The sequence below is a fragment of the Dipodomys spectabilis genome, unplaced genomic scaffold, assembly GCF_019054845.1.
Source record: "Dipodomys spectabilis isolate Male_0828 unplaced genomic scaffold, ASM1905484v1 ptg000043l, whole genome shotgun sequence".
Classification (NCBI taxonomy): domain Eukaryota; kingdom Metazoa; phylum Chordata; class Mammalia; order Rodentia; family Heteromyidae; genus Dipodomys; species Dipodomys spectabilis.
Genome location: NW_024870720.1, coordinates 16,844,262 through 16,915,898, shown reverse-complemented (window position 1 = coordinate 16,915,898; position 71,637 = coordinate 16,844,262). Strand labels below are relative to the sequence as shown.

General features: G+C 45.1%; 1 protein-coding gene across 3 annotated transcripts; it reads right to left on the bottom strand.

The window, feature by feature from the left end:
• Positions 1-43,028: 43,028 nt before the first annotated feature.
• Hopx (HOP homeobox) lies at positions 43,029-71,400 on the bottom strand. Of its 3 annotated transcripts, none has more exons than XM_042678168.1 (3): positions 70,801-71,400; positions 49,433-49,596; positions 43,029-43,745 (listed from the first exon to the last, which is right to left on the bottom strand). In XM_042678168.1, the coding sequence occupies exons 2-3, from the start codon at positions 49,574-49,576 to the stop codon at positions 43,668-43,670; spliced, it is 222 nt and encodes a 73-aa protein (XP_042534102.1). In that variant the 5' UTR covers positions 49,577-49,596; positions 70,801-71,400; the 3' UTR covers positions 43,029-43,667. The 3 variants fall into 3 exon arrangements, with proteins under 3 accessions (XP_042534102.1, XP_042534101.1, XP_042534104.1); XM_042678167.1 differs by having other exon boundaries at positions 49,433-49,593; XM_042678170.1 differs by lacking the exon at positions 70,801-71,400 and adding an exon at positions 49,811-49,856 and having other exon boundaries at positions 49,433-49,593.
• Between the last annotated feature and the right edge of the window lie 237 nt (positions 71,401-71,637).

Genomic DNA, 71,637 nt, shown 5'->3' with positions numbered 1-71,637 from the left:
TTTTCCTGAGAGTGAGAGAATGGCCGATGTGAGAGGATGGAGTAGGAGGGAGGGGGTGGAGGTAAAAATAGAGACGGGGCCTAGGGAGGCCAAGTGTGAAGTTCTAGAGGGAGTGGGGCAACTGTAACACTAGGAAGACTGAGGCATCGGACTTCCCAGTGAATCTGATGTGGGACAGGACTGTAACAAGGCAAAGCCACAGAAGACCATTCTAGAGGATAAACTCCTGAACCTGAGCTAATGAGTTTTTCATTGTGAAAACAGCTTTAGGGGAGTCAAGATTGATCTGGCTCACTAGTTCAGACAGTTATGGCATGGGGGGATGGCAGAAGAAAGGAAAAGGGAGGGAGGAGGGGAGAGACAGAAAGAAGGTGAAGAGAAGGAGGGAAAAGAAGAGAGAGGAAAAGGCTAAGGGAAGGAGGGAGGGAGGGAGGGAGGGGAAAGAAGAAGGAGGTAGGGAGGGAGAGAGGAAGATGGATGGAGAGAGGGGAAGGGAGAGGAGAAAAAGGCAGCATTATTCCTTCATGTGTGTGTGTGTGTGTGTGTGTGTGTGTGTGTGTGTGTGTGTGTCTTGGGGCAAGTGGGAGAGGGAGGTGGTCAAGTGGAGGGAGCTCAAGGGCTAGGGCTCTACCACTCTGAGCCACGGTGCCACTTCGGATTTTCTGGTGGTCAATCAGAGATTGATAGGGCTTGCTTCCAACCACCATCCTCAGATCTCAGCCACTTAAGTAGCTAGGATTATAGGTGTGAATCATATGGCAGTTAGTGGCAGAGGTTAATTCTTTCTTTTTTTTCCGGGTCCGGTCGTGGGGCCTGAACTCTGGGCCTGGGCGCTGTCCTTCAACTCTTCAGCTCAGGGTCTCATGCATGCAAGGCAAGTGCTCTACCACAGAGCCACCTTCCCAGCCCCAGAGGTTAATTTTTTTTTTTTTTTGTCGGTCATGGGGCCTGAACTCTGGGCCTGAGCACTGTCCCTCAACTCTTCAGCTTAAGGTTAGCGCCCTACCACTTGAGCCAAAGCGCCACTTCCAGCTTTTTCTGCTTATGTGGTGCTGAGGAATTGAACCCAGGGCCTCATGCATGCAAGGCAAGCACTCTACCACTGAGCCACCTTCCCAGCCCCAGAGGTTAATTTTTTTAAGTAAAAAAATTCTTTCTAAAAAAGGAAAAAAGACACTGTAGACATTGCTTTTTTTAAAATTTTTTATTATAAAAATGATGTACAGAGGGATTACAGTTACATCAGTCAAGTAAAGAGTACATTTCTATTTGGACAATGTCACCCCTTCCCTCGCTCTCTTCCAGCTTTTGCCTCCTGTCCCCACAGACATTGCTTTTAATGGCACATATGAATTCTATCAAACTTTATGTGCCCCGGGTTTCAATTTTATTTATTCTATTCTCCAGGCACCAGTATTTTGTCAACTAAACTAACTTTACAGAGCATACTAAGATTTGCATGAAATAAACTTGTTGGAAAGCTTGTCTTGCAGGTGAATGAGTTCTATCTTGAAGGCCATTGTTCCACAGATAGGCAGTGCCACACTGTCCTTCTGAACCAGACTTTTAGAATCAGATAAACTTGAGTTTGTATTTCCAAGGGGTCACTCACAGATACATGATCTTAACTATGCCTCGGTGTCTATGCATACAATGGGTTCTTACATTGTTGTAAAGAGTAAATGAAAAATACATCTAAAAGAGCACGAATCTGAATTTAAAAATAATTGTGGCTCATCCTGATAATCCCATTTACTCAGGAGGCAGATTGGGAGAATCTCATTCTGAGGCTGGCTCCATGTGAAAACTGGAGCTCCCCACCTGAAAAATAACTAACACAAAAGCAGCTGAGAGTATGACTCAAGTGGAAGCATTTGGCTTTTCTTTGGCATATTTGAATAGCTAGCCTAACTACTTTGGCACTTTGGGGTCATTATCAAGTAAAAGGTTACTGACACACAAACCAACACTTGGATACTGGAGCAGTGATTTCACCCTGGTAAGAAGTGCCTGGTGAGATTTCCCTGCTACTTGGAATAGCATACAATGCAAAAGATGGGAACTGGTTTTTGTTTTTGTTTTTGTTTTTTTTCGGGGAAACTAGTTTTTATTCAAAGAAGGGTAGTTTTCAAATCATACAAGGAATGTTTTTTTATTATTATCATTTGAGAACAAAGGAGTTCATTTTTGGCATTATAGTACCTTTCAAACATATGCATATTGACATTTAGAAAGCTTTGGGGATAAGATTTAGTGTAGCAAAAGAAACAAAATGAAGATAATCATGTACCAGGCAGATTTCATTTTTCTCTTCAGCTCAGTTCTATATACCAATGTGGGAAATAAGCCATTGTTTAAAAGATCATATGGTTGACACAGTTTCCCATCAGTATGGAAATGTATTTTTTTAAAGTGTAATAGCCTAGATATGTTAAGAAATAATTAGACAAGTTAAATATAATAGACCAAGCAGCAGTTTGTGAAGCAGGCAGCCTTCAGAATCTGAAGAGATTCAGAGAGCTGTGCCCTGTGACATAGTTAGCACTGACAGACGTGGGAAGTGAGGTCCAGTAATAGCTTGGGTGGGGATAAAGATAGGAACTGTTTTACCCCTGGAATTTTCTGGGTTTTTTTTTTTTTTTTTGGTCCAGTCGTGGGGCCTGAACTCTGGGCCTGGGTGCTGTCCCTCAGCTCTTCAGCTCAAGGCTAGTGCTCTACCACTTGAGCCACAGCGCCACTTCCGGCTTTTTTCTTCTTGCTTATGTGGTGCTGAGGAATCGAACCCAGGACCTCAGGCATACAAAGGCAAGCGCTCTACCACTGAGCCACCTTCCCAGCCCCACCCCTGGAATTTTCTAAAGGATATTTTCAGGTCACCGTTGAGTTCAGGTAACTGAAACTTTGATCTCTGTAACCACACGTATGTGGAGGGGGCTAGTGCTATTAACTGAAAACAAGCAATAATCTGGGAGGAAGAGGGGAAGGTGGGGGGAGGTAGTTAAGGGGAGAGGGAGATCGAGAGAGGAGAAGGGGAAAACGGGGGAGCAGAGGGGGAAGTCAGGCAGGAGCAGGGGGGAAGAAGAGGGAGAGGGAGATGAGGAGAAGAGGATGGCTGTGCAAATCCTTGGGTGTGGGAGCCTGTGGAGTGCAAATTCCCAGGAGAGCCTTGCCCTGGTACACACTAGCGTGCGGCAGGAGAGAACCAGGCCTCCCAAGAAGGAAGTAAAGGAAGACACAAAATGGCGGTGAGGAGAAGGCTACATTTCCTAGGGCAGAAGAGCCTTGAGGAACTTTTAGAGGTGACCGAAATGGATGTTACCTTGATTGTGGCAACTGTTTTATAATAGACAGATTCAAAGCTCAAAGCTCATCCAAATATAAACATAACAGGGTATTGGCTTTTTGTACTTCATTGGCTTTTTGTACTTCAGCTGATGTTCAAAAAGCAAATGAAGGAAAACAAAAAAAATTAGAGTCTCCAGAGTCCAGCATCAAAAAAGCAAAAGAGAAGAAATCAGTGAGGAGGGGAAACACTAAAATCAGTGATGCCCTCTCCTCCACTGACCACACAGAATGGAAATTCCATGGAAGCACACTAAAATGAATACATTACAGGTATCACATAGTGTAGGTATGGCATTTTATGGGGTAAATACATATGTAAAAAATAGATATGTAAAAATGCATCTTGTATAATAACATAGATAGTACAGGTACCTTTTGACAGTGATAGGATTTGATCTCAGAGCCTTAAACTTGCTAATGTAAGATTAAGAAATCTTTGCCAAGAGCACTGGCATTTTAGCTGCACTAGCATTTAGTGCTTCCTGCCTGCCATTCTGTGAATGGCTCTCCTGTCACATACTCTCTGTGGCCTTGGAAAGAAGCACTAGAAAATGTGACACTTTCCTAGCCGGGCACCGGTGACTCACGACCGAAATCCTAGTTACTGGGGAGGCTGAGATCTGAGGATCACGATTCAAAGCCAGCCTGAGCTGGAAAGTCCATGAGACTCTTATCTCCAATAAACCACTCAGAAAACCGGAAGTGGCATCAAGCCTCAAGTGGTAGAGTACTCGCCTTGAGCTGAAAAGCTGAGGGATAGAGCCCAGGTCAGAGTTCAAGGCCCATGACTGACCAAAAAATAAAAAAAAAAAGAAGACACTTTCCTTCCCTTAAGCTATGTATGTCAGCTTGGCAGAGCCATTACAGAGTTAATAAAAACACCTCTAAATATTCTCTCCTGTTCCTCAAGGCCTCTTTACTTAGAGAGAAATGTACTTAAACATTGACTTAAAGAAAATAGGAAGTTTTCAACTTCCAGTACTTAGTAAGCACATAAGAATAGTAACCAGCCAGAAACAGAGCACACTGCAGATAATCTGGACCCTTCTGACAACCATCGACAACCTCATAACTGTTAGGTGTGCCCAGGAGGAATGCTCCCTTCCTTTGCTCTCTCTCTCTGAGAATGACTGAACAAGGCATTTCCTTAGAAGTTCCTACCCAGCAGCTATAACCCAGGCAACAGGCACACTGGGGGCAGTGGGAGCCCTCCCCTCCCCAGGCTCTGAGGTCACCTCAACATCTACTGCAGCCACACCTCTTCCTTGCCCTCCCCTATAAAATCTCTGTCTCTGCCATACTTCCCTCTCTGAATACTTCTGTCTTGTAGAGGCTGGTGGTTGGGTTTCTGCTAATGAATTCTCTTCTCCCTGAACCCTAATTTAGGAACCCTAATTGATAAGACTTTAATATCAAAAGTGCCTTGAGATGTCCCTATTCTGACACACAGGTGACCACCAGAAAAATACCAGGGAGCACATGGCTAAAGCCCAATCACCTGTGACAGCATCTTTCTTCAGCCCCACCCACAGCAGCACAGAATTGCTAGAGATTCACAATGTAGACTAGTAGTCTGACTGTTTGCAAATTTCAATTGCCTCAGATCCAAGAGTCACAGCCAAGACATAAGCCACAGCTCATTACTGGATATTTGGCTGCCAATTTTGGACTGCTTTTGTCATAACAGTGGAGCCTAAGACCAACAAGGCAGACCTGAAGACCTGAAGGTTGAGCCCAAAAGACAGATAGCATTGCCTAAAAGACAGCATTGCCTTTGGCATTAGAGCCCAGTGTGCAAGGAGCACACTGGTGGCCGAGCTGCCACCAGTCTGCCATCCAGATCCGCAGGGGCGACTCCCACGGACATCCAGGTGGTGACCCCACACAAATTTTTTTTTTCCCACCTATCAGTGGCACTCCACTACTGTGGGCTCCCAGGCGGAAAACATCCCAGGAGATCCGATGGCTTTAAGCAGGCCCTCCTAGCTGATCGACACCTGCGAAGTTCAGTCATCCTGTGTCCTCACGTAGAGAACCATTAGGAGTCTCCCCTACCCCCAAATCTACATCTCCACTTTACACAATGGAGGAGCACAATGTGTGCATACCCTTGACACCAGCCAGTATGCCCACGTCATATATTATGGACTGAGAAAATCTTTCCCCGGGGCTCCATATTTTGTTACTGCAGATCAAGCTGGGCCAAGATTCCACCCCTGCCCAGCATCTCCTCAGTGGAGGACAGAGGCTAAAGAAAATCATCTCTTGTCTTTGTGGCAGAAGATGGCCACCTTCACACACCCTCCTGGCTTGACAACACCGACAGGTACACCACCACTGCAGGGCCCCAAACGCCAAGGGGGTGGAGCCCCCAAGAAAACAGCTATTCTGGCACCCCAGAGGATCATCCGCAGGGACCCTTTGAGGTTGCTGATGGAGATCAAGTCACCCTGGAGGATCATCTGCATAGACCCTCCATGGATTTTGGTGAAGCTCAAATCCCAAGTGTCTGTGGAGCACCCCATAGAAGATCCCTTGGATCTTTTCTATCGTCCACCTAGAAGGAACATACACACAGACTCTCCGTGGTTTCTGATACAGATCAAGTCACCCTGGAGGAACATCCGAGCAGACCCTTGGTTGCTTCTGATGAAGATGGAATCCCGAGTGCCCATGGAGTAGACCAAGTGCTCAGAAGAAGAGCGCTTGGGTCTGCTCTATCGGTCACCCCAGAGGAACATCCATGCCCCTCCTTCATGGCTTCTTATGAAAGTGAAGTCACCCCAGAGGATCATTTACACAGACATTTCATAGTTGTAAATTTGGACGGCTTTTTTCCTAACAATTGAGCCTAAGACCAACAAGGTACACCTAGGCCATGAAGGGGGAGATCAAAGGTCAGACAGCATTGCCTTTCCCACTGGAGCACAGTGAGCAAGGAGCAGGAGGCCAAGCCACCACCAGCCAACCATCCGGTTCTCCACCTGACATCCAGCAGGCGACCCTGCACAGACCCCATGCAGGCCCTCGTGGCTATTTTACATTGGGCGATATCCCATCTCTTTGTGTCCTCACACAGGGGATGATGGAGTCCCCCAGAAAACATCTTTGGGGGCTCCTATTTACAAAACTGAGGACCGCACTGTATGGAGACCCTCATGGCAGACAGACACCAGCCAGCATGCCCACGTTGTCTACTATGGACCCCGGTGAAAATCTTCCACCGGGGCTCCCTATTTTGTTACTGCCGATGAGGCTGGGCGAAGACCATCTCAACTGAGTGGTTCTGGCAGTTTTCCAGCCCTGCGCAGTGTCTCCTCAGTGGAAAATAGAGGACGCAGAAAATCATCCCCTGGTCTTTGCCACAGAAGACGGCGGCCTCCACACATCCTCCTGGCTTGAAAACCCAGAGAAGTACCCCACCATCGCGGGACCCCAAATGCCAGAGAGTGGAGCCCCCAGGGAACCATCCACTGAGGCTCGTGTTTCGGGCAAGCTGGAGGATCAGCCAAGCAGACCCTCCCAGGTTTCACAGAAACATCCCACTCTCCTAAGGCCCCATAAAGACCACGGACCACCCAGTAAAAAGTCTAACTGGGCTCCTGTTCCAGCAGCCCAGAAGGATGATCATCCACCAAAATCCTTCAACAACTTGGTGAGCGCTGCCTCTCAAGTTGAAATCACACCGCCTTCAGAGAAGCAGCAGTCCATGCTGCACATCTCCACCCCAGTGAGCAGTACTTATGACCGGGGAACCACTGGGAAGCTCCATCCATCACCTGGGGCTCACAGGCTGCTGACAATTGTGCCCTCTCACAACTTTGAGGATGGAGCTCACCAAAAGAAAGCCAAATTACCCACAACTGCTTCCCCTTTAACTGTAACTAGAGACATTGTGAACCTGGCTGCCACGAAATACTCGGCAGCCAGAGACTGAAGCTAGCAAGAGCAAGGTGTCTTTCGAGGTCACCAAGAGAATACAATCTGACCTGAGCCCCTGCAGAGATCCCAGGCCTCCTGCTCCCAGGCGTAAGGCCACAGCCAAGGAAAAGGCACTGCTCCCGGCCCACTCACATACTGAGAAAGGGCAACAGGAAAAGCAGGAGATGTCCCGAAGGCCTACTACTACCACTACATATACCCAGAAGGGACAAGGTTTTAGACCATTAAACACTCTATGGACAGAATCACCCATCAGCTCTATAAGAGTTGAAGGCAGAGGTGTTGGAAACACTACCCTAAAATCTACTCTGTCAGCAGATGATGGCAACTTTACAGGTTGTCCCAAAAAGCCTCTAAGATAACCACTGACCTGACCTCCAACAGAGCTGAGCACCAAGCCACTGAACACCTGGCTGATAGGGATGCAGCCAAGAAGCTGAAACCGGACAAAGCTGCTTCCCCCATCAAAATTCAACACAGAACTCCAACCCTCCCAACCACCAAGGGAGGAACCTTTAGAACCCAGGCTGCCCAAGCTCCTTGGGGAAACAATGGACCACCTTGCTCAGCATGAGCACTCAAAAAACGGAGAGTCCTCAGTCCACTGTGGCCACAGCTGCAGACATCCAGGCTGCAGGCATCCATTCAACAGTGGGCGAGGCCACTGAGAACACCAAGATCATGTCTCAGACTAGCAGCCCCATAAAAGTAATGGATAAATCCACTCGCCTCTTTTCTCATAGGCCTAAGGAATTAGCCCCAACCACTGCCCATGGTAAACATAAATAGAGTACCAACACCAAAAGACTTCTGGCTACCAGGGATAATATGAAAACCAAAGAGCCTAAAAAACTCAAGAATGACTCAAAAATAAAGTATGTGTATCAAACCCTGCATGTTGTCTGGGTTCAACTTTTACCTCTCATGTACCATCCAGAAGAAGCTAAACAGTGGAAGGATGCAAAGTGCGATCTTCAAATTATGGGCATTGGTTCTAATCACCATCATGGCCAGGTGAAGAAACTATGGAAATAACCAAACCTATTGAAATATAACAACTAACTAAACCTGATCTCGATGCCCAAAGCCTCCTCAGAAACCACATGAATGTGTATATTGTAAGGAAATACTTCTTGTATGTACAGGAGTCACAGCAAGAAAAAACTGACAAAATGATACACCTGTTGGGTAATAGAATGCACCTCAACAATAAATTTAACAAACAGTTTGCACACTATTCACCTGCGAGATGACTAAATAAAAAGACCTTAGACAAAACCACCATTGTCAATAGAGAGCCTCATAAAGGTTTTTCTGTCAACATAACAAGGAAAAACGGCAGGATTCTTATCAGAAGCAGGATACATAAGACATAGGTAGAAAGTAAAGGAGAAGCCAGGTGCTAGTGGCTCATGCCTGAATTCCTAGCTATTCGGGAAGCTGAGATCTGAGGATCATGGTTCAAGGCCAGCTCTGGCAGGAAAAGTCTGTGACAGTCTTATCTCTAATAAGCCACTCAGAAAACCTGAAGTGGTGGTGTGGCTCAAGTAGAGGGCCTAGCCTTGACCTGAATTCTCTGAGGAACAGAGCCCAGGCTCAGTTTAAGCCCCACTACCAATGACAAAAAAAAAAAAAGTGTAGGAGAAAAGAAACCAAAAACTGATATGGGTATAATCAATACTCAATAGAAGACACTCCAAGCATCACAAAGAACCATCCGGAAGATGCCAAGAATGAATCCATCCTATTTCCATGGACTATACATAAATCAAGAACTGGAAGAGACATACAAGTTCCTCTAGAAGATAATGGAAAATTACCACCATGGAGCATCCTTTTGAAGTTTTTCAAAGCAATGATTTAGCTATACAACATTGTGTTTTCACAAACAAGAACACCAGTGAGGTGTCGACAGTCTTACTAGACTCTCATGGACATGCTTAGGAAATGGAAAACTTTTCAACATTTTATTTGAAAATTTTCCTGATAATTTGGCAGATAATGTTTACTCTTATTTCCAGTGTCAGAAAACTTGTCAAATGGATTCAGACTGTTGAGGACCACCCTGTGAACCCTAACCTGAACATTGCAGCGCAATGGGCTCCTACATAGGAAAGTATTGCCAATTTTACGTTTCTAGAATTGTAATAAAAAAGTCAAATGTAAATGTCCATTTTGTTTATTTTTAGCTGAGATCATTTAAACTAATTTATGTTTAACATTAGTTACTTTTTTTTTTTTTTTTTTGCCAGTCATGGGGCCTGAACTCTGGGCCTGGGCCCTGTCCCTCAGCTCTTCAGCTCAAGGCTAGCGCTCTACCACTTGAGCCACAGCACCACTTCTGGCTTTTTCTGCTTATGTGGTGCTGAGGAATCGAACCCAGGGCCTCATGCATGCAAGGCAAGCGCTCTACCACGGAGCCACCTTCCCAGCCCTACATTTTGTATTTTTTACTTTCGTTTGTGTTCCTATTTAATTAGCAAATGATTTATGTTAAAATGGAAATTTAATTTTATTTGTACTTATTTATTTTTCTTTTTTAGTTTTTATATTTAAAATTATGTTTTTTATCTGTGCTTTTGTTTATATTAATATTTATGATTAAAATTACTTGCTTTTATTTTTATTATTATGTTCTTGGTTTTTGTTTATATTTTACTTGTATTAAAATATTCCTATGTAAAATTATTTATATTGCCAGGCACTGGTGGCTCATGCCTGTAATCCTAGCTACTCAGGAGGCTGAGATATAAGGATCTCAGTTCAAAGCCAGTCCAGGCAGGAAAGGCGGTGAGATTCTTATCTCCAATAAACTATCAGAAAACCAAAAGTTGTGCTCTGGCTCAAGTGGTAGAGTGCTAGCCTTGAGCTGAAGAGCTGAGGGACAGCATCCAGACCCAGAGTTCAAAAAAAAAAAGTTATTTATATTTTGCTTTACATATATTTTTGTCTTGACAGTTGTATATGCTTTTATTATTTATATTAGTATTTGCTTACTGCTTATTTACTCATTGCATTTTTATTTCATTGTAATTTTTGTATCAATATACTTATATTTAAAATTTTTATTATTTTTTATTTTCCCTTTATTTAAAAATATTTACAGTTCTAGTTTTCATGTTATTTATATTTAAATTATATTTTCTTTATTTTTAGTTTTTATTTGTATATTTATTGTATTATTAAAACATGTTTATACTATTCATGTTTATTATTGAATCACATTTTTATTTCTTATTTTTTATCTATATTTGATGTATGTTTTATTTTTATTTCTATTTGTTTTTTATATTTAAAATTATATTTATCTAAGATCTACTAGAAAGTGTGACATTAGTCTTGTTGAAAAAGTTTTTACAATTTTGAAAAACGGCAAACCACAAGTATCTTTCAAACCAAGTTCTATAAAATGCTTTCCCTCTTACATTAGCATTTTGTGTACGTTCTTTGTGATGCTTACACGATACATGGGAGAAGTGCAAAATTTCCAAGTGTATTTTCCATGAAGGCTTCAGAAGAAAGTTGGACTCACATGAAAATCACCTTCAAGGCGATTTTCAGTTCCAGTCTTCACCTTCTCTAGCAGTATGTGCTGTTGTTTAAAATTTTATTAATAAAATAATTAAAGTCCTACTTGTGGCGATCATTTTTGAAAAGAAAAAATTTTCCTGAGAGTGAGAGAATGGCGGATGTGAGAGGATGGAGTAGGAGGGAGGGGGTGGAGGTGAAAGGAGAGACCGGGCCTAGGGAGGCCAAGTGTGAGCTTCTAGAGGGAGTGGGGCAACTGTAACAAGCCAAGAACACTAGGAAGACGGAGGCACTGGACTTCCCAGTGAATCTGATGTGGGACAGGACTGTAACAAGGCAAAGCCACAGAAGAAGATTCTAGAGGATAAAGTCCTGAACCTGCGCTAATGAGTTTTTCATTGTGAAAACAGCTTTAGGGGAGTCAAGTTTGATCTGGCTCACTAGTTCAGACAGTTATGGCATGGGGGGATGGCAGAAGAAAGGAAAAGGGAGGGAGGAGGGGAGAGACAGAGAGAAGGTGAAGGGAAGGAGGGAAAAGAAGGGAGAGGAAAAGGCTAAGGGAAGGAGGGAGAGAGGGGGAATAAGAGTGAAGTAAGGAGGGAGAGAAAGAGATGGAAGGAGAGAAAAGGGGAGGGAGAGGAAGGGAGGAGAAAAAGGCAGCACTATTCCTTTATCCTGTGTGTGTGTGTGTGTGTGTGTGTCTCGGGGCAAGTGAGAGAGGATGATCATCTGCATAGACATTCTGAACTACTTAATCAATAGGCAATCTCCTTTCCCCACTGCCCTGAGTTCCCATGTGGACCAAGTATCCTGAAAAAAATCTACTGGGGTTCTTGTTTCTGCCATACAGGATCATCACCTGTGCAGACTCTCCAGGCTTTCTAATCAATAGTCAACCTTCACAGGTCCTCTTAGAATGTGTCAAGCATGCCAAAGACGATCCCCATTGGGGCTCCTGTTTCTGTAACCTGGACGATCATCTGCACACACCCTCCAGGATTTCTGATCAATACTCCACTCCCAAGTCCCCATATAGTGGATGGAGCACCTCCCAACCATCTTCTAGGGCTCCTATTTCAGCATGAAAGGATGATCATCTGCCCAGTCTCCTGGCTTAGTGATGTAGAAGTCCCCCCACCTCAAGTCCCCATTGTGTTTGCCACTGAAGATCGCCACTTGAACACGCGCTCCTGAGTTGACAACACTGACAACTATACAACCACCCAGTGTTCCCTAACACTGGGGATGGAGTGAGTCCCCAGGAGACCATCTATCTACTGGGCCTCTGCTTTGGCCACCCAGAAGGATCATCTGTGAAAACCCATATGGGCATTCTCAGAAGCATCCCGCCTTCCAAAGTTTCCACAGAGTGGACAGAACACTGTGCAAAGCAGCTACTCCAGTTTCGGCCAAAAAGGATGATCATTGGCAAAGATTCTACTGGACTGCTGGCCAGATATAGAGCTTAGTATACTCTCTCCCTTGAGGTGGAGGTCAGACCCCACACACTTCCTCTCTCTGAGGGGCAGCATCAGCTGCTCACCTCCTCCTCAGTGAGCAGTGGTTATCGCCATTTGTCCATTTGGGACCTCCAGTCATCACCTGGGGCTCATATGCAGTTTACAACCACTGGACTTCCTCACATCTTTAACGCAAACCCAAAAATGACAAGGCAAATTACCCAGACCTGTTATCTCCTATCCAACTAAGCCCAGAAGTGAAACCATGTACTTACAGGTATTTGAAGTTTTATATTGGAGCCAAAGATACACAGTGGGAAAAAGCACAGTCTCTTCAACAATTGGTTTTGGGAAATCTTTTTTTTTTTGTTGGTCGTGGTGCTTGAACTCTGGGCCTGAGGGCTGTCCCTCAGCTCTTCAGCTCAAGACTAGCACTCTATCACTTGAGCTACAACACCACTTCCATATGCAGAAAACTAAAAGAGGATCTCTGTTGATCACAAACCATTACTATCAATTCAAAGTTGATCAAAGACCTCAGTGACAGACTTAATACTTTGCAATTAATGCAAGAGGGACTAGGAAAAACACTAGAATTCATGGGCATGTGCAGAAACTTCTTGGAAAGAGTTGCAGATAGAGAGCCTTGACAAGAGGAACTATATCAAAGTAAAAAGTTTCTGTACAGCAAAGGACATAGTTACCAAATTAGATAGACAGGCAACAAAGCTAATAAACATACTACCAAAGCTAATAAGCCAATCACTAAATGGGCAAAGTAGCAAAAGACAAGTAAAGGTAAGAATAGCAAAGAAACACATCATCCTTGGCCATGCGAAAACAACTCTGAGATACCATCTCAGCTGAGTTAGATTAGCCAAGTTTGTGAATTCACAAACACAAATGTTGGCAGAAATGTGGGGGGAAAGGAACCTTGTTGCACTGTTGGTGGGATTGTAAACTAGTACAACCACTATAGACAGAAGTCTGGCTTTCCTCAAAAAACTAAACATGGATTGTTGCTACAACCCAGCCATAGTACCTACCCAGAACATCACAAGCCAAGATATGATCAAGATACCTGCACACCCATGTTCATTGCTGCATTATGCACAATAGCCAAGATAGAGAAACAGCCAAGATGCCCCTCAATAGATGAGTGGATCTGAAAAAGGAAGAGAGAAGGGAAGGAAAGGAGAGAGATGGGGAGAGAGAGAGGGGACGAGAGGGAGAGGGAGAGGGAGAGCGAGAGGGAGCGGGAGGGAGAGGAAAAGGGAACACTTTTTCCCCTTTGACTTCCTCTGGGCCCCAGCCCATGGGGTGGTGCCACCCTCATCTGAGACAGGTTTTCCCCCACTTCAATACTCCTCATTGGAAATGAGCTCATAGACATACCCAGGGATGTGCTTTCCCAGTTTCCTAGCCCCTTCTCAATCTAACCAACTTAGCACAATTAAACATTACAGCCCATGTTCTGTCAACTGTGAATCCAAACATACCTCATCTAACTGGAGGAGACATCTATACCTGACCCACAGAAACTGCTGTTTATCTCAATGCAGAATATATTCAGTTCCTAATCAAGAGTCCATACTTTTTCACAGTTTCAGTACTGCTCAAAAGTTCAAGTCCAAATTTCTTCTGAGACACGGGGAAAACTCTTAGTTGTGAGGCCCTAAAAAAAAAATCAAAAAGTAAGTTATATATTATATTATATATATATTTATATACAAATACAAATCATGAAAATTACCATTACCAAAGTGGTGAGCTGTGATATAGGAAGAATGGAATCCAAGCAAGACTGAGAACATGGCAGAGTGATCATTAAATACAAAGGATATGTAACCATCATCCAGAGCCTGTAAGTAAGTAAGCCTGTAAGCCTCAGGTAAGTCCCAAGGTTTCAGGGCAGCTCTATTCCCAAGGCCTCACCAGCTGCAGCCTATGTGTTCTTTTCCTTCAGTTCATACCAATCATTGTCTGGGGCTCTCCTTGACAGACATTAACTTCCTGCATTTTCCATTATATCTTGCAGTTCAACCCTCGCTTCTTCCTTTGAAATCTATGTGGAAGCCTTCATGTTCTAACTGTTCCATTGTAAGTGCCTGCATGGCTAGCAATGTGTCACCAATGATCTGCTGCAGTTCAAGCAGTGGCTGGGCTCTAAAAGATCATCACTTTCGCTGTTCCCAAATGCCTGCCTGGATAGCCAACCTAGGGAGATACTTCCCTAAACTTCTATGAACAGGGCACCCGTAGAGTTCTCTCTCTGTGTCTCTCTGGAAAGCATGTTCTTGTCAATGAATTCAACCATTTCAGCCTTGAGCTTGCCTATGGGTGCATTCTACACATTCATAACATTCCCTTAACCTATCTTTCCTATTGTCCTGGGGTGGGGACTAGGGGTGTAGCTCAGTTGGTAGGGCGCTTGTCTAGCAAGCACAAGGCCCTGAGTTCAACCCGCAGTGCCGCCAAATGGAAAAAGGAGTACTGGCCCATTGGACTGGGAAGGTGGCTCAGTGGTAGAGCTCTTGCCTATTGTCCTGGTGTAGAGTAGTCGGTTTCTTTTTTTCTTTTTTTTGGGGGGGGGGGTCCGGTCTTGGGGGCTGAACTCTGGGCCCAGGCGCTGTCCCTCAGCTCTTCAGCTCAAGGCTAATGCTCTACCACTTGAGCCACAGCGCCACTTCCGGCTTTTTTCTTTTTGCTTATGTGGTGCTGGGGAATCAAACCCAGGGCCTCAGGCATGCAAGGCAAGCGCTCTACCACTGAGCCACCTTCCCAGCCCCTCTTTTTAATTACATTAATCTCTCAACAGCCAGTATTCCTTGGTTCCAGTTTCATACATGTGCCTCTTCTTTTTTTGGTCTTACAATGCTCAGTATAAATATGGCTATAAGCACCTAGCATGAACCATAGCCCACATGTTAATTTGTCTGAAATTTCCTGTCATATCAACTAGTCTATCAACGCTACATTTACTCTCACACCAAGTTTCAGGAATTGGACAAAATATCAACAAGCTCTTTACTAGAGTAACACATATGGCCTCTAATCCAATTCCCAAAAGAGGCCTCAACCTCCTAGGAGACTTTATACAAACTCTTTACAGTCTGCTTGTCCGAGCAGCACTGTGCTCCTAGGAGTACAACAGAATTCTCCATTAAGCTGTACTTACAGCATTTCAAGCCTTTTCTAGACAGCATCCAAAACATTTCCAAATTCCTCCCACCATATATTTGCAGAGACGTCAGAATCACATCATCAGCAATAGTAACAGCAAAGTGTCTACTCTCAGTAGCAATGGGGTATGTATTGATAACTTTTTCTGTCACTGTAACAAATACATGGGAAAAACCCGAGGGACTTTTTGGTTTTCTTCATGGTATCAGTACAGAGCTCTTTGTTCTGGGCCCACAAGGAGTCAGAACATCACAGCAGCAGAGGCCTCTGGCATCACCACCTACTACTTACTCTGTTGCAGGTGGAATCTTCCAGTTCAATCTTCCCTTTGTGCTGAGCTTGTGGCTCAGCCCTGTCCAGTTGCCCTTCCTTTCCCCACAGCGCACATTCCTGGATTCTACATAGTTTTCTCTTTCTGCCTTCTAGTTTTAGTTCAAACAATACCTTCTCAGGAATATATGTTCCCTACCTTCTTAAAATTTTTCACTTTTTATTTAAGCCAATTTATTGCATGTCATCACATCTTTCTAACTTTAACATGTCATACCTCTTTTGTCCTATGGCATATCTCTGCTCCGTGGAAGCCAGAACTTTGCTTTGATCACATAGCCAACTGCCCTGCACCTAGTATAAGGGCCAGCACACAGCAGACACTCATAAATACCTGTTGTCTTATTACTGCTGTTTGTGGTACACATTGTGTCTGGAATAATTCTCTCTCTGCTCCTCCCTTCTCATGACTTGCCTCCCTTTGCCAGCTACTTCCTTTATCATTTAGTAGGAAGAAACACACCCATGGCCCACAACTTTCAATGAGATGCTTGCTCTTATAGAAATGATTCATCTTAAACTTTGGCCTCTCACACTTTTTGGCTCATGCCGGTGGCTCATATCTAGAATCCTAGCTACTTAGTAGGCTGAGATCTAAGCATCAGGTTTCAAATTTAACTACGACCTGGCTTTCCCTGTAATAATGTTATTATTGTTGCCATTATCTTCAATTATTATCTTCAAGTACTTATACAAAGGAGTTTTAATTTAATATGTTATGAGTACAATTGATCCTCATCAATTTCACCCCTTCCATCACTCTACATTTGTCCCACCCTCACCCATCTCTACAAGTTTCTATTTTCATATATGCACATTGAGTATTATGACTATTTTTGTTCATTCTTCACTTCTCTCTTCACAGCCTCTTAACCTCATTCTTCATGCCTTTAGAAACTTTTGTTGCTAACAATCTATTCATTTTTATTTAATCTCTGAAATAGCCATCAGAATGACACCAACATGTGTTTGGTGTTAGCAGATATGTGCTTTTAATGTGAACAAAGTTGCAGTACTTGTAAGAAAATGTCTTCAGCAGACTGATCAGAAGCAGCAAAAAATGAAAACTTGCACGTGGTCCAAACTCCATGTGATTCTTCCAAAGAGGAACTTACCACTACATATGGTAACACAATTGAATACAGGTTTTAAAATGCTCAGTGCATTCTGAAGTTATTTATGGTGAATGGAATCAACACAAATCAAGGCCTGAATAGAAGAAATTCAAAAGAATGACTAAATTGAGGGGACACTCTTAAGTTCTGTTATTAGCAAACTGCTGATTAACTGGATTCAAAAGAGCAATAGTGGTAAGCATGAGCTTTCAAGCTGGACCACCAGGGGCCAACATCTAGCCTAGGTTCAATCCACTGTTATTTTTACCACATTTTTATTAACATCAATTAGTCGCGCAAGGTTTTTTTATTTGAACATATCCATATATGCATTTTTTAATCTTCAAGTAAATTATATAGAGCCCTTGTGTTCAATTTTCCTCCTCTATTAAATAGTTATATATCTTACTAAATAATAATCATATAAAGCAAGATTAGATTTATTCCTAAATATGTAAGAAAAAACCCTAGTATAAAATATCAACTTAGGCAAGATTCAACTACTTTATTAATGTGTATATACATACATATATGTATATATTAATCCTAAGTAGGCAATAGAAGAGAGCGAGGAACAATTGCTTGATGAGGTGAATTTGTGAACAAATGAAAGGAGCTGAAGGAATATTGAGTGGGACTAGTAGAGACACTGCAAAGTGGGAAGTGGTCCAACATAACTTGGATGCAGGTTACAGATGTTAGGATGTGGATGTGGAAAGTATGAAGGTCACAGGAACTTCATCTCCAGCTAGCACTTAGGAACACCGGGAAGTGGAAAAATGGAATGTTTGGAAGCTTAGTTATAAAGTATATGTTAACTTTATCTCATTGATGAAATGATAGTAGAAATGTTATAGTAAGTAGGATAATATGTGTTTGAGGCTGAATGTTGGAGCCTAATCACTAATGGTTTACTCCTGGGAAGTGGAGTCTAAACTTGCGTGTGGGACTCTCAGGAATGAGACTGGAGCCTATAAGGAAAATGCATAGGAGAACTTACTGTTTTTGTCTGGTCTCTTCCTATGAGGATTCAAGGAGAAGACAGCCATGGGCAGAGGAAGAAACGTCCTTCACCAGTCACAGGATCTGAGTGGCATCTCCATCTTGGATTGGCCAATATCCAGACTAGGACAAATAAACATTTGTTGTTTAAGGCATACAGATGATGGCGTATTTGTTACAGCATCCCCATGTAGGGCTGTGTTTCAGTCCATTTGGACAAATGGGCAGGCAGATCTAAAGTAAATCATGAAACGGGGTAACACATTGGTGAAGGAAGAGGAGGAATAGGAAGATCTATTAAACCATGAATAATCATCCGCCTAAATTCCTTGCATTATTATAACTTCAATTACCCTTCTCAGGACAAATAAATTAACATCCCAGAGATATGATCTGGAATCTGTGAAAATCTTTCTAAGCTTGAATCAGGGATTTTGCAAACCTACTGAAAAAAAATGAGTATTCACTTTGAAATTGAGCTAATTAATTGTGTGGTAAAAACCACTTTGAGTTCCATAAAGATACTATGAAAAGCATGAAGAATACTTATTTTAGTTCTATGGGGTACATGTGTATCCTTTGTTAGAGATCCTTCACAACACAGCATCTTCCTGGAAAGCTCATATCAATGATATCTGACAATAATGATCACCTTTACCAAAACTGGCTGATGAGTACAAAGGGTTCGTAGTAAGAGGCTCACCACTGAGCTGGCTGAATCCTCCCAGGATGCTACCATGACCCTCAGGGAAGGGACTTTTCAAATAAAATGTCAATAGCAACAAACATGTTCTTGTATCTTTTAGGAAGTAGCTCCCTTTTGGTCCTCTCATGTAGAGCCTGGTAGATAGAAATGACCCCTGAACTCTTGATATCACAGCACCACTTCTGCCTTTTTCTCTTTATGTGGTACTGAGGAACCTGAACTCAGGGCTTCATGCATGCTAGACAAACACTCTACCACTAAGCCACCTTCCCAACCTAGGCCCCAGTCTTTTACCCAGTCTCCCTAACTTGTGTTTCCCTACTTCAGTCTGATTTATACACAGGGTCTCAGGAATCTCCATCAAAGAGCTAGGCCCGTGGCTCCCTACAGAGCTCTCAGTACATCTGTAATGGTTTAGAATATGTGATACAACTCCAAACCAGACCTTGAAGGACTTCCATGATTTGGCCACCTACCACCCACCCAGGCTTACTGTAGTCTGATTGTGAGATTAGTGACCTCCCACCATCTCTAGTCCAGACACACTATGTTGAAAATGAACTATACAACTTGAGGGTAGAGATGGGAGGGAAGAATGAGGAGAGAGCAAGGGAGGGCTGACGCTGTCCATTACCTGACTTATGCAGCCCCTCTGTATATTACCTTTATGACAGTACCGTTTTTAATAAAAAGAATTACCTCAGAAAATCCAAAAGTTAGTTGGGCACATTTGAGTGATGACATCTGGGGTGGAGGGGGAACAGGGAATGTTCTGGTTTCTTCTGTGCTCACTGCTCACGGTCCAGGGCTTTGGCTCTCTTAGGAGCTCAGTGAATCCAATTCGTGGATCATTCATTGTTCCATAATCCATCCCACACTTAGGAGGAAACTCTCCTGTGTTTGTATTAAATAAAAATAATTTTAAATTAACATTGCTCTCCCAAATTTCCTGAGCTTGGACACGGTGCCTTAGCTTTTCCACTCAAGGCTGGTACTCTAGCACTGGAGCCACAGTTCCACTTACAACCTTCTGCTGGTCATCTGAGATAAGAATCTCAGGGAACTTTTCTGCCTGGACTGCTTTAAACCACTATCGTAGCTCTCAGCCAACTAGGATTACAGGTGTGAACCACCAGTGTCCATCAGATGACCATGGTATGGCTATCGGCAGCACTCAACACAGTCCCCTTTACTGTTGACTAGTTGTCGGTGCACAGTTACTCCCTTTCTAATAATGCCTACTCAAGGGCCACATGGTGTGCCTTAGTTCAGTGCTCACACCTCCCCTCAGGGCCTGCAGCAAGTATGGTAGAGCAGATCACAAATCCTAATGATGCTTCCCTATTCCATCTTTGCTTTCATTTGTTCTGAAGAACAGACTCAATGGATATGCATGAAAGAATTTCCTAAGAGTGGGAATCCAGTCAAAAGGCTATGCTTTTTATTCACACACCACATCTTGTATGCAACTCAGGGGTAATTAGTAAGGCAAATACTTCAAGTTCCTTTTGCAAATAGTTATTTTTTTTCTGCTGAGGAAAGAAAATTGTGGACTTATTGAAAAACAGTGATGTCCACATTTACCTGAAGGTGCATTTATTCATTATGGGCAAAGAGCTCAGTTTCCCTTCAAAACTCCCAGCCCTGGAGAGATGACCAAGAACCACAGACTCTAAACCATAAATACCCTCACAGAGCTGGGGGCTCTCTGCTTTCATTTGTGCCTGGGTGGTCTGTACATCAGACAGGTCTGAAGACCTGTTTGGTTTTAAGGGGCTTGCACAGATGCCACAGTAAGTGCCCATTTCCCTGAGTTTGCTGTCCTTTTGGTTTGTGAACTCCATCTGTACTAACACCAGTGACTGTGAACACCAAGCCCCAGGGCCTCTCCAGCCTTGGTTTCTACATGCACAAGGGGGATCAGAAGCCAGTCTCTGAGTGTCTGCCATATAGATATGTATAAGCTAGTGACTGACCAAATATAGTCAACACTCAGTTTCTATAAGTGATTCATTTTTGTGATCAGATTGATTTCAGTGTTAACTCAGGCTTAGTTTTGTCACCTCCTTGCTTTTTTTTTGTCAGTCACGGGGCCTGAACTCTGGGCCTGGGTGCTGTCCCTCAGCTCTTCAGCTCAAGGCTAGCGCTCTATCACTTGAGCCACAGTGCCACTTCTGGCTTTTTCTGCTCATGTGGTGCTGAGGAATTGAACCCAGTGTCTCAAGCATGCAAGGCAAGCACTCTACCACTGAGCCACCTTCCCAGTCCACCTCCTTGCTTTTCCACAATGTTGTGCTCTACATCATTGCTGATTTGGTATTTAACCTTACATAATACCCTTTATGTTGGAGACTGGACTATGTCCCCATTTTTATGAGTAAATGCAACACATATAGAAGTTTTCATCTACTGAGAAAAGAAGCTATTAGGGAAGTGTCATACTTACTCTTTTATAGCAATCCACTTTCTCAGAGTCTCACCAGGCACTCTGCAGTTATGGGAATCCCTCTGGAGGGAGGTACTTCATCATCTCCTTATTTCTTTGAAACCTCATCGCTTCCCCACCAGGCAAGATTTAGAAGAGCCTGAGTAGCTGTGGGAAAGATGGAGGCCGTGGTCCATCCAGTAACTGTCAACTGTCAGGGGAGGCAGGGTTCTGCACAGGGAATGAGCGGGGGAGGGCTACAGGGAAGAAGGGGGACCAATGTCTTCACACCAATGGTCACCAGGCCCTGGAGCCTCTTCTCCTCAGAGAAGTTTTGCTCTTTTAGCTTTTAGAATAAACTTCTTTGGGGCTTGTGTCCCATTCCTTTGTTTTGGCTCCTTTACTTTTTCATATGGTAAAAGACAAGGCAGCCCACCGTCAGGGGATTGTACTATGTCTGTCTCTTTCTTTCCTTTTCTTTCTTTCCTTTCTATTCAGTCTTCCAAGCTCTCAACTCTTTGAGACTGAGTGAGAAGATGAATTTGAATCCTACCTGCTTCGCTCTGGATTGGAGGGGGAAGCAGAATGACTCTATGAGCGGCTGGATGAGAGCATAGACTCCTGAGCGTGCCTTTGCTTTGGCCTGCTAAAACTGCAAGTGCACCCTTCTTCTGGTGGTGTAAGCCTCCCATCAACTTGTGTGACTCAACTTACAGCAGATCTGCACTGAAATGCCCAGTAGATCGGCCACTAGTTAGGAACCTGTGTGAACAGAGGTGGAAGTGTAATTTGGCCATCACAGGAGCTACCCACCCTCCCACGCTAGCTCCTGGCCTCTTCTATAGGGCTTTGTGTCCTAAAGGCCTGACCCGGGAGGTCCTGACCTGTGGACACTCTAGACCTAGACCAGAGACACCCAACAGGCAAGGAGACGGAGCCTGAAGACACACATTCTTTCACAGTGTGTGTTGATTTTCCTTTTCCATCTTGGCGGTGTCCCCAGATGAGAAGACATCCCCACCCACCAGCAGGATGTGCCTGGGCTGGCCTGGTCCCTCCTGTCAAGGTGTAACCTGCTAGAACTTCCTGAAGGTTGCGAATCCAGGGCAAAATTGCAAGACAGGTCAGATATCAGACCAGGGATGGAGAAAAGTGAATGCAAGAAGTGTTAGTCTAACATTGACTCTAAGTCAATTTGAGAGATCTTACAAACCCAAATAAAATATCACTTAAGTGATGAAATTGCTGAAACAAAGGCTGAAAATTGCAACTGTAAATCCAAAAAGTTCTGAGTAAAAGTCAAATGCAATAAAATGCTGTGAACATGGTAAATGAACACTATGCTATTAATTTAGGAGACAACACTTTGATGAGAACAGTTAAAAAAAATGTCAAGATGGTAAGATGGCTCAGTGGTAGAGTGCTTGCCTTGTATGCATGCATGTGACTTAGTGGCAGAGTGCTTGCTTAGCATGCATAAAGTCCTGGGTTTGATTCCTCAGCACCACATAAACAGAAAAAGTCAAAAGTGGTACTCTGGCTCAAGTGGCAGAGTGCTAGCCTTAAGCAAAAGAAACTGAGACAGTGCTCAGGGCCCTGAGTTCAAGCCCCAAGACTGGAAAAAAAAAAGTGGGGCTGGGAAGGTGGCTCAGTGGTAGAGTGCTTGCCTTGCATGCATGAGGCCCTGGGTTCAATTCCTCAGCACCACATAAGCAGAAAAAGCTGGACATAGTGCTGTGGCTCAAGTGATAGAGTGCTAGCCTTGAACTGCAGAGCTGAGGGACAGCGCCCAGACCCAGAGTTCAGGCCCCACGATAAACAAACAAACAAAAAGAAAGAAACATAAATAACTGGGTATCAGTGGCTCACACCTGTAATCCTAGTTACTCAGGCGGCTGAGATATGAGAATCATGGTTCAAAGCCAGCTTGGGCAGGAAAGTCCAAGTGACTCTTATCTCTAATAAACCACTCAGAAAACCAGAAGTGGCGCTGTGGCTCAAGTGGTAGAGTGCTTGCCTTGAGCTGAAGAGCTGAGGGATAGTGACCAGGCCCAGAGTTCAAGCCCCACGACCCACCAAAAAAAAAATCAAGTTGCCTGTCAGTGGATCATGCCGTAAACAGAGATTCTCATGAGGTTGAGTTCTGAGAATTTCAATTCAGAGCCAACCAGGGCAGAAAAGTCTGTGAAACTCTTAATTAACCAATAAAATGCTGGACTAGAGTGGCTCAAATGGTAGAGTGTTTTCCGTCCCATGAGCAAGAAAGTACAAGCATTCTAAACATGATAATCAACATTAAAGACAGCTAGAGATGTTTATACTCCAGGAACACAACCCTCATACTCCTGTGTATTCCTGTGGGCAGACAAGCCTTGAGCAATGAGAGAGCCTCAGATTCTTGTTCCTTAAAACAATGGCACAGTACAAAAGAGTGCCTAAAAGGTCGACATCTTTTAGTTCACAAGAATCAAATTGTTTTCAAGGCCAAAAGAAATACAGAGACATCTCAGTCAGACACCAGTTGTGTATTCAGAACAGTATTAAATGACTGATTTTTCTGCCTTCTTTTCCTACCCTCACCCCTAAATGTGATAGCACTAGAGATCTACAACTTGAACAAATGTTGAAGAGCAAGAACTTGAACAAACATGTGGTAAGCACAGGGCAATTCATCCTGAAAGAGCAGGGCAGTTCAAAGTCTTTTATCCTTACAACACTCTGGAGCACGATCAGCAATGTGTGGACTCTGCTTGGACATGGAAAATGAACATGAAACAATACAGAGGAAAAACAATTACCGTACAAAAAGATGTGCACTGTTTCCATAATTATGGAAGTTCATAAGCCTACTGATCAGAGAGAGGAGCAGGGCTGAAGGTGTGGTTCAAGTGATAGCACACTTGCCTAGGAAGCCTGAGGCCCACAATACAAACCCTGTGGATGTTCAATCGATCAACCAATCAACTGAGTAATCAGAAGCTTAATTTAAATGATATTCACATTGATTGAAAGTCCTCTAAAGTTGTTCATGTGATTTTTTTTTTTTTTTTTTGGCCAGTCCTGGGGCTTGAACTCAGGGCCTGGGCACTGTCCCTGAGCTTCTTTTGCTCAAGGCTTGCACTCGACTACCTGTGCCACAGCATCAGTTCGGTCTTTTTCTAATTATATGGTACTGAGGAATGGAGCCCTAGGCTTCATACATGCTAGGCAAGCACTCTATCTCTAAACCATCTTCCCAGCCCCACTTCATGTGATTCTTAAAAGCAGATTTTCGGGTTTCAAGGGTGAAGTAGGGAAGTAGGGATGAGTAGGGGAAGTTCAGATGATTTGTAGGGCAGTGAAATTACTTTGCTTGATGCCGCAATGGTAGACTTACCCAATGTTCATCTGCCCAGAGCCACAGGATACGCATGCAGCAGCAAGACCCACGAGGTGAGTGAGAGCCAACCTGTGGACGACTTGCACAAACGGCCCTGCTTCTCGCCTCTCCCTTTATCCTTGAAGCAAAACATACAGCATTGGTGTCAGAGAGCATTCGGGTTGGAGGTGACCATTTCCAGAACCCCATCTGTCATGTGGTCTGACTGATGTCTACCGTGGCCTTGCTGACCCCCGGGGGATGTGTCCCCCCACCAGTCCATAGCTGATACAAGCGGGGACCGTTTCAGGGAGGGGGGATGGCGTTTGTGGATGATAGACTCCCGATGGATAACAGACTGACACAGTACCCCAGGTTTTCTGGGCACACTTGTGGGACTCTACTTTTCAGGCCTCAAGGGGGCCAGCCTCAGGTCTCCAGACACCCCTGGGCCTTCCCTGGAGCCCGGGCGGTGGATGCTGTGGAGCACTGCAGACAGGAGTCCAGGGCTCCAGGCCGAGACGCCTCCAAGCAGCGGAGAGGCGGGGACAGCGAGCAGGAGAGATGGGGAGCATCCCTACCTCCGCGTGTGTCCTTACCATACCACGCGTGCTTGGAACTGGAGATCAGCACCATGGGATCAGTGAAGTTTGCCTCTGCAGAGAACGTTCCAGATCTTCCCTACGACCACAGCTGTGGTTCGAAGGATGCCTTCAACAAGGCACCCGAGGTCCCCATCTATGCGGGTCCTGGCACCCAGGGACCTAGGGGGCCCACAACTGGCTCTCGTTGGAGCCGGGTCCCAAGACCTGGAGTAGAAATGTAGGACCTGTTTTTCTCAGAGAGGGAAGGCGCTGGCCCTGTCGCCTTTGCTCCCCTTGGGTGGCTTTCAGGTGACAGAGAAGGGCGCACTGGCTGCAGAAGCTGAGGCAGGTCTTGGTTTTCTGCCAGGTTGACCGGAGCCAGGTGAGACTCCGTGTCCTCAGCTGTGTCTACAAGGCCGGCCCCTGAACAGCAGCTCAACCTGGGGCGGGCTCCACAGCCACCAGCCTCCCAGGACAAGGACAGGCCCATTGTGCAAGTGCCCTGGGGAAGCTGTGGAGGGGAGGCCAGGTGCATTTAGAACGCCTCCCAGCTCTCTCACAGAGCAAACTTAAGAAGATGTTAATTTGCTCAAATCAAGCTAGATGAGAATCTCTTGGAGAGATTCATGCAGCCCTAGCAGTAAGCTGTGAGATTTCACAAGTTCCTGCCTCAACACCTGTGTCCTTACTTTGGCCACAGAGAAGGTAAAATTGTAGATGTGGAGCCTGCTTGGATCTTGAAGAGGAAAAGACACAGGGCTGAATAGCAGGAGAATTCTGCTAGGAAGGACGCACAATTCTGTGTTCTGCGGAGACTCAGGATGTAGTGTGTGCCTGCTTGGGAGGCTGGCCTTTCCCCTGAACATATGGCCAGTGAAGGAGGCCAGGGAAAATAGAAAAGATTCTTGAGCTCTGCTCAGTGGGCATCCCAGATGGAAGTTCCCATTCTACATGGAGTCATTCTACCCAGCATCATCTCCCTATTTATTTGTTGGTGTCACAAATCACCGGTCTTCCTTGAGCACTAATCTGGGAAAGCTTTTAGTTTCAACCAACGTGTCTCCTGCATACCAAGTCAAAGTCAGTGAAATTAAAACAAAAAGCAAAAACTTGTCTGAAAAACTTACAATGAATGTAAAGCATCTGGTGAGTTACTTCCTGCACAGGCTGTTATTTGAGTAATTGGATGATGGCAATGTTGATCCTTTTCCTATTTTTATAAAAAGTTAAATTGTAAATTGCTACCTTAAAAAAAAAGTGAATCCCAATGTCAACTGGAGACCTTATATGAATCTTATTAATTTGGGCTCATCAGCGGTTTAGCTACCATACTCCACTCATGCAAGATGTCAAGAGATAAAACAGGGGGAAGAGGACATAATGAGTTATATAAGAAGTCAATTTTCCCCAACTTCTCTGTAAACCTAAAACTGCTCAAAAAGAAAAAAAAAAGTCTATCCATTTTTTTTGTTTTTTAAATAAGGTTAGGTGGTGGAGAGGAGACCAGTTACATGGTATATTCTTGGGGAAACCTTGAGTCACCTAACACAGGTCAGGCTAAAACATGCTGACAGTTCTTTATTTTATGAAGGTGCACTGCTAATTTGCAAGGGCATGAAGATTCAGGAGCAAATGCGAATGATAAAAGACCTGGAACTCATTGCCAAAGTAAGCCTTCTCACTCGGTAACTAGCATGAACATTAAATCCATCTATTCAGAGGAGCCCTATTCACCCTTTATAGGGAAAGCTCCAAACCTCCTTGGGTTTGGTTAGGAAGTAAACACTGTATCTTAGCAATTTTCAGCATATGAGTCAACACACCAACACACATGCTTGAAAAAAGTTTAAGTACTTGAGAATCATGACAACTACAGGTGATGCGACTATCTTATGGAGTGTCTTGAATGGCTTCAAGTACTCTGGGCTTGGGCGCTGTCCTTCAGCTCTTCAGCTCAAGGCTAGCGCTCTACCACTTGAGCCCCAGCACCATTTCTGGCTACCCCTCCCCCCTGTTTATGTGGTACTGAGGAACAGAACCAGGGACTCATGCATGTGAGGCAAGTACTTTACCACTGAGCTACCTTCCCAGCCTTAAGGAGTGTCTTCTTGATGAGTAATATCACACACACAGCTTTGCTTAAGCAGCAAACCGAGACTTTTAAGTGGTTCCTGGAGCAGAAGTTTGGCCAATCCAGGAAGCTTCAAACTGGCTCTCTGCAATTCAGACCCTAGCTTACTGCAGCCCTGGGACACTTTCAGCCTCCCAAGTGCCAAAATGCTGAGTGGTAGAGGGGGGGAGGGGGGAATGAAGAAGAGAAGGCCCTTGGGCCTTGATCCACTCTGGCTCTTATGAAGATATACTGACTCTCTTGCTGTGTTCTCTTCAGCTTCAGTAATCCTTCTGCTTCCTGCGGCTTTCTGGGATGTGGGCATCTTTGCCAATCTGATCTGGATCCTAACTGCCTACACTTGGCCACTTTATCTCTAGGATTTTCTTTTCTTGGTAGTGACTGAGTTGCCAAGGCAGACATGCCCCTCCCTGCTCCCAGAATTCGGCTCTCAGTCTCCTTACTCCCCACCTGTGGTCAACTCTTTCCACTTTGGAGATGACCCAAATTCTATTTTTTTTTTTTTTTTTTTGGTCAGTTGTGGGGCTTGAACTCTGGGCTTGGGCGCTGTCCCTGCTCTTCAACTCAAGGTGAGCACTCTACCACTTGAGCCACAGCGCCACTTCCGGTTTTCTAGTGGTTTATTGGAGATAAGAGTCTCATGGAGTTTCCTGTTAGGCTGGCTTTGAACCGCGATCCTCAGATCTCAGCCTCCTGAGTAGCTAGGATTACAGGTATGAGCCACCAGTGCCTGGTTTCCCCTGATACGCTTTATGCTGTCAAATAGCAAGGGTTATATCTTGGGAGAGTGGTATCTGAAGGTGTGTGTCCCTGGTAATCTCTGGTGGGTCTCCCCAAAGCCTGGGTCGGCTTTGAGGACAGCTAGAGATCCACCTTTTGGGTCATGACAGCCATATCCCTGCTGCTGCTAATCATAAGACTTCCCGGGGCTGGGAATGTGGCTCTGGGAATGTAGCTCAGTGGTAGAGTACTTGCCTGCCCTGGCTTCAATTCCTCAGTACCACATAAACAGTAAAAGCTGGAAGTGGCGCTTTGGCTCAAGTGTTAGAGTGCTAGCCTAGAGCAACAAAAACTCAGAGACAGGCCCTGAGTTCAAGCCCTGAGACAGGAAAAAAAACAAAAACAAAACAAAAACCCTCCCTTCTCATTGTTGTCAATGATTACACCTTGGAAGATTGTGATACTTCTGAACACAACCTTACCAGGATAGATGAAATTTTAAAATTCCATCAAATGAAAGATTTCAGTACAAATCATTAAAGAGAAGGTTGGCTATAAACAATCACGTTACTATGAGGAAGGAGTATACTTTGAGTAATACTTTGAGTGTCCTACCCTCAAATTCCATGAAGCTTATCCAGAATTCCCTCTTTGAGTAAAGGTGCCAAAGACCCATCTTAAAATGTGAATGTGCTATTTGCTGATGGCCTTAGATGGCCTTGAGATTACTGAGCAGACTGCAAACACTGAAGAAATAGAGGCAGGTTAAGTTGTTTTTTTTTTGTTTTTTTTTTGTCGGTTGTGGGGCTTGAACTCTGGGCCTGGGCGCTGTCCCTCAGCTCTTCAGCTCAAGGCGAGCGCTCTACCACTTGAGCTACAGTGCCACTTCGGGTTTTCTGGTGGTTTATTGGAGATAGGAGTCTCATGGTCTTTCCTGCCCGGGCTGGCTTTGAACCGCGATCCTCAGATCTCAGCCTCCGGAGTAGCTAGGATTACAGGTGTGAGCCACCAGCGCCCGGCTTCAGGTTAAGTTTTGATGGGAATAGGTGGAAGGAAAAGGCTATCCTCTACCATAGGCAACTAAGATGTGAAATGGCATGCCAAGAGTTTCAGAAATCCAACCAAAACTTTTATCTTTTTTTTTTTTTAATTTGCTCATGGGGCTTGAATTAGGGCCCACTAGCAATTCCTGAGCTGTTTTGCTCAAGGCTAGCACTCTACCACTTTGAGCCACAGCTCCATTTCCTGTTTTCTAGTAGTTAATTACAGATAAAGGTCTCACAAACTTTCCTGCCCAGGCTGGCTTTGAACTGAGATTCTCACATCTCAGCCTCCTGAGTAGCTAGGATTCCAAGCATGAGCTACTAGTGTCTGGCTCAAAACTTTATCTTTTGCCCAGTACTGGCCCTACTTCTGTGGAAAGGAAGTGGTGTGAACCCATTACATTTTTGGTGGTGAACTGTTGCAGGAGAGTTGTATTCATTGTCCTCTGTATTTGGCTGGGACCCAAGGCTTCATACTTACCCTAATAAATAGCTAGCTACTCAGTGTCTCAGCTCACCCTGTGGGATGGAGTCAGGTCCAGGCTGGTGGCTCATCATTGGGAGGCTGTACTCTGATGGAGACAGGTGATCATGTGCTTTGCTACATCGATCCAGCTTCCTCTTCCTCTCCCACCAATCACCATGCACATGTTTCCCATATACCTTCAGTCTTAAGCTTGTCAAAGGTCACTAATGCTTTTCTTTTTCCTTTCTTGTTTTCTTTTATTTCCTTCCCCCCTTTTTCTTTTTCTTTTATTATGAAAGGATCTCAGTATGTAGTCCAGGCTGTCTTTAAATTTGTGGCCTTCCTGCCTCAGACTAGTGAGTGTTGCGATTGCATGCATGTGTCACGATGCTCAGCTACCATTTGCTTTTCTTCTTAACCTTCCTGCATTTTCCATCTAAAGAGAGAACAGAGGGACCCAGACAAGCTATCTGGAGACCCAGGTAGTCTGCTGGGAATGGGAAACAGAGCAGGTAGAGTGGTAGCCTTGCTCCCTCTTCTCCTGTTATGAGGCTCTGAGATATGCCCTGCTCTACCAATATGGGCAGGGTAGCTGCAAAATTGTGCTGGGATGTCTTAGTACAGGGTGAACTTATACTCTCTGGCCTGTACCCTTCAGAAAGAAGGTCAAGACCCTTTTTCAAGCCCCACTGAACTTCTTCTTGGTCCAGAATCTGAGCTTGGTTCTGAGGGCACATACAGAAATGAAAAGCTGTTGTTCTCTGTAATGCAGGAAACATGGGCCTGGACGCTGAGGGAGCCTAGAAGGTGAGAGCAGGGCCAGGCCCCCTCCATCCCTTTACCTCAGGGCCCAGCTGGGGCCTGCCATCTCCCAGCACTGTCTGGGTTTGTCTTACTGAAAGGAAACTTCATTCCGTCTACATTTGTGAACTGTGGGTCTACCTTCTCCCACTTTCTAACATTCACAAATCTCACCTTCTGAAAAAAGGAAGGCTCAGTCTATTAAGTGGTCTAGATGCTGCTCATGCTCTGTGGTTGCTGTGCTTCCTGCCTGCATGCCCAACGTGGGGGAAGGTTGCCTGTGGGAGGGCATCCTGAAAGAAGCAGGAAATGAAGGAAAAGGCTCCTTCTTATTCTCAGACCAGACGCTCATGTGCTTTTATGGAATAGTATTTCCTGTGAGGACAGGACAGCACAGTGGATTCCTCATGAGACAAGATGAAAGGAATGACGGTGTTGGCCGGAGGTTCTTGTTTCTCTCCGGTCAGCTGCTCAGGTTCTCCAACAAAACCCTTCTGTGTCAGATATGTGTCAGAACTGACTCTGCTGTGGCTCTTCGCCACATAATAATAATAATATAATAATCAGGCAAGTCCCTGATTATTATCTTTGTTTAGATTAAGCTAAAACCAGCATAGGACCACTTAGGCTGGCGCTATTGCTTTGGAACTTTCTTGCCTTTGGAATGGTGTTTAACTTTTTTTTTTTCCCAATCCTAGGGCTTGACCATGACCTGGGCACTGTCTCTGAGCTTCTTTTGCTCAAGGCTAGCACTCTACCACTTGAGTCACAGCACCATTTCTGGCTTTTTCTCTTTATGTGGTTTTGAGGAATCTGAACCCAGGGCTTCGTGTATGCTAGGCAAGCACTCTACCACTAAACCACATTCCCAGCCCTGGCGTTTTACTCATGGAATAAGTTATCGTTTGTATTAAGTTTCAAACTATTATTGGGGGTTTCACTCATCAGCACCCCCTCAGCTTCTAATTGTTACTGCAAATACAATGATCTATGTCAGAAATCAATATTACAATATATTTAATTTAAGATCTCATTAGCTTTTATTTGCTCTTCTAGAAGCAGACAATAGAAATGGTGGGTCTGACAGAGTGGTTGGTTTTTTAATAAGACAGGAACAAGGAAACAGAGAAATAAAATGGACAAGAAAAGCCAGGCACTAGGAGAAGATGCCTGGAAGCTTAGCTACTTAGGAGGCTGAGATCTGAGGATCAAAGTCTGAAGCCAGTCAGGAAGATAAATCCAAGAGACTCTCATTTCTAAACAGCAAAAGCTGTAAGTGGCAATGCGGCTGAAGTGATAGAGCATCAACCTTGAGTAAAAGCTAGGAGGCAGCATTGAGTCCTTGAATTCAAGCCCCAGTACTGGAATAATTTTTTTTTTTTTTTTTTGGCCAGTCATAGGGCCTGAACTCTGGGCCTGGGTGCTGTCCCTCAGCTCTTCAGCTCAAGGCTAGAGCTCTACCACTTGAGCCACAGCGCCACTTCTGGCTTTTTCTGCTTATGTGGTGCTGAGGAATCGAACCAAGGGCCTCATGCATGCAAGGCAAGTGCTCTACCACTGAGCCACCTTCCCAGCCCCTGGAATAAAATTTTTTTTTAAATTAAGGGCAATAAAATCCTGGACCTTAAAAAGTTTATTATGGGGCTGGGAATGTGGCTAAGGTAGAGTGCTTGCCTAGCATACATGAAGCTCTGGGTTCAATTACTCAACTCCACATAAACAGAAAAAACTGAAAGTGGCACTGTGGCTCAAGTAGTAGAGAGCTAGCCTTAGAAGTTCAGAGACAGTGTCTAGGCCCTGAGTTCAAGTCCTAGGAATGGCAAAAAATATATAATTATGTATGAGTCAAAGCAGGAGGGTTTCTTTTTTCTTTTCTTTCTTTTTTTTCTGTCAGTTGTAGGGCTTAAACTCCAGGCCTAGGTGCTGTCCCTCAGCTCTTCAGCTCAAGGCTAGTGCTCTACCACTTGAGCCACAGCATCACTTCCAGTTTTCTGGTGGTTAATTGGAGATAAGAGTCTCATGGACTTTCCTGCCCAGGCTGGTTTTGAACCTTGACCCTCAGATCTCAGCCTCCTGAACAGCTAGGATTACAGGTGTAAGCCACCAGCGCCAGGCTCAGAAGGGTTTCATTATGTGCTGACTCAGAGAAATCAGATTCTTTGTTGTTGTTGTTTTTTTGTTTTGTTTTGTCAGTTGTGGGGCTTGAACTCTGGGCCTGGGCGCTGTCCCTCAGTTCTTCATCTCAAGGCAAGTGCTCTACCACTTGCGCTACAGCGCCACTTCCTTGTTAATTTCTCCTAATTGACACATCTTTTCTTTTCTATAGGTGACTCAAACTGTGTAGGAGTTCAGAGTGGAAATAATGCTTTCTTTCCATTTGTTTTAAAATCTCACTTTGGATTTGTCACTATGATTAAGCTGTGAGTAGAGATGCATTTATTCCACTTTGAAGTGAAGTTGGATTATGTCTAAATGTGCTAGAACCTCTGTTCTGAAAACCCCAGAGTTTGTTAAACAAAGGTGAAAATTAAGATACAAGAATCTGGGAATATGTGCATGCCTTTTTACATTCAGCAAATGTTTAAGAAGCAATTGCCAATTCCAGTCTGTTCTAAGTACTGACCATCTTTACCAAATCTAAGTACTGACCATCTTTACCAAACATAGACATGAAATGAGCACTCCAAACAATGGGAAGGAAGGAGAGTCTTTGGGAAATGGCTTTTTCCTCCTAAGAGATGACTAAAGAGAACACGGGGCTTTTCCTTCTCTGTTGAGATGAGGTCATCAGAACAGCGATGCTTACAAGGGGAGCAATCATCTTGTGACCATGAGGAGATACAAGTGAATCCTGGAAAGGAAGGAGAGACCCAGTGAACCAGTCATACCTGCATTTCTGGGCCATTGTTAAAGGGGACAGAGAAACTCACTAAGTCATATTCAGTTGAGTCTTGAAGCCAAAAGCATCTTAACCATTATCCATGATTTTGTTTTCCTTATTTATTTTGGATAAGAATGAGTCAATGTTTTAACCAAATGAAAAGATGAAAATCTGACCTTTTCATTTTTTTCCTAGCTCACCATTTGATCCCAGGGATTTCAGCAGCAGATTTCTTTGTGGACAAAGAAGAAAACCATGCTGTCTTTGTGATCTGTGAGGTTTCTGGAGATCTCTCTGAACTCTATTCAAACAGAATCCTGGCACACTGCATGGTTTTGTTGTTGTTGTTGTTGTTTTGTTTTTTTGTTGGTGGTGGGGCCTGAACTCTGGGCCTAGGTGCTGTTGTTCCTCAGCTCTTCAGCTCAAGGCTAGGACTCTACCACTTGAGCCACAGCGTCACTTCTGGCTTTTTCTGCTTATGTGGTGCTGAGGAATCGAACCCAGGGCCTCATACATGCAAGGCAAGCGCTCTACCACTAAGCTACCTTCCCAGCCCAAACTGCATGTGTTAATTCAGAACTTCCTGCTTGCACTCACAAGAACCCAGCCAAGGAGCCAAACTGGAAAGCCAATGATATTTGAAATGAATGGAGGAACTGTTTGGGAATAAGCTTTGATTTGAGAGTAAACAGGTCCAATAGATTTTGCTGGAATGATTTAGCCGGGAGTTACAAATATGCCATATATCATATGGATCTATGTTGTATGGACAGTAAAGAAAATACCTTCATCATACTCGGTGAGGTTTGGGTGCTAAGGCAGATCTGCTCTGATTGTTACAGAGTTAATCCCGAAAACTTCGATGTCTGCCCATGTTGCATGTCATTGGTTGTTTTAACTAGTAGTTATAATTTGAGAGAGCAGTATTGTATTGATCTGACTACCTGTAGGAAATATATAGCAGAGGAAGTTGAAGACTCTACAAAGACATGCAAATCTTAAGGGGAAACCGACAAGGAGCAGTTCCACTTCCAGGCTTGACAAGGCTGAGGAGAGACATGACACTAGGAGCTGGGGGGGGGGGGGGGGGGTCCTGTAGCTGTGAATAGGATCTTTCAACAGCAGCTATGCCTTAAGCTGAAGACAGTCACTGTCATACCCCACCTCTGGATTCAGGGACAAAATACTCTGATCACTTTGTGTGTTCACCCTGTGACCTGCTGGTGCCTCTCCTTGGCTAAACCCAGCCAGAAGTAAGAGACAACAGGTTTCTAGTTGAGGGGATTGGTAAGTGTCACTCTCCTTGGCCTCAGAGGAGTAGAGTAGAAAAGAGAGTGAGAGTGGCTGAAGAAGGGAAAACGGATACTGTTCATTTGTATGACTGTTTTTCTTGGTCAATAACTTCAGAACCAGAGAGGAGACAGGTAAGACCTAGATTCATTCGTTGATAGCTATTCACCTTTCTGCTAGGATTTGGGCTAAGGTCTGCGATAGGATTTAAGGTCCCCAAACACTGCAACTTAACCTACATACAAGACTGTTTCTATCCAGATCCCTTTCTGCACATGAGTCCAAGTGTGTTGTGTTGACTAGATAGTTAATAGAATTTCCAATTCCTGCCCTTTGGAAATAAGATGGGATTGTCCTCCTCTGCCCCCTGGGGGTTAGATGTGGTCATGCAACTTTCTTTTCACAATAGAATTGCATGACTCTCACTCTTTTCCCTTCCCCAGAAATTTGTGTTAAGTGATCTGCTAAAATTTGACTAGTGCTGCAGCTGCTTTACCTTTTTAAGTTTTATTTTCTTGTTAAGATGCTTTAGAGAGAGGTTACAGCTATATCAGTAAGGTACATTTCTTGTAGGGCATTGTTACTCCCTCCTTTGTTTTTCTCCCACTATCCCTTCCCTATCTCCCCCACTCCATCTCCCCCACCCCACCCCCACTCCACCTCCCCCCAACTTAAAAAAAATCTTTTTTTTTGGTCATGGAGCTTGAACTCTGGGCTGGGCGCTATCCCTCAGCTCTTCAGCTCAAGGCTAGTGCTCTATCGCTTGAGGCCCAGCACCATTTCCAGGTTTCTGGTGGTTAATTGGAGATAAGAGTCTCATGGACTTCCTTGCCTTGCCTGGCATTGAACCATGATCCTCAGATCTCAGCCTCCTGAGTAGCTAGGATTAAAGATGTGAGCCACCAACGCCCAGCCACTTTTTAAATTTTTTAAACAAGGTCTTGCTATGTATCCCAGTCTGGCCTCCAACTCTCAATCCTCCTTCCTCAGCCTTCCAAGGCACCATTGTTTTTAAGCTACTGGGAAGGAAGGCTTTTTAGTTCAGAAATCTAGGCACTTTCTGGGTGGTTATTCTCTATTTATGTATGTATATATGTATGTATCTATGTATTTATTTTGTCGGTCATGGGCCTGGCTTGGGCGCTGTCCCTCAGCTCTTCAGCTCAAGGCTAGTGCCCTACCACTTGAGCCACAGCACCACTTCCAGCTTTTTCTGCTTATGTAGTGCTGAGGAATCGAACCCAGGGCCTCATGCATGTGAGACAAGCCATTTACCACTGAGCCACCTTTCCAGACCCCTGGGTGGTTATTCTCCAAGCCTAAGGCATTGCTGCCTTTCATAAGCTCTTAGATGATTGGTTGTATTCCAGCTCAGGATTATAGGAAGACATGGTACTTACTCCTTTTGGGGGCCTGATCCAAAAGTGGCACATATTGCTTCCTTGGCTCCATCTAGTGTTAGTCAATTGCTGCTTAACACATGATCCCAACATTTAGCAAACAAACTAAGCAAACTTTCATTAGATGAAAGAATTCCTGGGCTGGGAAGGTGGCTCAGTGGTAGAGCGCATGCCTTGCATGCCAGAGGCCCTGGGTTCGATTCCTTAGCACCACATAAGCAAAAAGAAAAAAGCCGGAAGTGGCGCTGTGACTCAAGTGGTAGAGCGCTAGCCTTGAGCTGAAGAGCTGAGGGACAGCGCTCAGGCCCAGAGTTCAGGCCCCACGACCGGACCCAAAAAAAAAAAAAAAAAAATCCTGAAGTAACCGAGGCAGGTGCATGGTAAAGGGGATGGCCCCAGCTCACTCACATGGCTGTTGGAAAATCTCAGATCCTCACTGGCTCTTTCACGGGGTCTGTTTCTTGTTATGTGGATGTTGCCACAGAGCTGCTCAACACTACAGCTGTTTTCCTTCTGAACAAGTAATGCCAGACAGAAGGAAAGAGGGAAAGAAGCCAGGATGTCCTTTAGAATGTGATCCCAGAAGCGACTCTCTCCATAATTCCACTGTTACTGATCACTCACGCATGGCTTCAGTTTCATGATGTGCCTCTGTGTAATTCATGCCGACTTTGATTGTTATTTGGGGGTGTGGGGAGATGGCGTCGTTACCAGGGATTCATGCCTTTCCTGTGGAGATGGCATGAATTCTAGCAGGACTGAATTAGTTCCTGGGAGACTGGGCTGTTACCAAGGGAGGCCACTCCTCATGCTTTGCATCTGCATCTACTCCCAACCATGAAAGAGCAAGAGGCCTCTCCAGGTATGGCTGACTGGCTCTGGAACTGTGTGAGTCTAAGCAAACTTCTTTCCTTTAGATATCGCTCAATTTGGGGCATTCTGTACAATGGAAAATAGACTAAGATACAAACCAAGCCTGGTACACTGTGGGAGGGTACAGAGAGAAGGTAGGAGCACCAGGAGATTGTGGGAAGCTGGGGGGAAAACCCTAACTACTAGAGAAGGAAGAAAATTTAGTTTTCAGCTGGGCGACCATCTCTCAGATAAGACTCAGGAAGAAGGGGAAGTAATGCTATGGAATAAGCAGAAGTTTCTACCTCAATTCTCCCCTCTGGCCACATTCACATACATCCCACACAAATATATGCCTGTATCCTGAACATGCTCGATGCTTCTATGTCCCTTATAGTCATGATCTCTATAACTTGGCCTTCTTTGTTCACAGACAGTGTCAGGTCCCTGTCTACAAGCTGTTCATGTAGGAGCGGGGAGAGAGAGCTTCCATCTGGCAGAAGAAAGAAGAAAACCTTTCTGTGTTGCTAATCTGGAATGCTAAGGATGAATCACTATGAGTCAGGCCATAGTTGCATTTCAGTAGTTGGATGAATCATACAAGTTGAGATGTCAATCAGTGCTTCTTAGGTTTTCTAAGTCTAGGCCACCAAGTCTTAGCAGAAGACACACAGAAAGCTGGGCACTGGTGACTCATGCCTGTAATCCTAGCTACTTAGGAGGCTGAGATCTGAGGAGAGTGATTTGAAGCCAGTCTGGGCAGAAATGGCCATGAAACTCTTACCTCCAATTAACCACCAGAAAACTGGAAGTAGCGCTGTGGCTCAAAGTGGTAGAGCACTAGTCTTGAGCAAAGAGAGCTCAAGGACAGCACCCAGGCCCTGAATCGAAGCCCCAGACTAAAAAACAAAAAAGACAAACAGAAGTTCATTTCCTCAGGGGCACATGCTCTATCAGCAGCACTTAAATGCTTATAATTATGTTCCTGAGATGGAAGGAGGAAGGAAGAAAGTCTGTAGATAGCTTGGCTTCTTTATTCCTGTAATTGTTTATATGATGCACAACATCTTAGGTATCATAGAAGCAAACAGTGTCATTCTCTTGCTGGGTCAGTAGCAGCAATGGCTTCTGTCCTTGGTTCCTGCCTGCCTTGTGCCTGGGTGTCACTCTAAGCATTTCCATATTGGGAAGAGAATGCAACCCTTCAAATTATTTTTATTACTAATCATCAGTGCTAGTCACTTTGGCATTGAGCTTAGGCAGGAATACATCTGAGAGAGAGAGAGAGAGAGAGAGAGAGAGAGAGAGAGAGAGAGAGAGAGAGAGAGAGAGAGAGAGAGTTGAAATCAAGGCCTGGAAGCTGTCCTTAAGCTTTTTCACTCTAGCATGTGAACCACAGCTCCACTTCTGGCATTCTGGTGGTTAATTGGAGATAAATATTTCACAGACCTTCTTGCTGATCTTCCACAAACTCCTCTCTTGCTGTCTTCACTAGGCCATCCCTCGGGGCTCCATTTATTAAGAGGGTAGATACACATCCTGAAGAGAACTCACCAGTTTCCAGAGCCAGTGGTATGCTGAGAACCAAGGCCACAGGACTCCTCCTCACTCCTCTTCTCTGCCTGGCTTCATCCTCTCACATCCTCTCTCAGGGTAGCTAGGAGATAGCGCTGACAACCCCTAGTCTCCATTCTCACCAATCTCCAAGCGAGGGGGGAAAAAGTTCTATCTTTCCAGGTCAACTGGAAAATTCTGGACCAGGTTAGGTCGGAACTGGCATTGTGGTTCAATCGCTAGCACTGCAATTGGTCCACCTGGTCAAGTGTCTCACATGCGCCTCATGGTAGGGGTGAGGGTGGGGATTTAGGCCACTGACACTAATGATCCCACCTGGGCCACATGAAGTGGGAGAAACACCCTAAATGGAAAGGATGCCTACACCAAAGAGGCAGAGAGAAACAGAGTGAAGCTCCTGGGCCAAGCCCACCAGCCTCTTACTGGCTCTCTACTGGGTCAACTGACCTATTGGTGCAGTGTGTGTGTGTGTGTGTGTGTGTGTGTAAATCCCCTTTTAGATCCTCCTCCATCTCTCCTCAGCTAGATCCCACATATCCTCCTACCTGAATTTCCATGGGATAAGCACAAAACTCAGGCTATCTTATTGGGCTTAGCCACTGAGTTCTATTTTCCTTCTCCTTCTGGACCTGTATTTCACATCTCCCCAGACACATTAAAGTATGTCTTAAACAAAAGAGTTCATTTTTCCTTAGGAAGAAATTTTTGTTTGTTTGTTAGTTTTGGGTCAGTTGTGGGCTTGAACTCAGGGCTTAAGTGCTGTCCCTGAACTCTTTCACTCAAGGGTAGCATTCTACCACTTTGAGCCACAACTCCACTTCTGATTTTCTTGAGGTTAATTGGAGTCTCACAGACTTTCCTGCCTGGCCTGGCTTGGAACAGAGATCCTCAGATCTCAGCCTCCTGAGTAGCTAGGATTACAGGTGTGAGCTACCAGCACCCAGCAGGAAGAGGTGTTTTGTTTTGTTTTGTTTTGCCAGTCCTGGGGCTTGAACTCAGGACCTGGCACTGTCCTGAGCTTCTTTTGCTCAAGGCTAGCACTCTACCACTTGAGCCACAGTGGCACTTCCAGCTTTTTCTGTTTATGTGGTACTGAGGAATGGAACCCACGGCTTCATGCATACTAGGCAAGTACTCTACCACTAAGCCACCTTCCCAGCCAAGGAAGAGTTTTTTGTTTTTCTTCTCCTAGGGCATGATTCAAAGTGAGTCTCTCCTCCTGACTCCAGATATATTGTGCATAGAAACTGTACCTCCCCACCCCAGCCTGGTGCATGGTAATACTAAGATGACCTCTGAGTTGGGGGATCCAGGGTAATTTTTATGGTTTTTGTGGTGGCATTTTATTATATTCTCTTTCTTGTGAATTTTTATCGCTATATTTGTTGATCTCATTTAACAAATGAAATGGGTTTAATACAGAAGAAAAACAGGAGACATCTGACTCTTGTGCTCCTTTTATACAAAACTGTTCCCTCAGGCCCTGTCCTGCAAACTTCCTCCTAAGACTCATTGGCTAGACAGTGTTGCATGACCACAACTGCCTTAAAGGAGGGCAGACATGGAGTTTTTCCTTTTTGCCAGTGTCCACACCTGGATGGAGAAAAGAGCAAGAGAAAAAGGCGGCTCCACTGTGGGTGCTGGTGGCTCACGCCTGTAATCCTAGCTACTCAGGAGGCTGCAATCTGAGGACTGTGGTTCAAAGCCAACCCAGAAGGAAACTACGAGACTCTTATCTCCAATTAACCACCAGAAAACCAGAAATGGGTTGTGGCTCAAGTGGACGAGCACTCAAATTGAAGAGCTCAGGCCCAGAGCCTAGGCCGAGAGTTCAAGCCCCATGACCAACCAAAGAAAAAACAAAAACAAAAACAAAAACGTGGCTCCAGGGATAATTCTTGGTCCAGCTGTCTACAGCGACAGTGTCTACAGCAGTGTCCAGAAGAGACTCTACACAAAATTCTGAGATTTGAGCATCAACATAAGTCTTGGCCTGTCTTCCTTACTACACTGTGGCAATGGCAATGGCTGCTTACGGACAATGTGCTTCTTTCTTTCTCTTTTTTGGGAGGTTGGGGAGAAGACAGTTGTGAGGGTTGAACTCAGCCTGGGTGCTGTCCCTGACTCTTCAGCTCAAGGCAAGCGCTCTAACACTTGAGCCACAGCGCCACTTCCGGTTCTCTGGTGCTTAATTGGAGATAAGAATCTCATAGACTTTCCTGGCTAGGCTGGCTTTGAACCTCGATCCTCAGATCTCAGCCTCCTGAGTAGGTAGGATTATAGGCGTGAGCCACAGGTGCCCAGCAAGTGTTTCTTTCTTAGTAGAGTATCCGTTTACAATTTAAGAGCAAATTTGAGGTTAGTACTGGTAACAAACTGGCATCTGAAAGGTCACAGAATCCTCCTCCCCTCCCAGCATGTGTTTTCCAAGGACTCTAGCACTGGGGCACAGGAAGTACTGTCCCGTCCCACAAAGCACACTTGGCTCTCTGGTTAACTTTTCTGGTCCTGAATCTTTGTTGAATCATGGTTCCGATGTGCTTCAAAGGCTTTGAACTAAGGTCTTAAGAGTTTATGGGGCTGGGAAGGTGGCTCAGTGGTAGAGCGCTTGCCTTGCATGCATGAGGCCCTGGGTTCGATTCCTCAGCACCACATAAGCAAAAAGAAAAAAGCTGGAAGTGGTGCTGTGGCTCAAGTAGTGGAGCACTAGCCTTGAGCTGAAGAGCTGAGGGACAACACCCAGGCCCACGACCGTACACCCCCCCCCCCAAAAAAAAGAAAAAAAGAGTTTAACAACATCATCTCTCATTACCACATGGTCAATCCATTCCTGCACCCTCTGCTTTGTCCAAGGCTCCCTTCCTTCCTGTAAGCCCACATCTATGCCCAAGTTCTGAAACATAAAATCCAATCTCTTATGTGCAGTTATTAATCATATATCCACCTTCCTGCCTCTCCCATTGGCTCCCTTCTTTATTTCTAGGAAGAAGTGAGGGTCTGGCCTGGGTGCTGGCAGATGCTCAGACCACAAATTAGGTTGGTGGAGAGCACGAGAAGGGAGGTAGCTCTCCAGACTCTGCTTCACTGTGTTTTTGTTTATAGAAAAAAAAATGTTTTAAGGTAAGAGAGAGGAAGCTTGAGAAGGATGTTTGTAAGATCTTGTAAACAGTTCCATTTATTGTGAGCTATGTTTGGGATCTCCATTTTGGTTTTGTTCTTTGTGCCAGTCCCAGGGCTTGAACTTAGAGCCTGGGTGCTGCAACCCCTCCCCCCCCCCCCCCCCCCCTGCCGCCCCAAGCTTTTCTGCTGAAGGCTAGTGCTCTACCACTTGAGCCACAGCTATATATCTGGCTTTAATTGGAGCTGAGGATCTCACAACCTTTCCTCCTGGGCTGGCTTTGAATGGTGGTCCTCAGATCTCAGCTTCCTGAGTAGCTAGGATTACAGGTGTGAGCCACCGGTGCCCAGCTGGGCTCTCCATTTTGAAGAACTGTAAAGGTGGAACTGGCAGCATTGCAGGTTAAAGAGGTCAGAAGTGTTCCCCAATGTCATTCCTGCTTGATGGGCAGTTACTGCTAAGTGACTTAGCCATTCTTTTCTTCTTTCCTATAGAACCCTAATTTTGTTCAAGACAGCATCATCCCCAATAACAAATGCTCACCTTCCCTGACTCCCTGAGGGATGGCCATTGGGTTCACTCTGGCCAATGTGATCTAGGTATAAGTTGCTAGGCAGGGGCTCCCCAGAAACCCTTTTGGGGGGACAAGGCTGGAAACTTTTCTAAGCACAAAGCCTTAGTCGGCTTCCCCCTCACACCTTGCCAGTGTATTTACTGTAGCTCCCCCCCGCCCCGCATTTCAAATGCAGTTTCAGTATCTCAGCACCCATCTTCTGTCCATGAACATAAGAGCAGTGTGCTAAAGATAACAAAGTGGAAAGGACAGACATGGTAGCACATACCTGCAATCCCATCACCCGGGAGGGGGAGGCAGGAAGATCATGATATGATAGTGTACACTTATACAATCTCAGTACGTGGGAGATGGAGATCTGGAGGACTGCAATGCAAGGCCAGCGTGGGCAAAAAAGTTAACGAGGCTCTCATCAGCCAGGTGTGATGCTTGTGCCTGTGGGCACAGCTAGGGACAAGGCGTTCGTAGGCAGATCGAGGTCCAAGGCTGCCCTGGGCAAAATTTTAGTGCAAGAACCTATTTGAAAAATAAATAACGAGGGCTGAGAATGTGGCTTCGTGGTAGAGTGCTTGCCTACCATGCATGAAGCCCTTGGTTGGATTCCTCAGTACCACATACACAGAAAACGGTGGAAATGGAGCTGTGGCTCAAGTGGTAGAGTGCTAGCCTTGAGCAAATGAAGCTTAAGGACAGTGCCCAGGTCCTAAATTCAAACCCCAGGGCTGGCAAAAAAATAAACTAAACCAAAACAAACAAATAAATACAGCAAAAAGGGCAGGAGGGATGCCTCAAGAGGTAGAGTACTTGGCTAGCAAGAATGTGACCCTGAATTGAAACCTCAATACTCTTCAAAAAAAGACATTCAATGTGTTATATAATGAATGGACACAAATTATCTGTGGGCACTTTTGGAACAATACCTCTTCCTTGCCTAAGCTTATTAACCCTCCCAGGACCTTGATGAAAACAGACTCCATTCTAGAGCCTAAGATATTGCATTGCTCCCAAGCCCACAGCAAGGCTGATGGCTGGCCCTGGACCACGCTTTGCCCAGTCAGGGCTTAGATCAGCACAGCTGTTTCCACTCAGCTTCTGTGACAAGCTTTTCTATTCCCCTTTGATGGCATCTTATTCAGCCACAGAGCTGCAGGAGTTTCAGTACATTTCTACCAAAGAGCGCAGGTTTGCTTAGAATAGCATTTTAGAGAAAAAAGCAGTTTGTTTTATTTAGCAAAATAAATTTAACAAAGGCATTTAAATAATCCTGTCATTTTCTAAGTGACTTGCTTTTCAGCCCATTGGAGTTTCTATCTTCTAGCCTAACAGGGTTATTTCCAAATGACTGCAACTCTCCAGCCAAGATGCTGTTTTATGCAACGTGAATCATTCAAGTGCATTTCAGGGTCCGCACCAGAGCATCTCTGTTAAATAAAGTGTGGTGAATACAACTCAGGGAAGCAGATTTATGAGGAAACTTCTTGAACTCTCCATCTTTTGATCTTATCAGCAGAGGCTCTGCTTGCTCTGAAATGCAGACTCAAACTCGAACTTACGTAGTTGGTTCATCTGTCACAGACATAAAAGGGGAAGTAAAGGTAAAGGCTTAACCTTTCCTGGCTAAGCCATTGCATTACACGGAAGCTGTGTGTGAGTTTCCTGTTGAAATGTCCTTTTCTAGTTACATACATTGAAAAAAACTACAACATTGTGTTAAATAGTAGACTACCCTACGACACGGCCCTGAAAAATCAAAATGGGCTGATTAAGCTGAGGTGAGAAACAGCAGATGGTCAGCAGATGGTCTTCCTGGAGTGAGGCTGCCAATGTCCACCATCTCCCTAGTCGGTGACAGATCCACACTCCGAGGGCAGGCCTTCAGACCGCCGCCACTGGGCCAGACGCTCCTTAAACCATTTCTGGAAGAGAGAAACACACAAAATGTGCCATCACATACTGAGACGCAAAAATGCCTGCTCCATTTCTAAAAGATAGCCTTTGTGTCTCAGCTGAAAAGGAGGAAAGTAAGGATGTGGCCATGGGAATGATCCTCATGGTGACACTGACCCTTTCTGCCTCAGGACCCTCACACATGCTATTTTCTATGCCTACAATGGTCAATGAACTCTCTTTCCTCCTCAGATCTCAACTTTAACAAATCCTTCTCTTTTTTTTTTTTTTTTGTCGGTCGTGGGGCTTGAACTCTGGGCCTGGGCGCTGTCCCTCGGCTCTTCAGCTCAAGGCGAGCGCTCTACCACTTGAGCTACAGCGCCACTTCCAGTTTTCTGGTGGTTTATTGGAGATAGGAGTCTCACGGTCTTTCCTGCCCGGGCTGGCTTTGAACTGTGATCCTCAGATCTCAGTCTCCTGAGTAGCTAGGATTACAGGCATGAGCCACCAGCGCCCAGCTAACAAATCCTTCTTAGTGAAGGCTTTCCTGGTCAATGTATCAAAAATGGGCTCTTTTTGTTCTCTATTGTAGTATTTTGTTACCCTCACAGATGTTTCAGTATCTGTGATCATGTTACTTTCTTGTGTATTTATGTCTTTTGAATCAACACACCATCATAGAATATAAGATCCATGACAGCAGATCATGTGCTCACCTTCTCACATTGTATGTTAGCTCCTAAAATAAAGTCTCAAGAGTTTAGCAATCAGGCCAGATTGGGGGGGGGGGGGGGGGGAGACACTTGGCTAAAATCCCAGTACTCTGGAGCCTGAAGCAGGAGAATTCTAAGTTCAAGGTCAGTCTCATAGTGAGACCTTGTCTCAAAAGTAAAGAAGAAAGGTGGGCACTGGTCACTTACACCTGTAATCCTAGCTATACAGGAGGCTAAGGATTAGTTTGAAGCCAGCCCAGGCAGGAATATCCAGGAGCCTCTTATCTCCAATTAGCCGCCAAAAAACCACAAGTGGAGCTGTGGTTCAAGTGGTAGAGGGCCAGACTTGAGAAAAGAAAAAGCTCAAGGACCTGAGTTCAAGCCTCAATACTGACATTGGAAAAAAAAAAAAAAAGAAGTGGCCAGGTGCTGGTGGCTCACGCCTGTAATCCTAGCTACTCAGAAGGCTGAGATCTGAGGATGGAGCTTCAAAGCCAGCCCAAGCAGGCAAGTCTGTGAGACACTTATCTCCAATTAACCACCAGACAACCGGAAGTGGTACTAGCCTTGAGCTGAAGAGCTCAGGGACAGCGCCCAGGCCCAGATTTCAACCCCCACAACCGATGGGGGAAAAAAGTGGGCATGATTGTGTCTGTCCTCCATGTTTGTACCTAGGGAAGCAGGCTTCTGCTTAGATAACGGGTTTCCTTAATGAGGAAGCGCTGTGGGGGTGTCAGGGTTGCCAGCACTTGTTTAAATAGGATTTCCACTGATTAGAGCTGAATAAATGGCTATATTTTAAAGACTAATTAAAATCTAAAGGAGGAAAATTTTTTTTCACTTTCTATCAGGACTCATTTAGGACAAAATGGTCAAGCTGGTCTCATTCAAAAGAGCCACCCACATCTTCACAGACAGAATATTGATGGACTGTTCTGGAAAAGAGCTCTGACTGGGACCACATTTGTGGCTCTGCAAGTTGGCAGCAAAATGCTTAACAAATTGAGCCTTGGCATTGGGGGATGGGAGGAGGTACAAGGAAAGATCAACTGTGTTTTAGCTTTCAGTGAAGAATATCATGGACTTATGAAGTATGTTCAAGATATACTTACAAAGTTTCAGTGAAGTATATACATGGGAAGGTAGAAGACCACTTGCTGTCTGACAGATATAAAAAACAAAACCCAAAAAACCCAGCAACATTAAATCCCTCACTAACTTCTATTCCCCACAGCCGAATCTCAGAGCATCTTACATCAATACCAATTTTCCACCTGGCTCCATCCTTCTGTCTTTTGTGGGAGCCTTTGTTTCTCCTGGGAAAGACATTCATCCTGGCTTGCTTGTAAATGAATGCCCTCATTACCCTTGCCCAATGGTGGAGATTTATTTACTCTGAGGGACAGATGAAAATGAGCCCCTGGGATAGGGGAGGGGCTGGGGCAAAGTAACATTGTTTCAGTCCTTTTCTCTAGTGACTAACATGTCATTCTTTTCAGGGAGAGACCTTTAGAGGTCTTTATCCCACTGATAAAGTGTCCAACAAACTAAAACTACTGGGTTCTGGGAACCTGCTCAGCATATCAAGAGGAGATTAAAAAAATAATACTAGAAACTTCTCCAACGACACTGCACTTGAATGTGTGTGTCTATACAATTCTAGATCATTCCCTCCCTCCAGGGAACTAATGAAAGCACTTTCCCAGCCCTTTTTTTGGTGCCAGTATTGGGGCTTGAACTCAGGGCCCTGTGCTCTTGCTTGGCTTTTTTGCTCAAGACTGGTGCTCTAGTACTTGAGTCACAGTTCCACTTCTGGATTTTGCTGGTTAATTGGAGAGAAGAGTCTCACAGACTTTCCTGCCTGGGCTGGCTTCTAACTGCAATCCTTAGATCTTAGCCTTCTGAGTAGTTAGGATTACAGGTGTGAGTCACCAGCCCCTTCTAACATTGACTTCCTAACAATAAAAGACACTGGATTCAGGATGTGTCAGCTTCCATCTACCTTAAGTATAGGAGCTGTTTAGATTAGTGTCATGAGAAAACCCTACTCCAGGGCCCCTGTAAATGTAGTCCATTAGCTCTCCCTTTACTCACTGTTTCTGTAGGTGTACTGCTATAGTTGAGAATACAGAGGGCAGTGACAGAGAGTCTGCAGATCCTTTAGCAGCTCAAATCGTGATGCTTGGGTGTTCATGTTGTTGCGTGAGATGTATACTGCCCACCTGATGGGGGCTGGGGATTAAAAAGAAAGAAGGCCACAGAGCTCCAGAGTCCTGTTTCCTACCCATTCGTCACTCTCGCCCCTTGCCAAAGCATCAGCTGTGTGAGTCTGTGGTACCAACTATCTCACAAGAGCAGTGCATGCTTCTTTTACTAGAGTATGACATGCTCTAAGAAAATTAACAGTATGATGCAGAGTATAGCAGTGCACAACTGTACTCCCAGCACTTAGGAGGCTGAGGCAGGAAGAGAGTTCCAGGCCAGCCTGGGCTGCATAGCAGTGATTCTCACCCACCAGGGTAGGTGAAAGTGGCAGATGGGGGTTAGGGAGATGGGAAGATGAGACTCAGAACAAGCCACAGGAGACAGGCAGCCTGAAGTGGTGAGGAAGACTCTTTCCTGAGACTTGCTAAACTTTGCCTGCCTAGGAACTCTGGGTTCCAAATGCTTCCCTGCAGGTCTAGGCAGGAAGACATAAGGGCAAGCTGACTGCAGCTGTAGGGAGGAAGAAGGTGTTGGCCCCATGGCAGGAAGAGGAAGCCCCCTGGCCTCAGGCTGACTCACCCACACTCACTCAAGGGCAGCTGGGTCTGCCACGTGTTTATTTGAAGATGTCAGAAGAGGGAATTTCTTTAAATTCTCTCAGATTAGGTGAAGCTCAAGGTGAGGCTGATCCCTAGTCTGAAGTGGTTGTCTGAAGTGCATGTCTTTTGTTTTTGTTTTTTGTTTTCAAATTGAGTTTTCTGTGCTTCCCTCCCCATGCCATACAATGGCTGCCCACCCTCTTCTGCAGGGACAGCTTAGCCTGGTGGTAAAGAGTCTGAAGTTGTGGAACCAGACTGCTCCCTCATAGTGGTCTTGGATGACTTCCTTAACCTACCTGTGCCTAAGTTTCTATACCTCTACACTTATGCTAACAGTACCTTCCCTCACAAATAAATGACTTGATACTTAGAGAGCGCCTGGCCAATATATGGCAAGAGAAGGTCATTCCACAAGGTCAATGTGGAGCTGGGGGTGCAGCTCAGTGGTAGGGTGTGTGCTCAGCATGCTCAAGGCCCTTGGTTAGATCCCTAGTGATTCTCTCTCTCTCTCTCTCTCTCTCTCTCTCTCTCTGAATGAATGACAAGAATCAGGTAAAGGGATTGATGATAATTTAATTTACCATGGGACAATCAGAGGCTGAGAAAGGGTTAGACTCCACATTTATACCACGCCCATAGTATCCCACAGTCTTTGTTTTTACAGATGAACACTTTGGGCCAGGCAACATAGTAGTTGTCTGTAATACCAGTAACTTTGGAGAGGAGGAGGATGGGGGTGGGGAGGAGATGCTGACAAGATCCCATCTTAACCCAGCCAGGTGCACCTGCTATCTCAGTTATTCAGGAGGACCATGGTCCAGGCCAGCATGGGCATAAATGAAAGACCCTCTCCAATGAATGAATGGATAAATAAATGCAAAAATGACTGGGGGTGTGGCTCAAGTGGTAGAACACCCACTTAGCAATCCAGGCCTTGAGTTCAAATCCTAACATTCACACACACATACACACACACGGAGGAGAGAGAGAAGTCTCTGTGATCCTTCTACTTTTCTAAATATAGCATGGGATTTTAAATAAAACTTCAGCAGCCTGGGGGGTGGGGAGTGAGGGGTGAGGGGTGGTGTTCCAAGAAACTTGAGCCATTAAGAATTAGGTTACAGTAAATCACCCTCCATTAGATTCAACTTCTGGTTAATCAGACAGCTGTTCTCTTTGCCAGAAACAGATATGTTTGCCTTTCTATTTGATCTGTGAATGAGAAGACCTTACATATGGGCAATGCCCTTGGCTCAATTGGGAAAACCCTGCTGGACCTGAGGCACAGGGCTTTGGTCTCCATACTTAGCAGGGCACTGCTACCACCAGCTTTTCAGTCCTGACCCTGACTCCAGCAGGATGGGGAGAGGATGCTGAGAAGCCCTGTGAAGGTTTGGAGCTCCCTAGCAAGACACTAGGTCAGTGTCACTAGGTCTATGACTAAAGAGAAAATACAAGTCAGAGTTGAGATGGGGTTTACAAATTTCAAAAATCAACTGAAGGCTCCGAGGCTGCGAGTGAGAAGGCTCGGTGCAGCCTCCTCTACCTCAGTTTCCCTGATGACACAGGCGCTTTTAAAAAGACAAGTCCACCCAAGAGGACATCCCCTCTCTTCTGGTTCAAGGTCAGATATCTACATTTATTTTTTTGGAACATGCCAGAGAAAGTCTCTAAACCTTAAGAGCCAGGAAATGTTTATTTATTTATTTAAGATCTGAACCTGGCTCAGCACAGCGCGATGCCCAACGACCCAGCTCACCCTGGCAACTAGCTAGCTAGCTCCCTTCTTCGGGGCCTCAGTTTCCTCGTTTGCCAACCCTGAGGAGTGAACAGTACAGCTGATCGCTAAGTCCCCCGGCCCTGCCGTCCCGCGCCCCCCGACTGTGACATTGCCGGTGTCCACGGACTGGCCTCGGCCAGGTCAGCGCAGCCGGCGGGGTGGGGATGGCGCGGGGCGCGCGCGCGGGTCTCGGGCTGGGAGCGGGGGAGAAGGGGACGCGGCCGAGGGGCGTCTGCGTGGTGAGCCCCGCGGGGCGGGTGATGGATGGATCGCTGGGATCTGTAGATGGATGGGGGGGGGGTGATGGATGGATCGCTGGGATCTGTAGATGGATGGGGGGGGATGGAGGGGGAGGATGGGGGGGAGGATGGGGGGGATGGAGGGGGGAATGGCGGTGCGCGGCGGCGCGCCGGACTCACCTGGGTCTCCTCCTCCGAAAGGCCGGCCTCGGCCGCGATGAGGCACAGCGTGGTGGGGTCCGGGTGCTTGTTGACCTTGTTGAAGTTGTACTCCAGGATCTCCACCTGGTCCTCCGTGGGGCCGCTCCGGCTCTCTGCAGACATGGTCCCGGCGCGGCTGGCTGCGGCCGGGAGGAAGAAGCGGGGGAACGGTGAGCCGAGCCCGGGGAGCGGGGAGCCGGGTCCTCCCGCCGCGTCCTCCCGCCGCCCGCGGAGCCGGGCTGCGGTGCGCGCTCCCTCCCTCCCTCCCGCCTCGGCCGCGCCGCCGTCCCACCGCGGAGCCCGGCTGCGTGGCGCGTCCTCGGTCCCCCCCGGACTCTCCCACCCCGGTCCCCGCACCCGTGGTTCCGAGGCGATGCGTCGAGCTTAGGGCGGACAGTGACTCTGCCGCTCTCCCCACAGGCGTGGAGGAGGCTGTGCCTCCGGGGGAGGAAGGGAGGGGAGGGGAGGGGAGGGGAGCGGTCCCCTGGGGACAGGCGACAACCACACGACTGGGTTCGCGGACACGCACCGGCTCTGCGGTGGGGAGCCCGCGGCCGGGGGTTGGGGGGGCGGTGGTTACTGGTCAGGGACAGGCACCCCACGCCTCCCCAAAAGATCCTACCCACCCTGCAGAAGTCGTCTCTCCAAGTTCCCATTTTACAGAGATGGAGAGATGGATCCGCAGGGGAAGCGTGATTAAGAAGGCCAAACCACAGGGGGAAAGGTCACCTGCCACTCCATCCCAACTTTCTATGGAAAAGCTGTGAGTCACCTGCTGTCACCTGACCAGTATTCCACAGTAAACAGTGGAGTCCACTTCGCTGTGTTCCACCAGGTGTAGGAGCTGGTGCTAGGAAAGAGGGTCACCCACCCAATCGGGTAGTAGCAAATCCTACACCAGCAGCAACCTTGAACTTCCGGGGGGGGGGGGGAGCAAATTTGGTCTAAAATCAGGAAAACAAATCCACCACAAGCTTCTAATCTCTTATTTGTCCTCAGCTTGGAGCCAGACATTGCCAGCAGGTTCTAGGCAAAGTGCCTACCAGCTGTGTTCTCCCATACCTACACAGCCCCACAAGGAGTCAGAGTCACCTAGCGACGGTGCACCCTCTTCCTTTCTCCACATTAGAGAGACAGAGGGCTCTCTGGAAAATTAGGCCTAAAATATTCTTGGCTGTGGATTTGGTACAGACCTGTCAGGACTTGGTGACTGTTGCGGACTAGTAAAAGACAAGTCGAAGTGTGGGACTCACACTGGTTTGTTGTTTAAACAAACAGTTGCAAAATCCTTGCAGCCCAGTCCTGAGCAGGGTTTGATGTGGTTTGTGCCTGCAGATCAGCCACACTCCTCTGAGCTGCCAGGCCAACGCGCTCTGGGCTACTATGACCTTTCCCTACTGCTACCTGCACCTCGGCTCCCAGTGCGTGCAGGAAGGATGCTTCAGCTGCTAGATCCCTTGTAGGGACCTCAGTTAGGACAAAAGCTGTGTGTAAAACAGGCTCAAATTCTTGACACCCAGGTATCATGTGCTGTTAGGAAATTCTGTGCTCTCCCACTGAAAAATCCACAGCAGCAATTCCTGCTCAGCCAAGGGGCAGTCAAGCCAGGGCAGACATACAGTCTCTCCTCTTAGCATCCATCCATCCACACGTCTGGAGAGCTTTGGAAATCTCTTTTGATTCACTGACAGGCCCGCCACTGCCCAATGGAAAGCTTTGCCCTCAGTTTCAGGCCTGTGATTGGCTAGCCTGTTCTTAGTTGGGTAGGAAAAAAACAAAAACTGGAGGTTAACTATAACTATGTAACTGCAGCCTGGAGTTGTAGCCAGTTGAAATGAGTATGAACTGTTCTAGAAGGACACCTGTCCTGGTGAACCACCCACGGAAACCATCTACCTCTGCTCAATTTGCCTGAAAAAAAAAAATTAGGAGGAAAGGCTACTGCTTTTTATTTCATTTAACCTCCTAGAAAGTTTCTGGTAGATTCCATTTCCTATGGTGATACCGACTCTTCCCAGAGGCTCTTTGCTGCTGCTTCCTAGAATCTCGATGCTTTTTGAGACATTCTATTTCAAAATGGGATTTAGATGGAAGAATTCTGTGCAGCATTGCTCCCTAGATTTGGTTACAAACCTCTATAGCTCAAGGGCTGCCAATGTTCTTATGTGGAATCCAGTATATTTTATTTGACCAGCTTCCTGTGCCTTCCTGTCACAAGACTTTGTGTGAGGTTTTATGGCGAGGTCCTGGTTGACTTTAAAGGACTGGTTGGGTTATTTGGCAGAGGATCATTGACTTTGGTCAACGTAGGAGGGCTCTTTGACAACACCTACATCTCTAAGGAAAACCAAACAAACCTTCAGGGAAGGTGAAAGATCTCCACCATCTGATGTGTTTGTTAATCACTCTACAAAGCACAATTTCAAATTTCGGTTCCCTTTGGTTGACACATTTGCTGTTGCGTTCTCCTCAACCGCTCTCCCCCCCCCCCCCCCCCCCACACACTGTATAAATCAAACCGCCCTGGTAACCTTGGCCTTGTAAAACCTCCACTGTTTCTAGTAAGGAAAGTAAAGAAACAGTTGGAAAGTTTCTCTGAAGGTAGTCTAAACAATTCTAGATAAAAAGACCTAAAAATACTTTAAAGCGATTACACGTTAATCTTCACACAAGTTTTATTGTGGTTATGATATCTTACGAAACATTCAAAGGGCAAAGTGTCCTGTCACTGTGTTTTTCTTTTGTGCCTGGGGGAAGTCATTGCAAAAGTGTGTGTAAGAGGGTCCGCGGATACAGCTCCCCTTTTCTTAAAAAATAAAACAAAAAACAAAACAAAAAGAACTCCAAAGCCTGGGTTGTGTCTGTTGTGAATCCAACAGCTTTACTTCTATTTATTTACGTTTCATCTATTTTGAAATCATCTACTTAGATAAACAAACTCACAGAAAGTACTATAAACTGGCAAGCTTTGATTAGCATTTGTGGTTTTTTTTTTTTGTTCTTTCACAGCATTCTTTTTCTTCCCTTCCTTCCCTCTCTTCCTCCCTCCCTCCCTCCTTCTTTTCCTTTCTCTCTCTCTCTCTCTCTCTCTCTCTCTCTCTCTTTCTTTCTTTCTTTCTCTTTTGTGCTGGTTCTGAGTCTTGAACTCAGGACATGAGTGCTGTCCCTGAACTTTTTTACTCAAAGCTCTACCGTAGACACAGCTCCATTTCCCTGACCTCTTCTTAATGCCATTAATAGCAAGAAGAAAAGACAGTACCCATCAACATAGGTAGGCCTGCAGTGAGCTAGTCAGCGAGGGAAAAGAAGCAGGTGGATCATACTTTAGGATCTTCTCCTAATGTTCTGTAGCTTACATCTCTTGTGATCACTGTGACCTTCCAGCTAACAATGGACTCTTGAAATATTTTGTACTTTCCTAAGTGAGAAAAATCAAGGTGTGGCCGTTTCCCCAAGAGAAGAGATGGGTCCTGGAGGGGTGGGATCTTCCCACTCCGCACTTACTGAATGAATGACTCTACAGATGGAGAGAAGGCATCGCTGGCACTGACTGTGTCTATCAGAAACATGGGAAGGAGGATGGGAGGGCAGCTAAGCTGGAGAGTGCTGGCCTGGCAGGTGCAAGGCCTTGAGCTTCACCCTCTGTGCTGAAATAAAAGTAAAAATGGACAGAAGGGGTGGGGCATTGATCTGCCTTCCAATATCATGAAGGCTGGTGTGATGCTGGAGGAGTGGTTCTCTTAAACGTGCTCCTGGTATTCGTGTCCTTTTGCTGATCACAGTGGTTGTCAGGCCTAGACACCAACAGCATCACCTATGAACATGCCCAAGCCCACCACAGACAACTAAGCAGAGACAAAGTATTCCAATTTTTTTTCCTCTCTTTCTTTCTTCTTCATCCTTTTTTTTTTTTGGTCCTGGGGCTTGACTTCTGGGCGCTGTCCCTGTGCTCTTCAGCTCAAGGCAAGCACTCTACCACTTGAGCCACAGCGCCACTTCCAGTTTTCTGGTAGTTAATTGGAGATAAGAGTCTCACAGACTTTCCTGCTAGGGCTGGCTTTGAACTGTGATCCTCAGATCTTAGCCTTCTGAGTAGCTAGGATTGCAGGCGTGAGCCACCAGCACCCAGATTCCAACTTTTCTGAGGTCTTATTATTTAATCCTTAAAATCAACTACAAATGTTCTGAAATTCTGTTGAAGGGGTGGAGGGTGTCCCAGAGCTTGAACTCAGGGCCTGGGCAATGTTTTGCTCAAGGCTAGCACTTTACCACTGGAGCCACAGCTCCACTTCCAGCTTTTTGATAGTTTATTGGAGATAAGAATCTTAAAAGATGCCGGGCATCCGTGGCTCCCGCCTGTAATCCTAGCTACTCAGGAGGCTGAGATCTGAGAATCGCAGTTCAAAGCCAGCCCGGGCAGGAAAGACCTTAAGACCTTGAGACTCCTATCTCCAATAAACCACTAGAAAACCGGAAGTGGCGCTGTAGCTCAAGTGGTAGAGCGCTCGCCTTGAGCTGAAGAGCTGAGGACAGCCCCCAGGCCCAGAGTTCAAGCCCCATGACCGACCAAAAAAAAAAAAAAAAAGAGTCTTAAAGACTTTCCTGCCTAGCCTGGCTTCAAACCATGATTCTCAGGTCGTAGTCTCCTGAGTAGCTAGAGCCTGGCCTTTTATTTTTTTTTTTGCTTTTAAAAATAATTCTATCACATAATACATATCTCTTTAAAAAAACAAAAACCAAAAAAACCGAGAAACCCCAAAACGCTGGGCACTGGTGGCTCATGCCTGTAATCCAAGTTACTCAGGAGGCTGGGATTTAAGGATAGTGGTTTGAAGCCAGCCCGGGCAGGAAAGCCCATGAGACTCTTATCTTCAATAAACTACTCAGAAAAAGCTGGAAGTGGTGCTGTGGATCAAGTGGTACAGAGTGCCAGCCTTGAGCTAAAGAAGCTCAGGGACAGTGCCTAGGCCCAGAGTTCAAGTCTCAGGAGTAGCAAAAAACAAAACAAAACAAAGAAAAAAATCCACCACGAAGGTATTTGGACAGTTTTGCTTGTTATTACCATGCATAAAAATGGTATAGTATTTGCTCCTTTCACTTAGCATTTTTTCTAAGATCTATCCATATTTCTGCATGTAGAAAATTCATAGTCATTGCTGATTCCCTTTTATGGATATTCTACCGTGGACTGACATCTTTTCATAAAGGATACTGACATCTTTTCATAACGGATACTCAGGTTTTTGCCAGTGTTTTGCTGTTGTTTATGTTGCTTGAACATTCCTTCCACTCTCACAACTAAAGATTGAAGTCAAGATTTAGGGCTTGCTTGGCAAAGGCTCTACCAGTCCCCAGCCCTTGCACCAGCCTTCTGAAAGGAGTTTTCTGGGCCATGTGCTAGCACTAATAAATGGGGTTTATGGGCAATGGTGCTCTTTGGCTTTTGCACTTATCAACTCACCTTCTAAAGCATTTCCTTTTCTCCTTATCCTTATCCACACCAGTACTGTCAATCTTCTTAAGCTTGGACCAAAGTTGTTGTGTCTTCTTTTTATCCAAGAATAATAGCTAAATCTTCTCAAAGCTATTTATAGTTTCCAGCTTGCAAAAACTTCTTGAGATTAAAAGATTTACTTGTTTACTATGCTCTATGTAAAAGTATTTTCCTGCTCCAGTGCAAAGGGGGATTTGAGGTATTTGGGAGGAGAGTTGAAACTCTCCAGGGAAGCTCAGTTATTTTTCTGATCACCAGCAGCACTACCATAGAATGTATGGGAAAGTAATTATTAAAGGACCTTTTGTCTTAATCATGCTGCATGTGTGGGTGATTTTACTTCTACAGTGTTTATGGGAGTTGAGGGTTAACCTCTTAACCCTTCCCCTAAAATAAATATTAAAACTCAGAAATGAAAACCTCAGAGATGGGTTTTAAATGACTGAGTAATGAAGAAGACAGGCTATAGAGGTAGACAGAAAGTATAAAAGGGAGACACTAGTAGGCCATGACTTCAACATAGGATAGACAAGGAGATGACAAATGTGCTGAAATGTTTGACCTTCGGAATTATGATCAAAAGCAGGTTGATATTAGTCATTTGTTTCTCTCACAAGACTTTCTTAGGAATCAGAATAGGTTTAATCTTGTTTTGCAGTCAGGAAGGATTAACTAACTGATCAGAGAAGGACTGAAAGTTCTACCTTTTGTTCTAGCTACAGCTAGAGCAGCTCATAATTCCATGAACTTTGAGATTGATTTATGCGTCGGACCAAACACATTCTTCCTTTGTCTGATCTATGGCATCAATTCTAAGCTATTGTTGAATCACCCACCCATTTAAATCTGTGAGGTCTAACTTAATCATCATTTGCCACTTTGGTGAAGAATTGGGGTGGGGAGGGAGATGGGAAGCAAATCTTTATAGTATGGGCAGGGACATCACTTCTGTGTTGTGGTCTCTTCTTTCACTCCCCCCAATGGCAACCTTACAGACATGCATGCAAGCCTTCATGCTTCCTTAATATTAGAAAACAGAGATAATAGAATCTCCCCTTTCAAGCTTTGTCTGCCTTCATTTTTCAGATGAATAGCTGAAGTCAAGATTGCTTGGGAAGATAGTTCAAGTTTGACCCGTATGTTCTGAGCTCTTAACCTTTGACCACTGCAACAGCTTGGAGAACAGGCAGAACCACTGACTAATTGACAATGGCAAGCAAGCAAGCATGCTGTTCTAGAACACAGTGCACTGTACTTGTTGAGGCTGGAAGACTGCAACACTTACCTACTACCATCCTTGAATATATTCTGTTCCAACTGGCTGCCAGTGACTAGACCATCCTAAATGTAAGTTACCAACCTGTAAGTTAGAAGGGTCATCAGGTTTGGATCTGTGGGATGTCTCTCAACTTTGGTGACCACACACTGTTCTGACCCAGCTCAATAGATCATCCAGTAATCTCAGCCCATACCACGAGCACCACCAAGCAGGCTAGCTCTCTTTTTTTGTTTTGTTTTGTTTTGTTTTGCTGGTCCTGGTGCTTGAGCTCTGTTCCTGAGCTCCCTTTTTCTCAAGGCTAGTGCTTTACCACTTGAGCCACAGCTCCACCTCTAGCATTTTCTGTGATTTTTTTTTTGGGGGGGGGCGGTTGTGGGGCTGGAACTCTGGGCCTGGGCGCTGTCCCTCAGCTCTTCAGCTCAAGGCTAGCACTCTACCACTTGAGCCACAGTGCCACTTCCGGCTTTTTTCTTTTTGCTTATGTGGTGCTGAGGAATCGAACCCAGGACCTCATGCATGCAAGGCAAGCGTTCTACCACTGAGCCACCTTCCCAGCCCCGCATTTTCTGTGATTAACTGGAGATAAAAGTCTCAGGGACTTTCCTGCCCTGGCTTGCTTGGAACCTCAATCCTCAGATCTCAGCCTCCTGAGTAGCTGGGATTACAAGTGTGAGTCACCATTTTAGCTCTCCTTTCTGTGCTCTTCTTTCATTGGTGCAGAGCTGGAAGTGTGTGAATAATATAGTATGCAAATGAAAAATGTCACAGCATCAAATAGATGGAATCATGGAGACCATGGCTACCACTTCATCCCCAGATGTGCAGAGTTTTACTGAAATGATTTATGAACTTCCTAAACAGTTGTCAGAAGAAGCTTGTTAGTGATCTAGAAGTGTATGTCCCCTTCAGAAAACAGGAAGATACTTGAAGAACTGTGGAACAGAACTGTGTCTGGAAGTAACTTCCAACAGTCCGAGTTAGTCAATCATGAGTTGACACTGAACATAAAACTCCTTGCAGCCACACTAAGTTGTTTTCAATGCTATCCCAACTGCTATTTTAATCTTGTGTGTGGAAATACAAGGAATTTGCAAAAAGCAATAATAAAATATTAGGCTTCTTCTTTGAGCATTCTTGGAAATAAGTGGGCAAATGGAAGAAGGCAAGCCATGTCTTTTATCTTCTTTAGGATACATACATTTGTAAACCTGCTGCTTTTCCAAAAGTCCCTTTCCATGATGATCATCAAGAAATTGGAAAATGGTTTCTATAAAAAGAATACTAGGGGCTGGGAATGTGGCCTAGTAGTAGAGTGCTTCCCTATCATGCATGAAGCCTTGGGTTCAATTCCTCAGTACCACATAAACCGAAAAATCTGGAAGTAGCACTGTGACTCAAGTGGTAGAGTGTTACCTTGAGCAAAAGAAGCTCAGGGACAGTGCCCAGGCCCTGAGTTCAATCCCCAGGACTGGCAATAAATAATAAATAAAAAGAATATTATAAACTATAGATAGAACCCAAGGTTAACCTCTGGAAGGGCACGATTAAAATGTTATTTACTTGTAACTGTGAGAGAAAATAATCCTATTGAAATATCCTAATGAAATTTAATAAGTCATTTGTTTATGGGAAAGCAAATGCTTAAGGAAAAGCCATTTTAATTAAAACCTGGTTTAGGAGCCCGGTATGGGGGCATACACCTGTAATTCCAATATTTGGGAAGCTGAGGTAGGATGATTTTGAGTTCAAGGCCAGTAAGATCCTGCTCACCTCCCTCCCCCAAAGAAATTCCAAGGCAAACAAACAAATCTGGCTTAAGAAAATACAGTCTCGATGCATATAGTGAAAGGGCTTTCAAGGAACTGTTTAGGATTTTAAGGGTTTACAGCACAACTCAGATGTGTGCCAAGTATCTAGAATAGTCCCTGGAACATTGAAGGTACTAGTAAATATGTATGGAATCCATATTTTTTGAAATTTATCTTCACTCCCAGAGTACATATGACTTTCTTTCATCTCACTATTGAAGCAGAGTAATTCTCCATAGGCAGAAAAAGGAGAGGGAAATGGGGAGAGAAGCAAGAATGTGGTCTGAGATGTTATGGTAACATGGAATGGAAAGGAAAAGCCAGAGTTTCTTTGCATTTCCCCCTTCTCTTCACCCTTCTACCCAAGGCTCCTGAAAGAAGGGAATGGGAGAGATGCGGTGTGACACATCTTGAACAAGCCACCAAGTGGCTCAAGGGACACCAAGTCAGCATAGTGGCTAGCCAGTGCTCCTCACATCTGGGAAGAGAGCAACAAAGGAACTCCTGGCTTTTGAGAATGAAAAGCACTGGGAATGTCTGCGTGTCTGTGATGCATGGGATGTGTTTGAAATCCCCATTGATGCGAGAAAATATTAAATTGGGTGAATAGAAGAGCCCCAGGCAGGGAGTTAGAACTGCATTTTCATTTCCTCTCCTCCATGTAGTCCTCCATGACTGTGTCATTTAAATGGTTGTGTCATTTAAATGGTTGTGTCATTTAACTTATTTGAAACTGAGTTCTCTTCTCAGTAAGATGTGGCTATCAACTTCCTTCCTGCCTATTTACCCCAGTTGTGTGAGATGGTGGCATTCATGAAACCACTTAGAAAAGCATGAAAAAAAACCCCTACTGGTACCCAGTGTCACCTTTCTCCTTCTCTCCCTCCCTCCTTCTCTCCTCCCTCCCCTCACTCATTGGCTCTCTCACTCTCTTTCTTGTGCTGGTACTGTGGCTTGAACACAGGGCCTAGGTACTACTCTTTAGCTTTTGTGCTCAAGGCTAGCATTACCATCTGAGCCACAACTCCACTTCTGGCTATTTGGTGGTTAATTGAAGATAAGAGTCATGTGCTTTCCTGCCCCAGCTGGCATTGAACCACAATCCTTAGATCTCAGCCTACTGAGTAGCTAGGATTACAGGTGTGAGCCACCAGCACCTGCCCAACATTATTTCTTAATCCAGAATAGCAAAGGTGCTGTGTCAGGTGACCCTGAGATAAATCCTTTTCTAAAATGATGCTCACAGAGGCTTGGGTTTTAGATGATCTCTCTCTTCCTCTTCTTGATGTCATCAATCCAAGAAAGGGGAGGACAGAGGCCTATCTGAGCTCTGTCCTTTCTCTGCTGACTCCTTTGTACTCAAGGAAAAACTAAGGAGCCAGTGCTCTTTAGTATTCAGCCTGGTATTCAGTAAGGGTAATCGTGGAGAGTATACTTAAGAGTAAAATGCATGCTCTTAACTGGTTCACTATTAAGCGAGTAACCCTGTAAATCGGTAAAGTTCCTCCAGAAAGTGAGTACCTGTCAGTACCTTCCTGTTGACCTTACTCATTTCTGCTGCTGTTGGGGTTAGCAAGGCAGAGCCTGTTAAGCTCTGAAAGGCTAGAAAAACATATACTTAACTGCAGTCATGAGGAGGTGGGTTTCCATTCTTACGAAAGCCTAACGTTGCATCTCTGTGGTTGAAGTAAGAGGATATAGCCGAGCTTCAGATTTCCTGACCTTTCAGTTTTACTGCAGTTTGGAAGTATAAGGCAGCAATTTGTCTAGTAGGATAAACAATGCTTAGGCCTGTTGTGAGATTGTTAGTATGGTCGTGCACATGCGTAGTAAGTGTGAATGTCTATGATAGCTCATAATTAGATCCAATGATCAAATAGAAAACTGAGGATCCAAAACAGTGTCCCAGATTTCAATAGGGCCCAGATACATGCTCAGAGCTTGCAAACTGGTTAAATAGGAGTAAGATTGATAAATTGCATGCTCAGATCTCATCTTTGAATATGTCTGATGACCTAACATATTAAGAAATTAGAAAATAGGGAATAATTTCAGTATTTCCTAAAGAAAATGACGAAAGCTAGAGAGATGTTCACATCACTAAGCTTGAAAGCAAATACAAAAAAGATAAATTTTCCTAGGATAAAGTGTAGTTATGAAATTCCTGTAACCCCAGCTATATAGGAGGTAGAAGAACAAGGATCACAGTCTGACACTGGCTGGGAAAAACAGGAGACGCTAACCAAGAAACAAACTAGAGCAAAAAGTACCAGGGGTGTGGCTCAAGTGGTAGCATACTTTTTGTTGTTGTTATTGGTTGTGGGCTTGAACTCTGGGCCTGGAAGCTGTCCCTTAGCTCTTCAGCTTGAGGCTAACACTCTACCACTTGAGCCACAGCACCACTTCGGGTTTTCTGGTTGTTAATTGGAAATAGTCTCATGGACTTTCCTGCCCAGGCTGGCTTTGAGCCAGCCTCCTAAGTAGCTAGGATTACAGGTGTGAGCCACCAGCACCCAGCTGGTAGCACATTTCTAGCATACACATATGCACACATACACACTCCCCTATCTTTCTCCTCTTCCTTTCTTTCTTTCCCCCATCTCCCTCTCTGTCTGTCTCTCTCTATGTCAGTACTGAGTCTAGAACTCAGGGCCTCAAACTCTCCAGAGGCGTTTTTGCTCACAGCTAGCATTTTACCACTATTTATAGGAATTAGGATGGTTTTCTTTGTTGTTGTTTGTGTTTTTGATGATACTGAAGTTTGAACTTAGGGCCTAATACTTGCTAGATATGCATTCGTCTGGGGTTATTTATTTTTTTTAAGAAATAGGACCTTATACTTTTTGCTTGGGTCTGGTTTTGGACTGGATCATGCTTTCTGCCTAGCTGTGATGACAGGTGCATACCACCAAGCCTACATTCTTTGTTGAGATGAATCTCCCTACCTTCCCCTCCCACCCTACCCCCCAGGTTGGCCTCAAACTATGATCCTCTAAATATCTGCCTCTGGAATAGATGGAATGACAGAGATGAGCCACCATGTGCTGCTACCTAGTCACGTGAAGATGTTAAAGCATCGGAGCTTCTTCTGAAGCTGGTGTCACCAGTGCCCAGTTCTACAACATTTTTGTCCAAGCTCAAATTGCATGGTAAGAAACAGTGGTTTGGGACCTGTGTGTCACTGATCCGGCTTCATTAGTAGGTAAGGCTGCCTGTCAACTCAAGCAGGCAGAGTTTCCTTGGGTGGTTTATTCATTTCAGAAAGTCAAGCAAATAGGCTCTTGGAGAGAGAATGACATACCACTTTGCACACACATAGTTCACTCAGTATACTCAATCATTACGTTTTATGACCCAACTACCATTCTTCTTCTTTTTCAAGTAATATTTGTACTCATTATTATTTTCTTTTTTTCTGATTGTTATTGTTAAGGAGTTGTACAGAGAGTTTCCTATTCCATAAGTCAGTTAATGAGTATAGTTCTTTTTGGACAATGTCATTCCTTCCTTTGCTTTCCCCCAATTCCCTCCTCCTGTCCCTGCCCCTATTCATTTTTATTGAGACAGGCCCTTGCAATATGTCATAGTCCAAGCTGGCCTCAAACTCAGACAATCCTCCTGCCTCAGCTTCTTGAGTGCTGGGACTGTAGGTATGAGCTACGGTGTCCAGTTACTGTGTCCAACTACCATTCTTATTTTATGAATATACATTAGAGCTCCAAATTATGTCATAGTCCAACCTCCTAAGCTGCTATGATACTCATGGGCTTATGTTTTATCCACCTGAGCTGCTTTTATGAACAGTTATTCAGGCCACATAAACAAAAGACAGATGGGAAGTTTACTCCTCATGAACATCACAGGACATTAACAGCACAAAAACGTGAGGAGACAAATGACCTTAAATTCTGGCTCAGGTACAACTTAACACCTACACTACATCACACAGAAATCCTGACCCCTCCTTCCAGATCTGTGCTTTCCTCTCCTCACGACTTTGAGTAATGCTCGGCCGCTTTCAGCTTCATCTCCATTCAGCCATCTTCCTTCATAGCTACATTCCTGTCCCTCCTAGATCACAGCATCAATGTTGGATTCAATGAGACGGAGTATGTTAACAAACAGTGCTATGAACTACTGTATGAATACTGTGTAAACACTGTATAAATATGAGGTTCTGACTCAACTTTCCCAATGACTCAAGATATAATGCTGGGCAAATGAGAGGTACCCCATGTTGTAATCAATCACTAAGTGGTAAAATATTGTAGAAATTTTACTCAACTCCAACAGTATATGATCTCTTAGAACTGTTCATTGTTTTACTTCCCCAGATAATTGGTGACCAATATGGAAACATGAGATGCTTCTAGACTTGGCTAGCTCAAGTTTAAGAAAATGACTTTGAAAAGGAAGCATCATTGAAGAGCTTATTCTTTAAGTTCCAGAAGACTCAGTCACTCAGTTTCTTATTTATATATTTGTTAAAATACTTTGGAAGACAGAGAAACTTCCAACTTTTTTGTACCAGTCCTAGGGCTTGAATGCAGGACCTGGGCACTGTCCCTGGGTTTTATTGCTCAAAACTAGCACTCTGTGTCTTGAGCCACAGCTCCACTCCTAGCTTTTTGTTGGTTAATTGGAGATAAGAGCCTCATGGACTTTCCTTCCTAGGCTAGCTTTGAATCATGATTCTCAGATCTCAGCCTCCTGAGTAGCTAGGATTATAAGCATGACCTACCAATGCCTGGCCCAAATGTTTGAAATGCTAGAGCAGGATTGTGATGATAATAAGTTCCAGATTCCACACAGATGAAGGAAATATTGAGGCCATGCCACCTTAGTTTTTCCCTTCCCCAGTGTTCCAACAATGAGGTTAAATGTGATGCTGCATATGGTTTGTTTGATTCTGTCCGATGTAGTTCCTATATCCATGTTTGCAGCTCCTACCCATCCCTGGGCTCAGTTTATTTCTTAAAGGAGAAAGTGAGCAACTGGCCACTGACCTGCATGCTTACCAGCAGCATCATTAAATGATTTTTTAGTCTTCTCTTGTCCACGGTCAATAGCACTAGGTCCTCTGGCTGCTCCTCATGTGTGCTGCTTTCTCTGACTATATTGTTGAGTCATATATAAACTCTTCTGAGCTAGTTTTAAGGACTCTCCTCCCTTTGTAATTGTGGACCCTGAGCCAGGTCCAGATGGCTAATGAAAGTGGAGAATGGTCTCCTGCCATCTTCATTCTGTCCCATGAATCCCTGTTGTAGCCACCTCTACGGGATAACCGGTGAAGAATACTTAACCAAGTGGTAGGTAGCCCAACATCAAAGATTAAAAAAAAATAAACTGGGTGCTATGGCTCATGCCTGTAATCCTAGTGACTCAGAAGGCTGAGATCTGAGGATCATGATTTGAGGCCAGGCTAGACAGAAAAGTCCATGAGACTCTTATCTCCAATAGACTACTCAGAAAAAGCTGGAAGTGGCACTATAGCTCAAGTGGTAGAGCACTAGCCTTGAGTAAAAAGAAGCTCAGATTTTTCTTTTTTTTTTTTTTTACATAAAACAGATTTCACTCTTGGGCACCAGTTGACTGGAAATTTGGGCAGGTCTGAGGAAGGTTGTTTATATAAATTTCCCTAGGGAGAAGCTGCACAGGAAGGAACTGTAAACATATCAACAATAACTGCATATGTAAGCAGATCTGCCCTGACTTACAGAAATCCAGGAAATTTCCAGCTTAATGGTCTAGACCCACTGGCTAGAACACTGTCATGAGCTTCCTGGTCTATATACACACAAGGTTAGGACATTTGACCAGTGTGTCTGCTTTGGGCTTTTTGGGTTTCTTTTTGTTGTTGTTGTTAACATAGAAAGGCAGAGAAGCTGATTTGTGGTTTTTGTTTTTTGTGTTTCTTTTTGTCGATCGTGGTTCTTGAACGCTGGGCTTGGGCACTGTCACCAAGCTCTTCAGCTCAAGGCTAGCACTCTACCACTTGAGCCACAGCACCACTTGCAGTTTTCTGGTGGTTAATTGGATAAGAGTCTCATAGACTTTGCTGCCTGGGCTGCCTTTGAACTGTGATCCTCAGATCTCAGCCTCCTGAGCAGCTAGGATTGCAAGCATAAGCCACCGGCGCCCAACAGGATGTTGATTTGTAAGGCATCTGGCAGGGGTTCTATGATTGGTCATATTTGTATGAAAGTCTCCAGGAGCAAATGATAAGAAGCTACAAGGGGATGGATAAAAATCAGTTCCCTATTTTGGATAAGAGCTTTAATTCTACCCAAACACATCCATGAGCCAGGAAAGCCTGAAGCAAATATCAGAGTAACTCACACTTGTGAGGGGATTCTCAAATCCCCTCTGAACTTCTTTATAGTGGGTCCACAGAATCAACCAGCCTGCACTCTAGTCAGCGTGGGTACAAGGCTTCTCCCAGGAAACAGGCAGAGGAGGAGCAAATGACTTGGACAGAAGCCAGAGTGAGGTGTGGGGAGGAAGGGTCCTGCAGCTTGCTCAACTGAATCCTGTGCTTTCAGGGGCTGTATTCATACATGACAAGATAGCTTATTCCTCAGGCGAGGTACCTTGTGGAGTAAACAGGAACTACTAATAATCCCACTGGAGCCAGGTATAGTGAGTGATACAGGTCTGCCCTGGAGAGGGGCTGAGGTGGAGGATCAAGAGAACCAGGTCAGCCTGTGCACAGACTGAGGTCAAGTCAGGTGTCAGGGATTTTGTTTGCTTGTTTGTTTTGTCTTGGGTTGGACTGAGATTTGGGTAGAGTGCTTTTTTTATATTTTTTATTTTTTTGGGGTCCGGTCGTGGGGCCTGAACTCTGGGCCTTGGCGCTGTCCCTTAGCTCTTCAGCTCAAGGCTAGCGCTCTACTACTTGAGCCACAGCACCACTTTTGGCTTTTTTCTTTTTGCTTATGTGGTGCTGAGGAATTGAACCCAGGGCCTTGAGCATGTGAGGCAAGCGCTCTACCACTGAGCCACCTTCCCAGCCCGAGTGCTTGTTAGGTAAGCACTTTTGCATTTGAGCCACACTCGTAACTCCTGTTTTCTTTCCTTCCTTCCTTCCTTCCTTTTTCCTTCCCTCCCTCCCTTCCTCTCTCCTTCCTTCCTTCTTTCCTTCTTTCTTTCATCTTTCTTTTTTTTTTTTTTTTTTGCCAGTCCTAGGCCTTGAACTCAGGGCCTTGGAGCTGTCCCTAAGCTCCTTTTGCTCAAGGCTAACACTTGACCACTGGAGCTATAGCACCACTTCTGCCTTTTTCTGTAATTAATTGGAGATAAGAGTCTCACAGACTTTTCTGCTTGGGCTGGCTTTGGAGTGCGATCCTCATATCTCAGACTCCTGAGTAGCTAGGAAGCCTAAGCCACCAGGGCATGTAAAGGATTTCCTTGTGACATTTCCAAGTGTGAATATAATGTACTTTGACCAGATTCACCCTGGTTTTAACTGTAGAGGGTGCTCTGTACATCTTTCCAGGCCACAGGCCACCTTTCCTGAGTCCCCATTGGTATGGCATTTTTGGAAGCCCCAGGAAGCTGTCCACAGCCTTCAGAAATTAATCCAGGTTAAACAAGCACAGCTTTAAACAAAAACAATCCAAATGGCTGTTTGCATTTTGCCATTCCACATGGAGAGAATTCAGATAGGCATGGTGGTACCTGCCTGTAATCCTCACACCTCAGAAGCTAAAAAAGGGAGATTGTAAGATCAAGGGCATCTTGGAGTACATAGTGAAACCCTAACTAGGAGAGAGAGGTGGGGAGGGGAGAATGAAGAGGAGGAGGAAGGAAGAAGAGGAGGAAAAGGAAAGGAGGAAAGGAGAGGAGAAGGGAGGAAAGGAGAGGGTAAGGTGCCGGGGGAAAGCAGAAGAGAGGAAGAAGGGAAGGGAAAGGGAAATATTGAAGTAAAAGAAAGACATTTTGTCTGTCACTTCCTGTTTTCTTCCTTCTTTCCTTAATTCCTTCCTTTCTCTTCCCTTCCTTTCTTTCTATTTTATTGGTCATGTAAACCTACCACTTTGATTAAAAAGTATTACTATAGGGCTGGAGAAATGGCTCAAGTGGTACTTAGCACACACAGACCCTGAGTTCAAATCCAGTATCTCCCCCAAAATGGTGTTGTTGGAACTGCGTGGCAGAAAACAGCACTGGCTTGGGCACACAGAGCAGCACACACAAGTGTTGGCTGCTACCTAATGCCCACAGCTCAGTCCTGTCCTGGGGCTAGATAACATGCAGCCACCACACATACACCCCTTCCTGGACAGAATGAACCAAAATACTAAGAGCTGAGACCATCTGGCTTTGGGAGGAAAGTGGAATATGGTGAGAGGTAAGGACTAAGTCCTCAAGGAAGGACTTGTCACTGAGATCAGGCAAGGGGCTCTGCTGGGCCTGCCTTCTGCCACAGCTCCAATTCCAGCTTGTGTTTTTGGTGGCTAACTGGACATAAGAGTCTTACAGACTTCCCTGTCCAGATTGGCTTTGAATCACCACCCTCAGATCTTAGTCTCCTGAGTAGCTAGGATTACTGGCATGAGCCATCAATGCCTGGCTTTTTGTTGTTGTTGTTGTTAGTCCTGGGGCTTGAACTCAGGGTCTGGACACTGTCCCTGAACTTCTTTTGCTCAAGGCTAGCACTCTACTGCTTGAGCCACAGCACTCCTTCCAGCTTTTTCTGTTTATGTGGTACTAAGGAATCAAACCTAGGGCTTCATGCATGCTAGGCAAGCACTCTACCACTAAGCCACATTCCCACCCCATCTTGACCTTTGGTCACCCGAAGGTGGCTCTGTTTTTCAGAATTATAAATGGAAGGCAGCCTCCTCCACTGATTCTTTACTGATTGCCCTGTTTATAAATTCAAATGGCACCTTACTGATGTAACTGTAACCTCTCTGTACAGCATCTTTACAAGAAAATGAAATTTTTAAAGATTCAGGCAGTAATTATATTTATATAACATTTCAAAGAACTTACAGATATGTTACCTTGCTGGAACCCATTTACTATCCCAGGAAGGGACATTTCTTATATACTAACACCGTAACTTAATTAGCTTTCCTAAGATGGGTAAACAAAACCGGAGGGAATGAACCTGCCAATGGCACATGTGGATGGCCTTGGGGACATTTAAACCAGAGCCAGGCCAGGCCTGACTCAGCAGGGGAGGTACCATTGTCCACCCCCACTGCCACACCCGCACAGGTGCTGAGGAGGGGTGAGGGACAGGTGGGAAGGACAAACGTCAACCACTCATGCTTTTGCATGGGGCTGTCCTGGAAACGGGAATGAAATGCCCTCGTTGGTAGTGCCACATCGACTCATCCCAAGCCAAGAACTCGTGTCATTTCCTGAAGAGACAACTTGGATGTGCCCCAAAGCTCCAACAAGCTTTTCAACCACCAGAATCCTGCTTATACCACACAAGAAACGTTTATTTTTGAAACACCCATCACAACCTCCCTTTTCATGCATTAGCACAGCCCTTCAGTAAGGCAGCTAGGACAGAGATGCTGAGGAATTCACCCCTGGAGCCCCGTTGGCTTTCCTCTCTAAGCCTGAGATGGAATGCACTTTTGAGGACCCAGGGCAACCTCTTTCTCTGCTTCTGAGCCAGGCTGTTGTGTTCTGCCTCCCAGACCTACCCTGCCCTGGATTGGTGGCTGGACAGGCACTATCCCCTCCCTCTGGGCGGGACATGAGTAGAGTTTGGATTGTGATGGTTCTTGTCAATCCAAGCATTTTTAGAGTTGCCTAGAGAGCTTTAAAAAACCAAGGCTTGTCCTCCCAACCCCTTCCCCTCCTCCAGGGATTCTGATTGGATCTGTGGGGTAGAGCCCAGCATGGATGTTTTAAAAAACTGTTCTCCAATCCAACCACCCTTGAGGTAGAGATTTCCCTGAAGACTACATAGTCTAGGATTCCCTGTCATGTCCTTGAATTTTTTTCTTTTTCTTTTCTTTTCTTTTTTTTTTGAAGGGGGGGAGGGCGTCAGTCATGGAGTTTGAACTCTGGGCCTAGGTGCTGTCCCTGAGCTCTTCAGCTCAAGGTGAGCATTCTACCACTTCAGATACTTCCGGTTTTCTGGAGGTTAATTGGAGACAAGAGTTTCACAGACTTTCCTGCCGGGGCTGGCTTTGAACTGCAATCCTCAGCTATCAGCCTCCTGAGTAGCTAGGATTATAGGCGTGAGCCACTGGCACCCGGCTGTGCACTTCATTTCTTAAACTGATTTTTTCCCCCCCAAATCACTCCTTTTGTTGTCATGCTGCATAGGCTGACTTAATTATAAAAAGGACTATATTAGCTAGGTGCTAACTAATCCTAATTACTCAGGAAGCTGAGATCTGAGGATCATGGTTCAAAGCCAGCCCAGGCAGGAAAATTTATAAGACTTTGATCTCTAATTAATCACACACACACACACACACACACACACACACACACACACACACACACACACACACACACACACACACACACACACACACACACACACACACACACACACACACACACACACACACACCAAACCTGGGGACAGTGCAAAAACCTTGAGTTTGAGCTTAGGATTTAACAAAAAAGACTATATTATTAAAGTATTGTTTCTTGAAGTAACTTGATATTATAGCACATGTACTAAGTGTGCAACTTGCTACATTTTCACATATGATTACCAGAGTCACAAGAATGAATATATTATGTCCATCACTCCCAAAAATTTTCTTCTGCCCCCAGAAACCTCCTCAAGTCTCAACTTGCTTTTTTCCCATGCCCTTCTCCAGGTAAAACTGATCTACCTTTTTCTTCTTTTTATTTTTTTATTTTACTTATTTATTTTTTTTGGGTCCGTTCATGGGGCCTGAACTCTGGGCCTGGGCACTGTCCCTCAGCTCTTCAGATCAAGGCTAGCACTCTACCACTTGAGCCACAGCGCCACTTCCGGCTTTTTTCTTTTTGCTTATGTGGTGCTGAGGAATCCAACCCAGGGCCTCAGGCATGCAAGGCAAGTGCTCTACCACTGAGCCACCTTCCCAGCCCCTTTTTCTCCTTTTTAAATGTGTGTGTGTGGGGGGGGGGGGGGGGGTAACAGGGCTTGAACTGTTCCTGAGCTTTTTTGCTCAAGGCAGATCTCTACCACTGAAACCACAGTTCCACTTCCGGCTTTTTTTAGTTGTTAATTGGAGATAAGAGTTTCACTTTTCTGCTCAGGCTGTCTTCAAACTACCATCCCCAGATCTCAGCCTACTGAGTAGATAAGATTGCAGGCATGAGCACAGTGCCCATCCTTCCTTTCACTATGCATGCTTTGCCACTTCTTCTATAGGTGCAATTATGCAATACACCACTATTTCTTGCCTGGCTTCTCATCAATCCTTAGACTTTAGAATTCAGTCTCTTTGAGACCCACTGTCTGAGGGTCACTATTTACTTTTACACGACCTCCAGCTTTTTGTTTTCATATTGTTTTGGAGAGATGGTCTTGCTACTTTTGCTGGGACTGGCCTTGAACTTAGGGATCCCCTCATCTTTGCTTCTTGATTAGCTGAGATCACAGGCATTCAACCCCATGCTCTGCTCATGTTAATGGTTTTAATTTTCCACTATTTCTCATAACTTTCTCAGAGGCTTTAGGCTAGTTAAAAAACCATTAGACATAATCTTAAAAACAGGAGTGTTAAACTTAGCATCTGCGGTCTTCCCAAGGACTTGCAGAAAATGAGCCTCGGGCAGTGTTCAGGAAGAAAGGCTGAGGCAAATACCTAGGAAAGGTCCTGGGTTTCCATCAGATTCTTAATCACTAGATTCTTGACCCAAACATATCGATTAATGTTGTGTTCTCTTCTTTTAATGACCTCTGCATTTTATGAATGTGAAGTCTAGTTACAAATCTTTGCTTCCATTCACCCTTTCTTCTCTCCCCATCTGCCCAGGACCCTGTTTTATTCTTTGCTTGCCCTGGTTTTACTTAAATCTATGAACCTGCATACACTGCAGGGCACTGTCCACTTCATCTGAACGCTTGGCATTCCTTTTCAAGACCCTGTCCTCTGAGCAACATGATGGCATGTTGTTCCTTTTTATTCAACACCTTCTCTTCCACTTGCCAGTCTACCCTGTGGTTCCCGCAGAGCTCAAAAGTTACAAACCTCACCATCTTCAAAACCCCAGAGCAAAGGATTTCCTTTTATCTCAAACCCCATCAATGTTTTTGCTGTTATAAACACAAGAGAACAAGTAGCAACCAGAAATAACTGTGCAAATTCAGAATCCAGCCACCGTTGTTCAATCCAAGTACTTCTTATCCCTCCATCAAAATACAACAAATACAATATTTTAAACACTATTCTGTCTAATCTGAGCTTCAAAAGCTGAGCTGCAGAGTGGGGCTTTGAAATGCTCCGTAATATGTTACCCAAGTGCCAGTTACAAACCACCTTTCAAGAGAAAAAAAAGATAAACAACACAAGGCCAAAAGGCCAACATGGACTCAGCCTGAGCCCCAAGTTTATCTGAACCCCATGCAGCCTTTTTTTTTTTTTGTTTTTTTGCAGAGGGTCAGGTACCTTATACCCAGCAGCATTCTGTGGCTCCTTGCTTGGGAGGGGGGGGGGTCAGCTTTGCATTTTTATCTTCCCCCTTTTCCCTGCCCTGCCTTCCAACAGAATTCAAATGCAGTAACTATTGTAGCAGTTGGGAGAAGTTTGCTCTGTGCATTCAAGGCAAACCTGCCAGAGGTACTTACGTGGAAGCAGCAGAGGTGAGCCCTGGGTTTGGGAATCTGCGAATGCTGATGCCAGTTTAAATAGCTGGGCCGGGCTGACGCTGCTGATAGCAAGTCTGTTTACGCCTGGGAGTGCAGCTCAAGCAAGGACCTGAAAAACCTGCAGCGTGGGCAGGACGCGCAGGAACGACTGAAAGTCTGCAGCGGCTCCCTCCCTCCCTCCACCCTCCTGGTTACACAGGTTTGATATTCAGGCGGTAACTTCTGAGTCTCATGGAACTTTCTCATCACCTTCCCAGCCCTATCTTCCCTGCGTAGCCAAGCCCGACTTTTCAGTCACACTGGAAAGAAGATGCAATTGAGAAAAGAAGGGTAAGGGCGATCATCCCTGGTCCCTCTCCTGGGCCTCCTTCCCTGGGAGCAAGGCTTCTGTCAGATGCTGCTGTATTTTCAAAACTAGGTTTCCATGAGGTTGATTTTGGTTGATTTCCCAGTTCTGCAAGGCGCTATGCCAAGTGAAGTGCCTCGACCACTTCCTGATTCATGAAAAGCTCTTTGCCTTCGGACACAGGATGTACAAATAAGGAAGAATTGAAGCAGAAAAAGGCCAGACCAATTTTAAGTCCCTTTGCAAACAATATTTTCATTCCCACCTTCTCATCTGTACTTTCTCCTCCTCTTCCTTTTGCTAATGAAATTCTTCTGTCAGAGTCGAAAGATTCCCCACATAGGAACGCCAATAAAAAGACAGTGTGTGAGCAGCTGGTATGTGAGAGAGCGTTCAGGACCGATGGAGGTGTTTCTAAAAGGTGAGAATGTGGGTGTGAGGACCAGAGGGTGGATGTTTATCTTGATTTT

Coding starts and splice junctions, on each gene's coding strand:
- Hopx (XM_042678168.1), bottom strand. CDS start 49,576: ATGTCTGCAGAGAGCCGGAGCGGCCCCACGGAGGACCAGGTGGAGATC. Junction 43,746..49,432: donor TTTCGGAGGAGGAGACCCAG/GTGAGTCCGGCG, acceptor TCTCTCTTCCAG/AAATGGTTTAAGGAGCGTCT.